The 72089-nt window shown below is 39.4% G+C and overlaps 2 protein-coding genes across 4 annotated transcripts; one reads left to right on the top strand and one right to left on the bottom strand.

Moving 5' to 3' along the window:
• The first annotated feature begins 30140 nt into the window (after positions 1-30140).
• Positions 30141-35076, top strand: LOC133818084 (myosin-1-like). Of its 3 annotated transcripts, none has more exons than XM_062250781.1 (8): positions 30141-30253; positions 30340-30631; positions 30735-30840; positions 31953-32021; positions 32613-32793; positions 33731-33832; positions 33919-34062; positions 34157-35076. In XM_062250781.1, exons 5-8 carry the CDS (start codon positions 32623-32625, stop codon positions 34304-34306), a joined length of 567 nt encoding a protein of 188 aa, XP_062106765.1. In that variant the 5' UTR covers positions 30141-30253; positions 30340-30631; positions 30735-30840; positions 31953-32021; positions 32613-32622; the 3' UTR covers positions 34307-35076. The 3 variants fall into 3 exon arrangements, with proteins under 3 accessions (XP_062106765.1, XP_062106764.1, XP_062106766.1); XM_062250780.1 differs by having other exon boundaries at positions 30703-30840; XM_062250782.1 differs by having other exon boundaries at positions 30703-30840; positions 32597-32793.
• A 14409-nt stretch (positions 35077-49485) lies between these two features.
• On the bottom strand, positions 49486-52548 carry LOC133818083 (protein NRT1/ PTR FAMILY 5.9). Its single transcript, XM_062250779.1, has 4 exons — positions 52195-52548; positions 51758-51975; positions 50782-51293; positions 49486-50672 (listed from the first exon to the last, which is right to left on the bottom strand). The coding sequence occupies exons 1-4, from the start codon at positions 52247-52249 to the stop codon at positions 49829-49831; spliced, it is 1629 nt and encodes a 542-aa protein (XP_062106763.1). The 5' UTR covers positions 52250-52548; the 3' UTR covers positions 49486-49828.
• Positions 52549-72089: the final 19541 nt, after the last annotated feature.

The following is a 72089-nucleotide window of genomic DNA, read 5'->3' as shown; positions in this document are numbered from 1 at the left end:
TCCCAAGTTACAAATTAAAATAAAAATAATTAAAATTATGAAGAAGTCGGAGGATCTTGTTGAGGTTGCTGGTCGATGGAGGCTCCAGCTTCCTCGTCGATGCCCGTCGCCAAAGAGATTTCAAGGGATGCCTGAACTTTCTCCTCCTCTTCAAGGCGAGCAATACATTTGGTCAGCTCAAACTGTTTCATACGCTATGGTAAATAGTCAAAATTCGCCTCGCGGTTGTTTTTCCAAAACATATAAAAGCAGTTAAATGTGGCTCCCTTGAACCTCTCCAAGTCACTGGCATTAGTCTCTTCGAGAAATTTGACTCGCTCCTCCAGTGCGTCAGTTTCTTTTCTGCTAATCGCCAGCTCCTCTTGAAGCTTGGAGGCCTCTTTGAAGTTAATCAATGACACCTCCTTGTACTTCTCTTTGGATTCAGTTACTTTGGTCAGAGACTCCTTATGTTTCTTCAACTCCTCAGCCAACTTGGTATTCTTCTCCAGCAGTTCGACATTTTTCTCCTCAGCCGCCTTGAGCTGCTCGGCGTGTTTAGCCTCAGCCATTTTGAGCTGCTCACCAAGTCTCTCTTCATACTCATTAGTCAGTGCCTCCGAGCGACGCCAACCAGTGCTCATGGTTAGAACTCCCTGGGATCAGAAAAAAGATATAGCTGTTAGTAAAAATAAAAGGACAAGGTAAACAAATAAAGCACAGCAAAAATGTCAACTTACACTGAGCACTTCGTTCAGCGTGCGGCTGAAGATCTGGTCGACTTTCAGGGAGTCCGTGTTGCTGATGGCTTCTCGACTGCATCAGTGTCTTGATAGCTTTGTCAGCTTATCTTTGGCCGAGTTGAAAGCTATGTTCATGAGGGCCTCTCCTTAGGTATCTCCTGTTTGACCAGGAAGAGTCTGGTCGGCGGGAGCTAGGGGAGGAGTCTGGTTGATGGGTGCTAGTGGAGAAGTCTGGTCGACGGGAGCTAGAGGAGGTGTTGTTTCCTTGGAGGGAACAGGTAGTGGGGGATCCTCGGTCAGAGCCTTTTTCATTGGGGAATTGCTGCTGCTTTCCCCAGGATGTTGCCTGCTCCCCTTCTTCTTGCTCACAGGAGCAATGGTTTTGGGTAGGCTGTACAGGTTAAATGGGTCTTCGGCAGACATGAATGCAAGATAGAAACAAACAATCGAGCAATATAAATTGAGGTACTTACTAAAGCAAGGAAATAAGAGTAAGGGAAATATTAAGTAATATACACGAGCCCTTATTACTGGTCGATACATTATCTATTGTACTACTGCTACACTCACTCTCTGCCTTGAAGAAGTCTGAATTTAAACTAATCGCATATTTAAAGTTGCCTTCCCCGTCAAATAAATGACAGGGAATGAGCAAACTGTCTAAGAGTGAGAAGTCAATACCGTTCTCATCCGAGGACTCAAGTATGGGCTCGGGGTGGTCAGGAAACTTCTGCTTTCCCTTTCGATGTTGAGCAGGGACAGCAGCTGCTTGCGGAGTGTTGGAAGGTTCTCTGATGGTCACTCCTGTATCCCGTCTCCTCGGGGGTTGTGACACATCCTAGTACTGCTCGGGAATTTCTCCCCCAGTAGCACTCCCCACTGTTGACTCCCTCACATCCTGGTGAGGTGCAAGAAGGCCGACCAACCTTAGGTTGTTCTCCGTGACGAGCTCTTTGACACTCTTTTCAATGTTTGTCATGCTGGCTAGGGCTGCTGCCCTTATCTCCATTTCTGGAGTGGGGTCTGGTCGATGCCGTGGACTTGAATGAGACCGAAGTTCTAAAGAATGTATGGAAAACTTGAAAGAAATCAAACAACCAGTGAGTAAAATATTTACCTCCTTTAATGAAGGCCAGATTATTGGCGACCAAGTCTGTTGTTAGGAAGTACTCCTTTAATATATCTATCACACAGAGTAATTTAAGATATAAGCAATAACATTATCTCATTAATCATAGATATAAAATATCACCACATGATAGATATATTAAACATTTATAATACATAAAATATATCTAACATTCAAATATTATGTTAAAGAAAAATAATATGTTTTAAGATTGTAATTCTAAATAAAAATTTCTAATATAACATTTGAATAATAAAGCATGGTAATAAACAACCTATCTATCAAAATAAAGATATACAAAATATTATAACTATAAATAAATAATTTATAATTATAATCTAACTAGTAATTATAATTAATCTAGCTAACAATTATAATCAACAATATTTTTATAATTATAAATAAAATAATTTAAAATTAAAATATAACTAACAATCACTACAAGAAAGAAGGTCTTTGTTGGCGCAATTTGGAACTGGGTCGGTAAAAGAAATATTTGCCGGCGCAATTAGTGAAATGCGCGCAAAAACTAGTTCTTTTGCCGGCATTCATTTGCGCCGGCAAAGATTTATGCAAAATTGGAGAATAAAATAGAAGGTACTTTTGCTGGCGCATTTCACCTAACGCGTCGGCAAAAGTCAAACGTGTTATATTAATGTCAATGCACGATTTAAAGAAAGTTGGTGGCCAGACTTTTGCCGGCGTGTTTCGTTGCGTCGACAAAAGTCTAAAACTGCATCGGCAAAAGGCTTACTTATTTAAACGGTACCATTTTGGATTAGGGTTTTCTGATTGACTTTTGCCGACGCATTTTAGACTTTTGCCGGCACAACGAAACGCGTCGACAAAAGTCATAACGATATATCCTCAACCGCCGAGCCTTCTTCCCCATTTTTGCAATCTTTCAATTTTCTCTTCTTCAAACTCCCTTCAACGCCATTTCCACCACCCTGACCACCACACCAACCTTCAACCTCGACCCTCCCTTCAACGCCACCACCAACACAATCTCTTCTCTTCTTCCCTACCACCACCCCCAAGCCTCCATCGCCACCCACCTCGAGCCTCCATCGGCCACCCCGACTATCCAAGGTCGACGCACCCCCGACCCACCCCGACTGTCCAAGGCCACCCAATCTCTTCTCTTCCTAAGGTAAGTTGAGTTTAACTTTGTATTTTTTTTTTCATGTATTGAATTTTTTTTTATATTAAACAAAACATTTTTTTTTATACTTTGTTTTTGTTATGTATTGAATTTTTTTTTATATTTTTTTTGTTTCTGTGGAGTCTCCCAACTTTGCCTACCCAGAGTCGCTGCCCACCCCGAGCCGCTGCCCACCCCGAGCAACTGCCGACCCACTGTAAAATATATTTTTTATTTACTATTTTTAAAATATATGTTTTTAGTATTTATTAATAAATTAAAAAAAAAGAGATTTGAGTTTGTATTTTTTTTAAAATTTTAATGCTTTATATGTATATTAAAAAATAGATTAGATTATTATATTATATTGTATATTTGTATTATACTTTATTTTTGTATATTAAAGATTATTTGTTTATAAATATTTACTAAATAAATGGTTTTGATGTTACTGATATAAAAAGATTTGATATATGTTATTAATCTAGGTTTATGTTATGCATGCTCTCGGAATATTCTGTATACTGCTCTAGGAATATTATGTATAATTTTGTGTGTAGTTTGCACATTTTATAAAATTTTGGGATAGTTTAAAATATAGCCGTTATGCTGCCCAAATTTTATTAGTCTTAGGAAAATTAACATTAATTACAAAAAATATAGCTGTTAATATTAATTTTTATTTTAATGCTTTAAATGCATTTGTTTCTCTTAATAACAACTATTTTAAAGTTATTTTTATAATATATGTTTTTAGTAATTATTAAATTTTTTTGTAAAATTAAAAAAACAGATTTGAATATGTATATATTTTTTTTATTTTAATGTTTTTATGTATTTGTTTATTTTTGCTTGTTAATATCTATTATATTGTATTTTGTGATATATGTATTTTAGTTAAAGTGTGAACTTAAAAAAACTCAGATTAATAATGTATGTTTATATTTTTAAATTGTTTTATATATAAATGTGATATGATTGTAAATATGTATTTAATAATTTTTTTTGTATTAATAAAAAAATCAGTTTTGGTATATATTTTTTTGTGGTTAAATATTTGTATATATGTAAATTGATGTATTTGTTAATGTATATATATGTTTTGTATGATCTAGGAATATTCTGGTTATATATGTGTTTAATTTGTAGGTTTTCAAATTTTTGGGATAGTTTGAAATATAGTCGTTATGCTGCCCAAATTTTGTTAGGGTTAGTAAAATTAATAAAAGTTTAATAATTAATTAAATAAAAGTTTAAGTATAATTAAAAAATACATCTAAAAAATAATTTTTAACTATAATTTAAATAAAATAAAATTACCAATCATAATCATTAACAATTAATTTTAACATTAATATTAGATGTTTTGTAATTGAAAAAAGTTAAAAATATAAATGATTTAATAAAATATAATTAAGTAAAATATAAAAATAATAAAATTGTTATTAATTAAGTAAATAATCAAATACAAATTGAAGAATTTAATAAAAAATTACAAAATGAAATTAATGTATAATTAAATTAATTTTAAAATAAAAGTAATAAATAATTAAATGATTTAAAAATTTTAATAATTAATAATTAACTATATTTTCTTTGGTAAATATAAATAATTATTTTTGCCAGAGATAGGATATTATTATCACTTAGTGATAATTAGGGAGACAAACAGTAATGAAATATTTTAACTATCATTTCCCTCATTTTAAGACAATTATTAATATTTTTTGAATTATTTCGTTTGAAGATGTCGAGCGACAGAAGCTGGATGAGTGTGAGGAATCGTTGGTCTCTGGAGTATAGAAATGGTGTTAAGGAGTTCTTCGAGATCGCTAAAAATATGGTAAACGATCGAGGTTTGGTTCGTTGTCCGTGCAGGAAATGTGGGAATGTTAAGTTCCAGCCTATAAATGCAATTTCGATGCATTTATTCAACAATGGCAGCATACAGTCCTACAAAGTGTGGCATTACCATGGAGAGGCGCCGCCGCCGCCACCAGATGTGGTACGAGATCAAGATAGAGATGAAATAGCAGATATCCTGGAGGATGTTTACGCTGAAGATGACGCTCCCGCTGGAAACTATAATGATCCTCCCCAAGATCATGTTCAACATCGCGACAAGTATGACAATTTATTTAAGGAGATATCAAGTGAACTGTACCCGGGTTGTAGAAAGTATTCCGCATTGAACTTCTTGGTGAAGCTGATGCATCTGAAAGTTATTAACAAGTGCAGCAATCATTACTTTGATGGTTTGCTGGAATTGTTAGTCGACGCTATGCCTGACGGAACAATTTTACCTAAGTCTAACTATGAGGCGAAGGCAAAGTTGCGGAGTATTGGATTGGGATATGAATCCATTGATGCTTGCAAGCATGACTGTGCACTGTTTTGGAAGGAGAATGCGAATTTGGAATTCTGTTCGGTTTGTGGTGAATGTCGCTGGCGAGATAATCATGGGAACGAGAAGAAAGTGGCTTATAAGGTCATGCGGTACTATCTGTTGACACCGAGATTGAAAGGTTGTACAGTTCGAGATATACTACAGAGGATATGAGATGGCACTATTCTAAAAGGCCAAAGGAAGATGGTGTGATGAGGCACCCCGCTGACAGTAAGGCGTGGAAGCACCTTGATGAGTTGTACCCATCTTTCGCAGCCGAACCTCGAATTGCTAGGCTTAGGTTGGCTACAGATGGTTTCAATCCTTTTGGGAACATGAGCAACTCTTATAGCATGTGGCCTATGATACTTGTCCCATACAACTTGCCACCGTGGAAGTGCATGAAACCACAGTCATTAATGTTGTCTATTCTAATTCCAAGTCCTTCTTCACCTGGAAAAGATATTATTGTCTATATGAGACATTTGCTTGACTGGTTGAAGGAGTTATGGGTGAATGGTGTCGAGACACGAGATGCATACAATAGTACCTTGTTCAATATGCGTGCAACAATCTTGTGGACCATTAACGACTACCCAGCTTATGCTATGATGTCTGGGTGGAGCACAAAAGGGTACAAGGCGTGCCCCACATGCAATGAAGAAACTCCCTCTGTAGGGATTAGAAGTAAAATTGCATACACTGGCAATATAAGGTTTCTTGTTATGGATCATGAATGAAGGAGTAAACGAGCACTATTCAACGGTGTTGACCCTCGATTTGGCCAACGACACGGAGTCAAGAATACGACAAGAAATGAGATAATAATCCAGAGCTTAATCTAATGGAAAAGAATAAACACAGACGATTTATAGTGGTTCGGCCCTAATGAATGGTAATGACCTACATCCACTTAGAGCTATTATTAATATTGAATCCCAATGCCATGATCAAAGAACTAGGGTTCTTGAGTTTCACAAACCTTGGGCGAATTACAACAAGATGATGGATAATTGCACTATATGCTCTCTCTCTCAATATTCAGGAAAAAGATTCAAAGGTCAGAAGTCCCCTCCTTGAGCTATTTCATGCATATTTATAGGCTCAAGGGGGGTTACATGGGCCAATGGTCTTTAACTATCCTTAATATCCGTGTATCAAGGCAATAAAGAGGAAATAATCAACGTAATTATTACAAGATTACAATCTTAGAAGGAAATAAACTGAATCATACGATCAGCCTGGTCGTATCTAATAGTCAGGCTTGATGAAGCAATGTGTAGCTGGTCGATAATCGAACAGCACTGCCTTATTTTGACTCTGCCACGTGTCAACCACGTGTGAGAAATCCTTGCCACGTCATTAGTGGCTGTTTTTGGGTAAACATTTGCCCCCCAAGTTTACTTTACTGCGACCAGCATTAAGTAAACTTAGGAAACTGACCCTTCGCTTACCCCACCAAATCTGTCAGAGCCGCCCATGCCTTCTCGAAAAAAGTAACCAATCATGTCCAATCAAGTCTTTTCGGTTTCCCAAAAACTTGTCTGATAGCTACTAGACTTCCCCATACTTGAAAAGAGTAATTTCATGATTACCTCTTTTATGGTGTCGCAATCAGTATAAATAATTCCCAAAAATCACATTTTCACTTTTTACTTTTCACTCGCCTTCTCTTCCTCAAGAACTCTGAAGAACTTCAACCATTAGAGCTAAGAAAATCCCAGAAGCTCCTGCTGTTGATCTAAGGAACTTCCGTTCAGACGTTCAAAGCTTTTGTGTTCATACTCCACCTTTCATCCAAGTAAGTTTTACGAACCTTTTAGTCGTTTGAGTTGCCATGCAAAATCGTTTTGTATTTGTTTCGTATCTGAGTTCTTGACTGTTCTAGACCGAAACTGTCTTGGGGTAAATGAGCATATTGATCAATGCTTGATAGGGTAATGAAAGAACGTTTCATAGGAGTTAGGAGTCAGTTTGGTAGTCGAGATTGTAGATTTAGGGCGTAAAATTGAAGTAAAAATTTGATTTTTAAGCTAGATGAAAAACTGGGTTTTTCCCGCCTTCTCGGAGTCGAAAAAGTTTTCTCTGAAAATATTTTTACTTCCGCTTTTTAATCTGTTTCTCAAACTGCTCGTAAGAAACTTAGTGTTTTGCTAGAATGCTGCTAGTCGTATAAAAGCTTAACTTTTATACGCGAGCAACGTTATTCCCACTTTCAACACAAGGTTTTAGGCTCCAAGTTCTGATCTCCCCTTTTCTGTTTGCAGATTTTCATGCAAGATCCGTGGGGATGTGAGAGACCAATTGATGACGACCTACTCGCTCAACTGCTCGTGGACGAAGAACAGCTATCGTTACTCATTTCGGACATCCCTTTTTCTCGAACTCCACCTAACAGACCTCATCCAAACCCTTCAGCCATGGGTAGAGTAAAATCCACTGCCAAGAAAAAGAAAACATCAAAACCTTCAGAACATCAGCCTGCCCCTCATGCAGAAATTCCCTCGACCAACGGTAGAGCTGAGAGCACTCCCGAGCTAGGAATCCATGCTCAAGCCCAACTCAGAAACGTCATTCGACCAGATGTCGAATGGTACGTAGCCCCTCCTAGTCGAGTAACGATTAGGATGATCGCCAATTATATCAAGAAGTATGGGCTTCCTGGGGTAACCTTAGTCCAACCCACCAGAGACCAAAGGGCGAATCTGCCTAGAGGCACGTACATCGCTTGGTCGAGGTATAACATCTAGGCAGGAGAGATCTTGCCTCTCCATCCTTTTTTCCAAGGAGTGGCCAATTATTTTGGGGTCGCTCCTTTTCAAATAACCCCAAATGGATATAGAATGCTCTCTGCACTATATATCCTTTATAGTCATAAGAAGTGGTCGGTCCCCACACCACACGAGGTCAACTACCTGTTCGACCTAAAATCCAACCCCAACCAAGAAAACACGGGGTTCTTCCATTTCTGCCACCAGGAAACGACCCGCACTTTCTTGAGTGATACTACTTTCATATCCAACGCGGGGAAGTACCACCTGGTGTACTTTCTAACTACCGACATGGTCGCTAATAACCTGGCCTTCACACAAAGAGGTAATATCTTTTCACCCCTGGTCGTTTATTATTTTCCTTTGATTCTTCCTGCATTTCCCTTAGAGATTTAGTGCATTTCAGGCCCATGCCTGCGACCAGCTCCTACTCCAGACATGGAGGTCCGATTATCCCTCTTGGCCAGCATGACCGACATAGAGAAAAGTGTTAAACAGCTGGTCACAGAGGCCAATCTGAGGCTGGTCTGCCTTCTAGCACCTCACCAAGATGTGAGGGAATCTACTGCGAGGATTGCCACCGGCACTGAAGTCCCCAAGTAACAATAAGATATGTCACAACCTCCACCGAGGAGGGTAACAGGGGTGACCATCAACAAACCAACCGACGCACCACGACCTGCTGCTGCACCGGCCCCTCTAGGGAAGGGCAAGAAGAAGGCCTCAGAGCCTATTCTTGAGTCGTCGGACGAGAACGGTACTGATTTTTCGCTTTTAGATAGTCTGCCTGTTCCTTGTCACCTTTTCAACGGGAATGGAAACTTTAAATACCCACCTACTTTAAATTCAGACTTCTTTAGGCTAGAGAGTGAGTGTAGCACTAGTAAAGTAAATAGTGTAACGACCAGTAATTACAGCTCGGGTATTACACTTTTAATTTCTCTGCCCTCGTTTCTTAAACTTAGCAAGTTCCTTTTATTATATTGCCTGACTCTTCGCTTGTTTCTTCTTTGCATACATGCCTGCCGAACGAGCCTTTGACTTGTATGCCAAATCGGCGAGCAAGAAAAAGTCCCACAAGCGCCAATATGAGGAGGGCTGCAGCAATCCCTCCGTGAAGAAATCTCGAACCGACGACCCTCTTGCAAGTTTATCCACGAAGTGAATTGATTAAGTCTTCTACTCCAACAAAGGAGACAACTCCTCCACCAGCTCCTGCTAGAGAGGCAACTCCTCCACCTCTAGTAAACCTAGATCCCCCGTCTTCGGTTGGATAGACTCCTCCTCCAGCTCCAGCCGACCTTACGCCTCCAATGTCCACCGTCCAACAGTCGGCTGGTCGCCGAGAAGAAGCCTCGGTGAGACGAGCTTACGGGCATGGTGCTCAATTCAGCCAAAGATAGGCTGTCCAGAATAACAAAGCACCGTCACAGCCGGGAGGCAATTCAGGAGACTAGCTCTATGGCGGTCGACAAAGTCTTCAACCGCGCACTGAATGAAGTGCTTGCTGTAAGTTGCTTTCTTTATTGTACTTTATGAATTTTCTTGCCAATTGTCTCCTACTAACAGCTTTATCTCTTTCTGATCGCAGGGAGTTCTTACCATGACTTCTGGCTGGCGATGCTCGAGGACGCCAACTGCTCAATTCGAAAAGAAACTTAGCGATCAACTTAGTGTTGCTGAGGCTCGATATACCGAGCAATTCAAGGCGACTGAAGCTACTCATGCCGAGCGGCTGAAGGTAGTTGAGGTGAAGCATTCCGAGGCTCTTAAGGAAGTCGAGGCGAAGCATACCGAGGCCCTTAAGGAAGCTGAGGCAAAGCACCTTAAGGCACTGCAAGTCACCGAGGCCAAAATCGCTTCTCTTGAAGAAGAGCTGAAAAAGAAGGAGGCGAGTATTACCAAGATCACTGCATCCAAGGAGTAGTATAAGGAGACCTCACTCATAAATTACCAGGAAGCCCACAAGCTTCAAGTTGAGTTGGAGATAAGCTGCAAAGAAGTCACTGCACTGAGGAAGAGAATGCCCGCAATCTTGAAGACTACGAAGGGGCGGCGTTCGAGTGTTTTTACTTGTTTTGGAAAAACAACCCCAATGCTAATTTCTCCTATCTTCCGTACCATATCAGGGAGGCGGAGCTAGCTAGGTGTGTTTCTCGTCTGGAAGAAGAAACAATTCCAAGGTCTCCAGAGATTTCTTTAGCGACCGGTATCGAGGGCGCCCGAGAAGAGGCTGGAGATGCAGTTGATCATCAGTAGCAGAAATCGCCACAGGACCCCCGACTACTTCATAATTTTATCTTTTTATTTTAGAATTACATGACCTACGGGTCATGATGTAAAAACCGTTTTATGTTTTAATTTTTATTGCTGCACAGGCAGCTTTTCTCTTTTTATTAAGCAATTACATCCGAGCAGTCACTGCTCGCGATGTAAAAGAATTCATTTTGATATTATAATATCTGCATTTTATTATAACATCTGTTCGCATGACCGAACTTAGCATAGTACTTTGGTTTGATTTGACAAAATACAAAATTTTGAAAAATACTCTAAGTACCCTAGCATGCTTTCACTTATTTTGCTCATGTGTTTACATACCTTTTGATATGCTTTGCTTACTAGATGCCTTATATGCCTCCCAAGTGATTGAGGAGCTTTAGGTCCTTAGTCACTTTCCTTGACCAAAACCTGTTCGAACATTACTGCTCGGAGCAAAGGAATAAAAATGATAATACAGCAAAACAACACACGTAATGAGCAAATACTTGTAATAAATACAATAATTGGCAAGAATGACTAGCTGCGCACAGTCCCTTATATTTCTCATAATAAATGGACAAAATGTGTCTGTACGAGTGATCAATAAGATCATACACTTATAAGCGATTAGTCACATAAATTGACCAACCCATTTTAATAACTTGTAAAAAATAAAATTAATACAAGCCAATTCTTTAAGAAGAATTTTTCATTGATAGTACTTGCGCAGGTGTTCTCCATTCCAATAGCGAGGAATGAGAACTCCATTTAAGCGAGCAAGTTTGTAAGTGCCTGGATGGAGGACTTCTTCAATCTGGTACGGACCTTCCCAATTAGGTCTGAGTACTCCAGCAGCCTGGTCGCATGTGTTTAGGAAAACTCTTTGAAGTACTAGATCTCCGACATTGAATCTCCTGTCACGCACTTTAGAATTGAAATATCGGGCTACTTTTTGCTGGTAAGCAGATACTCGGAGTTGGGCTTGCTCACGCTTCTCATCGATTAAGTCCAGGGATTCCATCAATAGTTGGATGTTAGAGCCTTGATCGTATGTTATTCTTCGATGTGACGGCGGATCTAACTCAACAGACAACATAGCCTCATACCATAAGCCAATGAAAATGGAGTATGGCCTGTTGCTGTTCGTTGGGAAGTTCTGTACGACCAAAGGACTTCAGGCAATTGCTCCAGCCATGCCCCCTTAGCTTCTTCCAGTCTTTTCTTCAGAGTATCTTTTAGCGTTTTATTGACTACTTCAACTTTTCCATTTGCTTGGAGATGAGCAACTGAAGAAAAGCTCTTGGTAATCCCATGTCCGCAAAAATCCGTGAACAGATCACTATCAAACTGTGTGTCGTTGTCTGAGACAATTTTCCAAGGCAATCCATAGCAACATACGATGTTTTTGACCACAAAATCCAGCACTTTCTTGGTCGTTATGGTTGCGAGTGGCTCGGCTTCGGCCCATTTAGTGAAGTAATCAACGGCAACCACAACATACTTGACGCCGCCCTTTCCTGTGGGCAGAGATCCGATTAAATCTATACCCTAGACTGCAAACGGCCATGGATTTTGCATCTGTTTTAGCTCATTAGGGGTTGCTCGTGGGATTTTGGAGAACCTCTGGCACTTCTCGCACCCCCGTACAAATTCCATCGAGTTTTCATTCATTGTTGGCCAGAAATACCCTTGCCTCAGGATCTTTTTTGATAAGCTTTGACCCTCAGCGTGGTCCCCACAAAAGCCTTCGTGTACCTCTTTCATCAATTCCTTGGCCTTCTCTTCTGAAATACATCTGAGGAGTGGCATTGAGTATCCCCTTCGGTACAAGATTCCATCGAGCAGGATATACCTAGCAGCCTGTCGCTAAAGGGTCCTGGCTTTGTTTCTGTCCGTCGGCAACACGCCTTGCGTTAGATACTGTATGTATGGCGCCATCCATGTATCCGCCACCTGGATCACCAGAGTAGTCTCCTCTGCTTGGATGCTTGGCACAGACAGTCGTTCAAATGGCACTATGTTCAGAGTATCAGCATCTTTCGCACTTGCTAACTTGGCCAAAGCATCAACGTTTGAATTCTGGTCGCGAGGTACTTGTTGAAGGGTGTACTTGTCAAACTGCGCTAATAGATCCTTTGTTTTGCTTAAGTAAGCAACCATCTTTAAACCTCAGGCTTGGTACTCTCCCATGACTTGATTTACCACCAGCTGAGAGTCACTGTAGATGTCAAGTGCCTTTATGTTCACGTCTCTGGCCAATCGTAAACCAGCGAGTAGTGCTTCATATTCGGCATCGTTGTTAGAAGTAGTAAAGGCAAACCTGATTGCGCAGTGAAACCAATGCCCTTCAGGCATTATTAAAATCACTCATGCTCCTGCGCGGCACTCGTTAGAAGAACCATCTGTAAATAACTTCCATGAGGGAGCTCGGTTTTGAGTCTCAGGCTCTTCAGGTTCTTCAGATGTTTCTGACAGCTCGTTATCTGGAAACCTAGTGAACTCTGCGATGAAGTCAGCTAGGGCTTGCCCTTTTATCGCGACTTATGGTAAGTAAGAGATATCGAACTGCCCAAGTTCGACCGTCCATTTCAATAATCTTCCTACGACTTCAGGCTTTTGAAGAACTTGTCGTAGAGGCTGGTCGGTCAGAACCGTGATTGGGTGAGCTTGAAAGTAAGGCTGCAGCTTCCTAGAGGCTAAAATTAAGCAATAGGCTAACTTTTCAATAGGTGGATACCGCAGCTGCTCCAATTAGCCTTTTGCTTACATAATAAACTGCCTTCTGCACGCCTTCTTCTTCTCTTACTAAGACAGCACTAGCAGCGTATTCTGTGATCGGCATGTAGACAAACAAAGTTTCCTTATCAACCGGCTTCAACAGGATGGGCGGTTGCGCCATGTGAGTCTTCAATGCTTAAAAAGCCTGCTCGCACTCTTCCGTCCATTCGAATTTCTTATTGCCTCTAAGTAGATTAAAAAATGGGATGCATTTGTCCGTTGATTTGGAAACAAATCTACTCAGAGCAACAATTCTTCCGGTTAAACTTGGAACATCCTTGATCTTTGCTGGCGATTTCATATCGATCAGGGCTTTGATCTTCTCGGGATTGGCCTCAATTCCTCTTGAGTTTACAATAAATCCCAAGAACTTCCCTGATACTACCCTGATGGAGCACTTGAGGGGATTCGGCTTCATTTGATATTTGTTCAAGACGTTGAAGCACTCTTGCAAATCCTCTATATGCCCTTCTACCTTCTTCGACTTAACCAGCATGTCATCGACATAAACCTCCATGTTTGTGTCGATCAGCCCCCTAAACATGTGGTTGACCAGTCGCTGGTAAGTTGCACCAGCGTTTTTTAAACCGAAGGGCATTACTTTGTAATAGTAGAGCCCTGCGTCAGTCCGAAAGCTAGTGTGATCCTCATCAAGAGGATGCATACTAATCTAATTATACCCAGAGTATGCATCCATGAAAGAGAGAATCTTGTGCCCTGCAGTGGCATCGACCAGTTGTTCGATACTAGGGAGTGGGAAACAATCTTTAGGGCATGCTTTATTGAGGTCTGTGAAATCCATGCATGTTCGCCATTTGCCATTCGGCTTAGGAACTAGCACGGGATTAGAGACCCATGATGGATAAAATGCTACCCTAATGAATCCATTCTCCTTAAGCTTCTCGACTTCTTCTTTCAAGGCCTTTGATCTATCTTTGTCGAGCAACCTCCTTTTTTGTTGTACCGGTGGAAAACTTTTATCTATATTAAGGACATGGCTAATGACTGCAGGGTCTATTCCAACCATGTCTTTATGCAACCAGGCAAAGACCTCCTGGTTTTCCTTCAAAAATTCCACCAGTGCTTGTTTTGTTGTTGTCTCTAAGTTTTTACCAACTTTCACAACCCTGGTCGGATTTTCTTCATCGAGTTGGACCTCTTCAAGGTCCTCGATGGGTCCTGTCTCTTCCTCAAAATCCCCAAAGTGAGGATCTAAGTCTCTATCCTCACTTTGGGCAACACCCCATTTGGTGACATTATCACCTGATTGGGTTTGTACATCAACTACCATTTGCAACCCTTTTATGGGAACCTCTCTCGATACACCTTTCTTCGCCTTAGTTATCGAGGCGTTGTAGAACTCCTTTGCTTCCTGCTGATTTCCCAACACGTATCCGTCTGTTGGGAATTTCATGGAAAGGTGCCATATTGAAGTGACGGCTCGCAGGTCGACCAGAATTGGCCTCCCAATTACAGCATTATATGCTGAAGGACAATCAACTACTATGAAAGTAGTGAGTAATGTCCTGTTAGCAGGTGCAGTACCTGCTGTAACTGGAAGCCTAATCGACCCAGTTGGGGCGAGCCCTTTGCCAGAAAAACCATAGATGGTTTGGTTGCAGGGCTCCAGGTCCTTGACAGACAGCTTCATTCTCTCCAGTGAAGACTTGTATAGGATGTTGACCGAGCTTCATGCGTCAACCAACACCCTCTTCACCATCATGTTGGCGATTTGTACTTCCACGACCAGCGGATCGGAGTGTGGGAATCGTACGTGCTGGGCATCATCTTCAGAGAAGGTTATCAGTTCCTCCTCTGTCCGAGCCTTCTTTGGTGCTCGATCCTCCACACTCATCATCTCGATGTCCTAGTCATGGCGTAGGGTTTGAGTGTATCGTTCCCTTGCCTTGCCACTATCCCCTGCAAGATGTGGGCCTCCGCATATGGTGAGTAAAGTGCCTACCACATGAGCTGGCTGTAGGGTTGGCGAGCATTGGTGTGCAGGCGCCTGCTCGTTGCCCCCTTGAGCCTCTCGCTGAGACCCTCCTGTGACTTGCACATACCTCCTTAGATGTCCCTGCCTAATCAGGACCTCAATTTCGTCTTTCAACTGGTTGCATTCGTTAGTGTCGTGCCCATAGTCATTGTGAAAATGACAGAATTTCATCGTATCTCTCTTAGAGATATCCTTCCTTATAGGTGCGGGTCATTTATAAGGCACGTTAGAGCTGGTCGCCTAGTAGACTTCCGCTCGACTTTCGATAAGTTTCGTGTAGTTGGTGAATCTCGGCTTGTATCGATTGCCTTTGGGGCATTTATTCTCAGAATCTGAGGGTTCATTTCTCGCCCATTTTCCACCATTCCTACCATTGCCATTCTCGTTGCCCTTGCCGTTGCCATTGGGTTTCTCCGACCCGTTGGCGGCCTTGGCGGGTTCTTCCTTTGGCCCCTTGTCCTTCGTTGGAAATTTCCCCTCATTGGCAATCGCGTCCTCGAGCTTGATATATCGATCAGCTCGATCCAAAAACTCTTGGGTACTTCTTACCCCATTCTTTCTCTAGCTACTCCAGAGGGGGGAATGGCACCTAACCCCAGCAGTTAGGGCTGTCATCTTGTCTTCATCACCCATTGTCTTGGCTCCAGCCGTTGTTTGCATAAAGCGCTGGACATACTCCTTCAAGGGTTCTCCCTCCTTCTGGCGTATCTCGACCAGCTGGTTGGCCTCTGTGGGGTGTACGCGACCCGCATAGAATTGTCCGTAAAATTCCTTCACGAACATCTCCCAAGACACTATACTGGCAGGAGAGAACTTAAAGAACCACTCCTAGGTGGTGTCAGATAGTGTCGCGAGGAAGATCCTGCAGCGGACATCTTCTGACACTTTTTGTATATCCATTTGTATCTCAAATTTGTTGACGTGAGATACTGGGTCTCTGTACCCATCAAAATTTGGCAGTGTCGGCATCTTGAATTTACTGGGGGTTTCAGCCACAGAATTCCTTTGCACAAACGGAGTGCCCCTCCTCCGATCGTACTCTATGTGGGACGTTCGTCCCCCGACCAGCTGTGGTACTGCCTGGTTCAGGGCATCAATATGAGCCTGAACCGCTTCTGGGACCGCTGGGGCGACCGGTGCTGGGGGAGTGTACTCATAATGCCTCTCATGATGGTCGTTGAGTACGTCCCTTAAATCATTATCCCTGCATCTCTGCTCGCTAACCCCTAGCCGATCAAAAACGTTTTGCTGCCTGGGTTGCCCCCCAGCGTTATGGCTAGCTGGCCTATTTTCTCTAGGTGGGGGGCTTCTACCTCCACCTCTTTCCTCATTCCTCCGACCAGCATTCCCTCTACCAGAGTTGGCTTCATTATAATCGCAACCATCTCTAAACTGGGGCTGACTACCGCATGACCGACTGTTCACGCTATTTCCTCCTTGGGCTAGAATTTACCGAGCATCAAGGGGAGACCTGCGCTGGTCGTTGGGTCCCCGTGCATTATTATTCCGTGGGGGACCCCTGACCACAGAGCCTGACTCATTGTTCCTTCTGTTGGCAGAAGGGCGCTGTCCCCTTCTCGGTGTATTTGGCTCTTCATCCCCCGGGCGTCTAGGGCTGCGGGGCGGTTGCCCGGCCCTATTCTGCCTCTGGCGCTGGGGATTGCCTCGACCAGCTTGAGATGGAGGCTTCTACTCAGGATCCCGAATTGGGACATCATCTTGAGCCACAGGTGACTGCTTCAGCCTTTGGGGGCTTACTGGCTGGAGCGGAGGACTTGGATTGGGAGCCCGCTGTGGTGGCGCGCTCAGTGGCTGATCTAGCTGAGAGGCCAGCACAACCTGTCCTTGAGCCAATTGAATGACTGCTTCGAGAGTGGCCATGGCATCCCTCTGCCGATGGTCCATGTCCGCCTGCCGCTCACTCAGCTCCTAGCGCTGACGTTCAATTTCCCTCTGCTATAGCGCCATTGTCTCTGCTGCGTTCTCCTGATTGGCCCTCAGATTGGCCAACTCTTCCTACAACACCCCCATTGTTGCCCTCAGTGTTTCTGTATCCAACTCCTCCTCTTCAAACTCTAAATGTGGTTCATTCTCCACCACATTTGGAGGAGGAGGTTGAGATGATGCAGCGCCAGCGGCCCGTCCAACTTTCTTAGATGTCTTTGCCATTTACAACTTCTTGAGTTCAACTCTCAATGAAAGCACCAGAATGTTGACCCTCGATTTGGCCAATGACACGGAGTTAAGAATACGACAAGAAATGAGATAATAACCAAGAGCTTAATCTAATGGAAAAGAATAAACACAAACGATTTATTGTGGTTCGGCCCCAATGAATGGTAATGACCTACGTCCACTTAGTGCTATTATTAATATTGAATCCCAATGCCATGATCAAAGAACTAGGGTTCTTGACTTTCACAAACCTTTGGCGAATTACAACAAGATGATGGATAATCGCACTATATGCTCTCTCTCTCTCTCAATATTCAGGAAAAAGATTCAAAGGTCAAAAGTCCCCTCCTTGAGCTATTTCATGCATATTTATAGGCTCAAGGGGGGTTACATGAGCCAATGGGCCTTAACTATCCTTAATATCTGTGTATCAAGGAAATAAAGAGGAAATAATCAACATAATTATTACAAGATTACAGTCTTAGAAGGAAATAAACCGAATCATACGACTAGCCTGCTCGTATCTAATAGTCAGGCTTGATGAATCAATGTGTAGCTGGTCGATAATCGAACAACACCGCCTTATTTTGACTCTGCCACATGTCAACCACGTGTGAGAAATCCTTGCCACATCATCATTAGTCATTTTTGGGTAAACAGACGGTAACAAGGAACTCAGGCCACCACCGAAATATTACTCTGGTGATGATTTGTTGAAGCAATTAGAGAATTTGCATATTAGACACCCTGGGAAACACAAATAATTTGGTGGTGTGAAACACAAATGGGCTCCGACTGAACTTAATTGGTCAAAGAAGAGCATATTTTTTGAGCTTGATTATTGGAAGGAATTATTGTTGAGGCATAACTTTGACGTAATGAACATTGAGAAGAATGTTTGAGATAGTGTCTTGGGAACTTTGTTGAACTTAGAGGGAAAATCTAAAGACACTAACAAGGCAAGACTTGATCTAGCAGACATGAAAATTAGGGAAAAACTCCACCTCCACAAAGAGGGAAACAAGTGGAAGAAACCGCACGCCAGTTACACCCTCAGTGTCCCAGAGCATCGAGTTTTATGTGGATTTGTGAAGTCAGTTGAATTCCCAGACGGTTTTAATGCAAACCATTCGAAGAATGTCAATGTCAATGATGGCAAGATAACTGGGCTGAAATCACACGATTTCCATGTGTTGTTTCAGCAGTTGTTGCCCGCCGCAATTAGATCGTATTTGGTTCCTGAAGTTCGGAAGCCAATTATTGAGTTGTGCGGTTTTTTCAAAAAACTTTGTTCACGGACTTTGAATGTGAAAGACATTGAGAAGATGGAGACAAACATTATCACCATTTTATGCAAGTTGGAAATGATTTTTCCTCCAACATTTTTCGACTATATGGTGCATTTGGTTTTGCATCTTCCGAAAGAGGCAATTCTTGGGGCCCCGTGCATTTTAGGTGGATGTATCCCATTGAACATTCAATGGCGGTTTATAAACAGTATGTAAGAAATCGTGCACGTCCGGAAGGTTCAATTGCAGAAGCTTACGTGGTGAATGAGGCCTTAACCTTTTGCTCAATGTACTTCAGGGGGGTTGAGACTCGATTCAATCAACCTGAGAGGAATGAAGATCGTGTTGAATCCCAACCAAATCGAGAATATTCTATTTATAAGGTTGTTGGTCGGCCATTTGGTAAGAAATCAAGTATGCTCCTCAATCCGCAGTTAAAGAAAAAGGCTGAGTGGTATATCTTGAACAATTATGCCGAAATTAAGGAGTACCTTAGGTGTGTTTTCTAGTCTTTTTCAATAAATTTGTTTGGTTTATATACCGAGTAAAGGCAACAAGAAGCTGAGCTTCCTCAATGGTTCAAAGAACGAGTATGTATATTAGTCAATTCTTTTACTAAACCCCACTTAATCAATCCAAAACTAACTTTCAATGTTAATGTTGATAGGTGAATGATTTGCATGAGTCAACACCTACTGAAGTTAATAATGAATTGTATGCTCTCGCAAACAAATCAAGCGGCATCGTGTTCTCTTATCCAGGGATGATAGTGGATGGTGTCAAATTTGTGTTTCATGGTCGTGATATGAAGCTTAAAACACAAAATTGCGGTATAATGGTGCCAAGTGAGGAGGGAGTGAACTACTATGGAGTTCTGGAAGAAGTAATTGAATTGTCCTACTTGATGGGTTACAGTGTTCTCCCATTCAAGTGTAGATGGTTCAATACAACTAGAATTAAAGTGGAATCCAATTTTGCGAGCGTATATGTGAAGGAAGAATGTTATAAAGATGATCATTTCGTTCTCGCATCTCAAGCAAAGTTGGTGTATTATCTTCGAGATGTGAAAAATAGGGATGATTGGAGGCTCGTTAATGAATACATTTCGAGGAACGTATGGGATTTCTCAAATTTCGATGTTGATGATACTGAGGCCACAAACGATATACCAATATTGCAAGAAGTTATTCTTCTTCATTTTAGTTGTGGGTAGAACTTCCAATTTTTGATAATCTTCAGTATGATCGGGTTGATGTCAATCCCACTAAAGTGTACAACGTCGATGATTTGGTTGGCGAAGGTTCAGATGAATTTGTTGTCGATGATGAAGTTGAATTTGAAAACGACACATTGGCCGAGTATGAAGATGATGAGGATGACGACAATGTTCTAGTCGATAGTGATAGCGGTGTCCGTATTGATGTTGTAGTTAGTGATGATCAGGACAGTGATATGTAATTTGAACAAATATATGTAACTTCTTATTTAATTCAATAAAAACTTTATTTATTATCATTAATTAATGATAATATCAAATATACGTACACATGCACCTAGTGGATGCCTTGGGGATAGTCAATGTATCAAATATCTTGAAAAAATGATAATTAGTACATGATTCCTTACTATCTCCAAGGGATCCACTAGGTCAGAATAGGGTAGGTTGGGAAAGACAATAAGTAATAAAATGTTAATTTTATTTATAAAAAAAAGTAATAGACATGCACACTACAACCAAAACCCCTTTCCACAACACTTAATTTTAAGATTATTGAAAAAGTATTATAATAAAATAAAGTAACGAGGGAAAGTAAATAAAAATCAATCTAAAATGTGGCAAATGAAAAAAAAAAAGCAGCGGCAAATGGAATGTTGTGTTATATTTTATTTCCTCTTAAGCACTCTCTTTTCGTCTTTCTCACTCTTTTTTTTCCTGCTTTCTCTCTATTTTGGCAAACCTAGGCTGAAAAAATTTGTAAAGACTGAAGATTGAAAGCCACCACCTCTCTCAGACATGAATTGTGGCGACCCAAATTTGCAAATAAGGGTTGGGGCCTTGATTAGCGTGCTCGGAGGGCAATAAATTATATATATTGTATTAATATGTGAATTTGATGAATATGAGATTAGAAATACATGTTTAGGTGAATTAAATATGCATGTGGGCCCCATTTGGTTGTTAGGGGCATATTTGTAAATTTATCCCATTGAGGGCATAAATGTTATATTTGTGTGTATTGTGATTGATACCACGTGTGAGTGGTGATATAGTTGTGGTGCACGGTCTCAGACGGTCCTAGAGAGCTGTTTAGCTAGAAAGTCACACCTGGGTTAAATACCCGGCTCAGGAGGAGCTTAGGGGTATTTTGGGAATATTATAAAGTGTTTGGGAATTATTGAGTAGCGGTTAGTAATTCAGTAATGGTTTAGGCGTGTCGGGATTAAACGGGAATTTTTAGGTATACTCGAGGACTTAATGGGATGTGTTAAAAGTATAAATCGCCCTTGGTGGCATATGAGGACTTAGGTTATCTTAAGGGGCAAATGGGTCATTTTGGCAGCTGGTTATACTTAGTTAAGGGGCTGAGAGATACTAGAACATTTTGGCAAAAGCAGAGGAAGGAGAAAGGAAACATAATTTCTCAGCTCTCTCTCTCTCTCTCACATTCGGTTCCCTCTTTCCCTCTCCTTGGTGGTTGAGAGCGTGAAAAATCTTGAGGATTTTAGACTAAGGAATTAAAGGATTTTGCTTGCTGTGGCTAGGGGGATTAGCTCAAGGGTGTGTTTAACACAGAGGTAATGAATTCATCCCTGATTTTCTTCAATTTTCCAAGCATGTTCTTGAGAGTTTGAGAATGAAAGTTGAAAGCTGGATTTGTGGCTTGTTATTTATGAGAATTCAGCTTGGGAATCAAAGGGGTTTAGCTTGGAGTTGGAACTGGAGGAAGCTCAAGGTCGAATTCTTGTTTAAGGTAAGAATTCCATGCATTTCTGAGGTTTATATTCTGAAATGGTTTAAGTTCTCTGGTTTGTGGTTTAAGTTTGATAAAGTTTAAAACCACAAGGTGATTTCTGGGTTTGATAGGGTATATGAGCTTGTTGTTGTTTTTTCTGAGTTGCCATACTTGTCTATTCGAGGTTTTGAGTTGATTTGGGACTTGGGAGAACCTTGGGGTAGAATTGGAAGAGTTTTGGCTCAGGAAAAAGTTGGGGAAAAACCAAGTTTTATGGGTTCGCGTATGAGCACCGCGACCCTATTCTTCCACGCCACGGCGCTAGGCTGAAACAGGGAATGGGACCATTCTGGGCGCTGCGGCCCCCATAGGGTTGTGTCGCGGCGCTAGGCCAATTTCTGGGTAGGGGAAAATTGTGTTTTTAGGGTTTTGGCTCAGGGGGCTCGGGGGAGGCTTCCGTTACCTTGTGTGGGGAAACGGGAGGTCCCTAGAGAACGAGATTGGTTTCGGGAGAAGATTATGAATTGGTTAGTAATGAGAGTGCTATGTGTGTGTTGTGACTAGGATTTTAGCGAGGCTCGGATTAGGGGACCGTGCTAGAGATTTCGGTGCTCAAGAAGCTCGGGACACAAGTAAGAAAACCGTTGTATCCATAGAGCAGGGCGAGGCCCCATAGTTGTGTTGTAGGGGACGACCCTATATGGTTATGTGCAGGGCATAGCCCATTGATTATGTTAATATATGTTTAAGTGTTTGATTAATTATGCTATGTATGCATGTATGTGAACAAACGGCAAGGGCTGGGAACGACGAAGGCCGAGAATGGCAAGGGGCCGGGAGCAGCGTTTAGCACGCGGAGAGCGAGTTGCCAGGGTAGGATCCTAAAGGATACCTGGGACATCCTTACGGTGTGGACCGCGAACCCAGGGCTTGGTAAAGCACCTGGGATGGCACGGTCGTATGTGTTTAGCCTGTTGGCATATTTGTTTTGTGCTGAGTGATTGATATACTCATGTTAACTATTTTTGTGGAGTTTTCTTGCTGGGCTTCGACTCACGGGGTCTCTGTGGTGTAGTTAAGGGCAAGGGGAAGGCCGACCAACCATGAGTATGGAGAGCGTGAGGTGATGCGTACATGTCAAGTCTGCCTGGCTGTCACAGCCAGGGGTATTTTTGGGAGATGCTTTGTACTGAATCTTATTTTGTCGTGTAGTCGACTTTAAACATATTTTGAGTTCTAAATATTTATAAATATTATTTTCGGGATCCCTAATGTAAAGCACTTATAATTTTTCAAGGAATGATTACATTTTCAAATTACGTGATTTTAATACAATTTAGTTACACTTTTGAGTTAAATGCTTGATTATCAAGTTAAATTCACATTTTAAACTCACTTAGTAATTGCTCTAAGGTAGTACGGCGTTACAACTTGGCATCAGAGTGAGCCAAGGTTTATGGTTCCTGGAGATTGACCGAACATGTACGCTCGCTGTCAGTGACAAGCTCGACTCAGGGTTGGTTCATAATAATTGATTTACATGCTTGAATATGTGCCTACATGCCCTGTTTGCCTACTTATTTCATGTAGAGCATGATGAATGAGTTAACATATGCATGATGCCAGGGCATGGCCCGTTGACTGTTATATGTTATTTGTGTTATGTGGACTGCTCGTTATGGTTCGCTGATGTGAGTTGGAGGTGGTTTTGGATGTTGTGATCATGCCTGATGAGCGACATCGTTGATTGCAGACATATTGTTGAGATGTCTCGACAATCATCTAGACTCCGCGACAGTCGGGCCGAGGATGACAATCAGGGTCAGGACCCTCCACCTGCCCCACAGAACTGGCAAGAGATGTTTGTCAAAATGGAAGCGAGATTGCAACGAACATAGGAAGAACTTTGACAGTTGAGGCAGCAGGCCCCTCCACAGGTCACTGGGTTGCCAATTCAGCAGGTTGTGGCGCCAGTGCCCTGCTATGGAGAACAGGTGGGAACCTTTGTATGAAAGGTTCAGGAAGCAGCATCCTCCCACCTTTGAGGGTGGAGCAGACCCACTACGGGCAAAGCAATGGATGAATATGGTTTCCTCCATCCTAGATTTTATGAGGGTTGAAGGGAACGAGAGGGTAGCTTGTGCCAGCTACATGTTCATAGAGGATGTCCGCATCTGGTGGGATGTAGTGGTTCAGAGAAGGAATGTGACAGTTATGACTTGGGAAGAATTCAGGAACATCTTCAATGAGAAGTAATACAGTGTTGCAGTCCGAGCTGCGAAGGTTGACGAGTTCATCAACCTAACTCAGAACCGGTTGACCGTTACTGAGTATGCTCTAAAATTTGACTGGTTGGCGAAGTTCGCACCAAATTTGGTGCCGGCTGATGCGGGAAGGAGAGACAGATTTGTATGGGGGTTTAATGTGATGACTGCCCGTGATGTAAAGATCACCTTAGATCCAGAGACTACTACCTATGTTCAGGTTGTGGACAAGGCCCTTACAGCTGAGGGGGCCGAGGACTAGATTTGGAGAGAGAGCATTGTTAGGCACGACGCCAGGAGGATGGTGCCTCCTTTTATTAGATCCAGTCAGGGTAGTGGCTCCAGTGAGTAGAAGAGGAAGGCCTCAGATTCTTTTGTTCCTCCTAGTTTGGATAGGAGGGCACGAGATGCTTATAGTGGCCGTCAGGGCAGAAGTGACAACTGGAGGAGTTTTCCAGTGTGTCTTCGGTGCAGACGACGATACCAGGGTGAGTGTAGGATTGAGGCCTGCTTTGTCTGTGGGAGTGCCAATCATCTGACTGCCCATAAGCCAGAAAAGAGGAGCCGAAGTAGGGCGACAGTCTTGCTCCAGCCAGAGTGTTTACTTTGACTCAGAATGAGGCGGAGGCTAGCCCCTCGGTTATGACAGGTCAAATTTCTAGTGTTGGGTTTTCTTATACTGCATTGATTGATTCAGGAGCTACCCATTCATTTGTGTCTGCTAGAGTGATAGATCAGCTATGTAGACCTAGTGATTTGTATGCTAGGGGTTTCCAGACTTTGTTGCCAAATGGGGAATTGGTAGTCTCTAGGAGATGGATTAGAGCTTTGCCAGTAGAGATAGACAGTAGGGAGTTCTCTGTCGATCTTGTTGAGCTTGCAATGGATGACTTTGATATGATCCTAGGGATGGATTGGTTATCAAAGTATGGGGCGACGATTGACTGCAAGCGTAGGATGGGGACTATTGAACCAGAAGGGGAGGTATCCTTTGTATTTGTGGGAACAGTCAATGGACCGCGGGTGCCTTTGATTTCAGCACTGAAGGCTAGAGACCTGATGCAGGAAGGTTGCATAGGTTTCTTAGCGAACGTTGTGGATACCTCTAGGGTTGTGATGGTTGGACCGGGTGAGACCAGATTGGTATGTGAGTTTCCAAATTTATTTCCAGCAGACCTGCTAGGGTTGTCGCCGCAGCGAGAGATTGAGTTTGTTATTGAGTTGGTGCCAAGAGCGGAGCCAGTATCTAGGACACCTTACAGAATGGCTCTGGCAGAGTTGAAGGAGTTACTGGATTTGGGGTTCATCCGACCGAGTTTCTCGCCATGGGGTGCTCCAGTGTTTTTCATCAAGAAGAAGGATGGATCTCTTAGGATGTGTATTGACTATAGAGAGCTGAATAAGTTGACCATTAAGAACAAGTATCCACTTCCTAGGATCGACGATTTATTTGACCAGCTACAGGGAAGAACAGTGTTTTCCAAGATTGATCTCCGATCAGGCTACCATCAGTTAAGGATTAAAGAGGAGGACATACGAAAGACCGCTTTCTGCACGAGGTATGGACACTACAAATTCCTGGTTATGTCCTTTGGATTAACCAATGCCCCAGCAGCTTTTATGGATATGATGAACAGGGTTTTCAAGGACTACTTGGACAAGTTTGTGATTATGTTCATCGATGACATTCTGGTGTATTCTCAGTCGGAGCAGAGCATGAGCAGCATCTACGTTTGGTATTGCAGTGGTTGAGAGAGCATAAGCTATATGATAAGTTCATCAAGTGCGAGTTTTGGCTACCGCAAGTCACGTTTCTGGGCCATATTGTCAGTAAGGAGGGGATTTTGGTTGACCCAAGTAAGATTGAGGCAGTGAGAGATTGGCCTAGACCGAGCAACGTTCTGGAAGTTAGAAGTTTTTTGGGATTGGCAGGGTATTATCGGCGGTTTGTTGAGGGGTTCTCTAGGATAGCTACACCGTTGACAGAATTGACAAAGAAGAAGATAAAATATGTTTGGACAGACAGATGTGAGAACGGCTTCAAAGAGTTGAAGCGGCGATTGATCACCGCACCAGTGTTGAGTTTGCCGACAGATAATGAGAAGTTTGCGGTTTACTGTGATACTTCCAGACAAGGTTTAGGGTGTCTGCTGATGCAAGATGGAAAGGTGATAGCCTATGCATCAAGTCAGTTAAAGGAGTATGAGCAGAGATATCCTACGCATGACTTGGAGTTGCCAGCAGTGGTATTCGCACTCAAGATTTGGAGACATTATTTATAGGGTGTGAAGTGCGAGTTATACACCGACCATAAGAGTTTGAAGTACTTCTTTACTCAGAAGGATCTGAACATGCGCTAGAGACGGTGGCTAGAGTTGGTTAAGGATTATGATTGTGATATCCTATACCATCCTGGGAAGGCTAGTGTAGTGGCTGATGCATTCAGTCGAAAAGGTCCAGGACAGTTGTCAGTTCGAGACAGGTATCCGATAAGGTAGCTAAGGAGATGACTAGAGCGGATATAGAATTGGTGGTTGGGTAGTTAGCCAACATCACTTTTCAGTCCATACTCCTTGAGAGGATCAAAGAGGCGTAGGGGAAGGATTCTAAGTTGACAGGTCACAAGGAGAACGTCTTGGTTGGAGCGGCAAAGGACTTCTCTATCTCAAATATGGGGTTACTGAAGTACAAGGGTCAGATCTGTGTTCCGATGGATTATGATATCTAGTGAGAGATCTTGGATGAATCGCATACCACTCCCTATTCCTTACATCCAGGTACGACGAAGATGTATCAAGATCTGAGAGCTTTGTATTGGTGGTCGGGCATGAAGAGGGATGTGGTGGATTATGTGGCCAAGTGCTTAACTTGTCAATGGGTCAAGGCTAAACATCAGAGGCCAGTAGGGTTGCTGCAGCCTCTAGGGATTCCAGAGTGGAAGTGGGAAGATATTACCATGGACTTCATGGTTGGCTTACCGAAGACCATGGGACATCATGACTCGGTGTGGGTGATTATGGATAGGTATACCAAGTCCACCCACTTTTTACCTGTCAAGACGACTTATATTGTGGAGCAATATGCTGAGTTATATGTGAAGGAAATTGTTCGACTTCATGGGGCTCTGAGGTCGATAGTATCCGACAAGGACCCCACCTTCACCTCCAAGTTTTGGGAAAGTCTGCAAAAGGCTATGGGCACGCAGTTACGGTTTAGTACCGCTTATCATCCTCAAACAGACGGACAGTCTGAGAGGACGATTCAAATATTGGAAGATATGCTACGAGCATGTGTGCTAGATTTTGGGAGATCTTGGAGTAAGTATCTTCATTTGATTGAGTTCTCGTACAATAACATTTATCAGGCGACTATCGGAGTGGCTCCGTATGAAATGCTTTATGGGAGGAAGTACAGGTCACCTATCCATTGGGATGAGACGGGTGAGAGGAGTTATTTAAGTCCTGAAATGGTTCAGAGGACCAATGAGGCGATTGAGAAGATTAGAGCTCAAATGCTCGCCTCCCAGAGTTGCCAGAAGAGTTACTCGGACTTGAGACACAGGAGCGTAGAGTTTCAGATCGGTGACCATGTCTTTCTTAGGGTTTCACCTTTGAGGGGAGTGAAACAGTTTGGTGTTCGAGGCAAGATGAGCCCTAGATTTGTTGGTCCCTTCGAGATTCTGGAATGAGTTGGAGAGGTAGCTTACAAACTGGCGATGTCTCCATCCTTATCAGGGGTTCATAATGTTTTTCATGTATCCATGCTCCGGAAGTATGTATAAAGATTCGACGCATGTCCTGAGTTATGAGAATTTGGAGCTAGACCAGGATTTGTCTTATGAGGAGAAGCCGGTTCAGATTCTTGACTGGAAGGATAAAGTTTTGCGGAGCAAGACCATCGCCTTGGTGAAAGTGCTGTGGAGGAACAACAAATTTGAGGAGGCGACATGGGAACTTGAATCAGATATGCGGGAGCGGTATCCCGAGTTGTTCAGGTAATTTCGAGGATGAAATTTCTGTAAGGAGGGGATAATTGTAGCGACCCAAATTTGCTAATAAGGCTTGGGGCATTGATTAGCATGCCCGGAGGGCAATAATTGATATATATTGTCTTAATATGTGAATTTGATGAATATGAGATTAGAAATGCATGTTTAGGTGAATTAAATATGCATGTGGGCCCCATTTGGTTGCTAGGGGCATATTTGTAATTTTAGCCCGTTGAGGGCATAAATGTTATATTTATGTGTATTGTGATTGATACCACGTGTGAGTGGTGATATAGTTGTGGTGCACGGTCCGAGACGGTCCTAGAGAGCTATTTAGCTAAAAATTCACAATGGGGTTAAATACTCGGCTCGGGAGGAGCTTAAGGGTATTTTGGGAATATTATAAAGTGTTTGGGAATTATTGAGTAGCGGTTAGTAATTCAGTAATGGTTTAGGTGTGTCGGGATTAAACGGGAATTTTTAGGTATACTCGAGGACTTAGCGGGATGTGTTAAAAGACTAAATTGCCCTTGGTGGCATATGAGGACTTAGGTTAACTTAAGGGGCAAATGGGTCATTTTGGCAGCTAGTTATACTTAGTTAAGGGGCTGGGAGATACTAGAACATTTTGGCAAAAGCAGAGGAAGGAAAAAGGAAACAGAATTTCTCTGCTCTCTCTCTCTCTCACATTCGGTTCCCTCTTTCCCTCTCCTTAGTGGTTGAGAGCTTGAAGAATCTTGAGGATTTTAGACTAAGGAATTGGAGGATTTTGCTTGCTGTGGCTAGGGGAATTAGCTCAAGGGTGTGTTTAACACAGAGGTAAGGAATTCATCCCTGATTTTCTTCAAGTTTCCAAGCATGTTCTTGAGAGTTTGAGAATGAAAGTTGAAAGCTGGATTTGTGGCTTGTTATTTATGAGAATTCAGCTTGGGAATCAAAGGGGTTTAGCTTGGAGTTAGAACTGGAGGAAGCTCAAGGTTGAATTCTTGTTTAAGGTAAGAATTCCATGCATTTCTGAGGTTTATATTCTGAAATGGTTTAAGTTGTCTAGTTTGTGGTTTAAGTTTGATAAAGTTTTAAACCACAAGGTGATTTATGGGTTTGATAGGGTATATGAGCTTGTTGTTGTTTTTTCTGAGTTGCCATACTTGTCTATTTGGGGTTCTGAGTTGATTTGGGACTTGGGAGTACCTTGGGGTAGATTTTGAAGAGTTTTGGCTTGGGAAAAAGTTGGGGAAAAACCCAGTTTTCTGGGTTCGGGTATGAGTGTCGTGGCCCTTTTCTTCTGCGCCGCGGCGCTAGGCCAATTTCTGGGCAGGGGAAAATTGTGTTTTTAGGGTTTTGGCTCAGGGGGCTCGGGGGACGCTTCCGCTACCTTGTGTTGGGAAATGGGAGGTCCCGAGAGCACAGGATTGGTTCCGGGAGAAGATTATGAATTGGTTAGTAATGATAGTGTTATGTCTGTGTTGTGACTAGGTTTTCAGCGAGGATCGGGTTAGGGGACCGTGCTCGAGATTTCGGTGCTCAAGAAGCTCGAGACACAGGTAAGAAAACCAATGTATCCATAGAGCAAGGCGAGGCCCCATAGTTGTGTTGCAAGGCACGACCCTATATGGTTATGTGCAGGGCATAGCCCATTGATTATGCTAATATGTGTTTAAGTGTTTGATTAATTATGCTATGTATGCATGTATGTGAACGAACGGCAAGGGCCGGGAACGGCAAGGGGGCCAGGAGCAATGTTTAGCACGCGGAGTGCGAGTTGCCAGGGTAGGACCCTAAAGGATACCTAGGATATCCTTACGGTGTAGACCACGAACCCAGGGCCTGGTAAAGCGCCTGGGACGGCACGGTCGTATGTGTTTAGCCTGTTGGCAGATTTGTTTTGCACTGAGTGATTGATATAGTCATGTTATCTATTTGTGTGGAGTTTTCTTGCTAGGTTTCGGCTCATAGGGTCTCTGTGGTGCAGGTAAGGGCAAGGGGAAGGCCGACCAACCATGAGTATGGAGAGCGTGAGGCGACGCATACATGTCTGGTCTGCCTGGCTGTCATGGCCAGGGGTATTTTTGGGAGATGCTTTGTACTGAATCCTATTTTGTCGTGTAGTCGACTTTAAACATATTTTGAGTTGTAAATAGTATTTTGGGGATCCCTAATGTAAAGCACTTATAATTTTTCAAGGAATGATTACATTTTCAAATTACATGATTTTAATACAATTAATTTACACTTTTGAGTTAAATGCTTGATTAGCAAGTTAAATGCACATTTTAAACTCACTCTAAGGTAGTAGGGCATTACATGAATCTTTCGCGAGGCTCAACGAACAAATGGAGCTCCTCGGCCACCACCTTTGTTAAGCCTCTTTCAATCTCTTGGATGACATGAAGACGTGGGCAAAGCTATTTTATTTTAGAGCTTTCTTTTTTCTTTATTTCCTTCTCACCTCTGTTTGACTCTTCTCTCTCTTTTCTGAAGGTTCAGAAGGTGTATAGGTTTTGGGATTATCATCAGTGAAGGAGAAAACTTGTACCTAAGATCATTGAAAGAGCTTGTTGAGTTTGTTAGCGAGCGAGTTCCACCTGAAGGAATTCTAGAATTTGTGAAGCATCGATTTAATGGAGGGAATCAATCTTTCTTTCTTTATCATCTCCAACCACCAACACCATCTCTCCCGGTTGTCATCTTGCACCACAACCAACCACAGAGGAAAAAGTTGCTCTAAAGGAAGAAATGAATAAGAAGGAGAGTATAAAACTCAAGATAAAATGTATGTATATTTTTATATTCTACTTATTTATCTCTTATTTATTCATTTTAATTTCTAGAATTTTATTTAAGGTGCTGAAACTCATGAGGGCCATTGCAAGCAGCTAGGTTCTTCAAGGCAGTGTTGAGTTCGGTCTGACACACATGATGCTACTGTGGAGGACAAGGAAGAGATAAAAGCCTACAAATTGCATGAGTTGGGTCACAAAGGTGGCTTTGGTTTCATTATTTTGTTGTATTATTTATTTCATGCCTTGTTATTTTAGTTTTGTCTTTGGGTTTTCTTGTGATTTCCTTCATATTTATAAAAAAACATCTATATTAGTTCAATATTCTTTATTTAGAGTAGTGTCTAGATAGTATCAATTAAAGGTTCAATTACTGCATTTTAAGTGGAACAAGTGGAATTATTCATTGATCTTTTAATTCATCAAAATGTCAATTATTGCTGGTTATACGCGTATACTAACCAGCCTATACAACAAATATTACTGATTATCTTAATTAAATAAGCCATTGAGTCATCTTATCGTAGTGTCATTGATATAACTCTATAGGTTTCTTTTTTAGTCGTATATCGGATTTGTAACAAAGGCATTTATTCTTGTTAAGTGGTGTCAAAAGCATAATGTTTTTAGGTAGTTAGATCCTCAGTAGGTGGGCTTGTTTTATTCAGTGTAATGGTTATTAGTTCTGTTTTGGTGGCTTTCTAATGCAATGTTGAATTTCAATAGAAAAAGAGCCATGTGGCTGGTTGAACAACACAACTATTTTTTTAATAAATCAGATTAGCTACTACTTTAGTTGGATTGAGAGCTATATATATACATATAGTTATTGATTTTCCTTTACATTAAATCATTGCCATATTGTGATTATGGGAATGATGCATGCAAAATTAAAAGCTTCTCCAAGTATTAGCAGCTTTCTGAAGTGTACTTGATATATATATATATATATATTGATTTTCAAATGTGACTGAATCAATATAGTTGTATACTTCATTGAGAAAATACTTGACTAGTAAGAATCTAAGATGATTTGGCATTTATCTTCATTGATAGCAAGGCTTCTCAATTGACAACAAGACTTCCAAACTCTTTTATTAGTTAATTAGCTTGTTTTAGTCGATTGAGTGCTTCCTATACATATCTATATTTATATACTGTTCCTTTTCTTTTTCTCTTTATCATTGTCGCACATTAAAGAATAATATCATATAATAATTTCTCTATTACCCATTTTTAATATGTGCATCTAAAATGGTATTATTATTATTGTACTTTTTGTATTGGCCTGTGACATTAAAAAATTTCATGTAGATATTATAATTTTTAAAGTTGGAGAAACAATAAAAAGTTGGCAAGCTCGAACTTGGAGCTAGTATTCAGGTACTTTTATTTTTCATACTCAGCCCTTTTGTTTTTTCTTTTTCAACTATTGCTAGTAATTTTGAAGCTCAAAATTCACAGCATTTTATTTTGATAATTACACATATATGTTTTACTCTATATATACTATATCTTAAATTATGTCTAACTACATCTATCCTTAACTTAATTTATGAATTGTTCTCTATTGTTGTCTGAATGCATGTTTAGTAATGTTGTTTTAATCTATGATTCAAAAGTTAAAATTGTTTTTATATTTTTCTCCAATTGATTGGATTTCATATTTCATAAAAAAATTGCACTGCTATATATACACACACAAATACATAGTTGATAACTAAGAATTAAGAAAAAAATTGTTACTAATAAATCAAATTCACATTTAAAACTTCAATATTTTTAATGAACATATTGGTTGCCTTTGTGATTTATATATTGGTGTGCTTTTCTGGTGTTGATAAATGCAGTTTAGGTTCACACTATTAAAAACACAACTTGAATCCTATTTCTTTTTATTTATTTATATTTTACAAGTGCTTGAATCTTGTATTCATTATTAGCAAGAATTAATACAGGTGTTGTTGATAATAGTGCTGGAAGCATGGACCAAGTGAATGAGGATTCACCATATGGTATGAACGTAGTTTCAATTGAAGACAGACCATCAAGTGGTGATGAAGATTCAGACTCTGTAGCTCCACCTGTGCCATCGGTCTCTGCATCTCGCAATGAACACAGGTGGGGTGATACCAACTCGTATGCTGCGAAGAAGGTATATTTCTGGCTGTATGTACTTATATTGTCCAAAAAATAATGGCGGTTCTTTGATGCATATGCAATTTATTTTCATCTATGAGAGGTAGTACTTATGAAATGATGACGTTCATTATGTGTTTTGCTCACTACTCAAGTACTGTGGGCTTTTGGGGTAATTTTGATGTCTTATATATTTGACAACATCAACATGGAACAAATTATAACTTTAACTGTTTATTTTGACAATTTTATTTTAGAATTTAGTACATGATATCAACTTGTTGATGCCTATGCATTTGGCTTCACTGTTTAGTGAATCTCAGAGTCTTTCTGCTATAGACTTCTTTCCCTCCAATTGTATGTTTATTAATAACATGTAACCGCTCTTAGCCACGTGTTTAGTAGGTTGGTGTTTTACAGATATTACTTTTATTGTTCTTATATATAATGAAACTACATTATTTGATCTTGACTTGATCTGTATGAATGTTGTCTCACTTTTAGCAAATTTACTCTAGTATTTTGTTGTTAGATCTTCTGCTTTCCCCTCACCCCATCCCAAACTACAATTTTACATTTATTGTTTAATGTGTTGCTGGTCTTTCCCTTGTATAGTAGATTGGTGGTTTGTAGATTATGATTTTTTACTGTTGTATAGAATGACTTCATACTCTAACTCTTGATTTTTATTTATATGAAGATTGTTACCTTTTTGGCTTTTCATTTGCCATTGTCTCTTAAATGCAATTGCACTTTCAATTTCATATTCTATTTTTTTTTAAGAAATAGCTGACATGAGAGATCTAAATTTTGTTGCAGACTTGTTGCAATTCAGTCTTAATTTTATAAATTGGTTTCAAAAATTAACTGATGATTCCTGGAGCTTAGTTTGTGAACATAGTATGTAGTTTTTATTAATTTTTGTTACCTACTTCTTAAGTTTATTGTTTCAGAAGCTTCAATCTTGGTTTCAACACCCAAATGGGAAATGGGAGCTTGCGAAAATATTGTCAATCTCAGGGACCAAATCTATCATTGCATTGCCTGATGAGAAAGTAAGAGTGCTATGGAAACTTTGAGTTGAGATTTGATTGTCTTTTTTCCATTAGATGTTTGATTTATTTTAATGTTCACTTTGTAGGTTTTAAAGGTACAAACTGAAAGTTTGGTCCCAGCAAATCCTGATATCCTTGATGGTGTAGATGATCTCATACAGCTAAGTTATCTAAATGAACCATCAGTGTTGTACAATCTCCAGTACAGATACAATCAAAATATGATTTACGTATGTTCTCAAATTTGTTGTAACTTTTCTTTTGTTATTTTCTTGGAAATCTGTCTCCTATATTGTCTTTACATTTTGATTGTATTCCTTGTAGACAAAAGCAGGACCAGTGTTGGTTGCTATCAATCCATTTAAGAAAGTTCCTTTGTATGGAAATGAATATATAGACGCATATAAGCGTAAAACAAATGAAAACCCACATGTGTATGCCATTACAGACACAACAATCTGGGAAATGATATGAGGTTCTTTACTCGTTCAATATTTATAAGATTATTCTTTTCAGCACATAAATCCCACCTTGAGAATTGTCATTAGCTATTAAAAGTTCTAATGTGACTTACTTTTTTCCAAATGAAGTAAATCAGTCTATCATCATAAGGTTAGTGAACAATTCCCTTCCATTCTATTATAAACTTATAATGTTGCAGTTTCCAGTTTGTTGATTGTTTATTTACATATTTTGATTGTAATTTTGTTGTCTTACATGCTTTATATGTTTTACACATCTAGTACAGAATATACTTAGGTCCTTTGATATTTAAGTGAGAGATTTATAAGAATTAATGGGTTCTGTCATGCTTGAATGATTTGGATTTTTCAAAACTTAAAAAAAAATCATTATTACTTTTTGTATATAAGAATATGTTGCAATCTTGGTAACTCTATATAATGAGTTTAAATAATAAATCTCATCTTATTGTTTTGGATGACATTATTATTTATATAATTGTATTCGAACACTAAGAGGTCATATCTGATCTCTTCACTTTGTGTTTCTTTTTTTAAACAAAATAAAGTTTAAAGAATAGATCGAGTGTGCCAATTATTTGCAACCAAAAGTATGAATATGAGACTTAGCCACACTAAATTGTATTTTGTATGGTCTTGAAACTTTCGAAGCAATTGACCTTAAAGTGACATTAGGCAACTAGTGAACTTAGAAGTTGTATGGCGTATTTGTCTACCTAGGGAAGAAATCTTAAATTATTGAGAGAAAGAGTTGGTTTAAAATTTGTTATTTTAAGATGCTTTACTGTTTCAGATGTACTTTCTGATGTTGAAGATGTACTGTACTTCTACATTGAACCAGAGGACACATGTACTGTACTTCTACATTGATCTAGAGTACTCTTGGTATTGGAGTCTCATAACTTAAATCATACCAATGTATAATTTGACTCTGATTCTAGTAGTGTCATCATGCTAATGCATGATTTGATTTTGATTATAGCTTTATAGAACTAGTAGTAGCCATTTTCATGGCTCATATTCTGAGGGACATTTTTTAAGAGCTTTGCTTTCCTTTTAATCATTACAGAGATAGAAAAACTAGGAAAGTTTAAAGATTGATGAGATGTGCAAAGTATTTCTAAAACAGGGAAAATAAAACTTGTATTACTAGGCAATAGAGACATCATTACTTAGTATGCGTGGTTCATATATATATACACATAGAATTACATGGGTATGTATAGATTAGAATGCTTTACAGGTTATGGAGCTGAATTAGTACATACTTATGGGAGGAAACTCTGGTGTTTCCATAGCTAGAACTGTATATTAATCTATTACAACAGATATATTTTAATTACCCAACGTTCTCATGTTTAAGCTTAACTAAACTAGAAAACATAGGTATGTGAAAACTCTTGCTTATTAAATGAGTAGGACTTTCAAGTAGTTAATAAATCATATATATTTACACAGTCACAACAGTAACTTAAAATTACCGGGAATGGGTTTTTTTCTTTCTTATATAAATGATTTCTAAACATGAGCTAGCTAGCTTTGGCAGAGAAGCCAGTTATGATCAGATCAGACCACCAAAGAGATAATCAAATAAGGAGATGGAATAATTGTAGAAATTACATTACATGTGCATATATAACATAGATGATGGAACTTTGAATAGTGTCAAATATCATTTTCTTATTAAATGTTGTTACCTTTTTGTTGTTTGCATATCAAGGACCATTTGGTAATAGTAGTGTGCCTTTAATTAATTTACCCTATTGTTGCAATCAATATATGGTTTTAATTTTCTTTGTACATTCTTTTTCTTGCAAATCTATATATTATATACAATACATGAATGAAATTCAATAAGTAGTGTGCCTTAAGCCAGGGATTGTCAACATTTTGGTAGGCGTACCCGAGCTTTCTCGTGTCAAGGCAGTCTCAGATCTTGACCCCAACTAGCTGGGCATTCTCATCGTATAACAAAAACCTGGCGTTGAGCCACACTGGGTCAGTGAAATCTCTTCCTTTTCCTCCAAGGGTTTTCCACACACTCCACAATCGATCAATGTTCGAGTGGTGGGCAAAGAATATTGATTGATAACTGTTCTTCTCTACCAGTCGTGGGAACACCGGCATCTGCAGGGCTCTAGTCAAGGTATCTGTTCCATGTTTAATTGATAAATGTACTAAAGGTTTTGCTCTTTATTTTTAATTGATTTTAGGTTCCATGTTAATTTGTTTGGGTTGACTTTGCTCTGTTTTCCCCTATAATTTAGGGGCTGTCGAAATTTTCAAAGTTTCTATGTTCTCTAAGCTTAGTTTTGATCCAATTCATACCAGCCATCTAGGGGACTCAGGAACAAAATGTAGACCAACTAGTAAGACAATGCATGGAACAAGTCCTTAAAATAAAATTAAAAATTAAAAAAAAATCAGAAGTCAGGCCCTTAAATTCTTGTATGATTCTTTGAAAAACTCAGTTCAATCACATAACATACACATATATAGTGATATAGGAAAAGAAATAAAATATGTCATTGTAATCACTATTTACCAGTTAGTTAGAGCTAATGATCTCCAACTTATAGTTGTCCCTATGATAAAGGCAAGTGATCCTCCAAGAACAATCATGAGCTGAAGAACAAACAAGCAAACATATATAAGAATTTAACTTTATATGATAATCTCATCTAGTATTCAGAATTAAGATGAAATTAATCATCTATTGTACCTGATTTAGTGTTGTAAGACCTCCACGGAGATGATCTCTGCTATATATATTGGGACCTATTCATGTTTTCATTCATTAGTAATCTTATTAGTATAAATAATATGAATATATTATCATTAGAAATATAAACAATTAAGTGGTAGTAAAAAAAGTTACCACATAAGAGAAAATTCCAATGCCATATCCTGTGAATAGTCTTCCCATGTCAAGGGACATAGCTCCCTGTATCATAATTTTTTTCAACATAGAAACTGACCTAATTTAAAACAATATTCAACAATTTAATACTTGAAGATAGACTAAAAATTTATCCAGTAGATCAATAGACCTACAAGTGTCTCTGCTGTGTGGTGGGGTGCTACTGCTGCAGGGGTATATATATACATATATATTTATATATAAGAATAAAAGAATATCATTAAATATGATAGTTTATATATAGCAATATAGTATCTACTAGTAAAAATAATGATGAAAAGAAATAGACAAACAAACACATAAAGGATCTCCATTACTATATTCTCATTATATAGTATAGATCAAAATATATATATATACTACTAGTGATAGTGAAAATGAAAATGATGCAAAAACCAGCTGATATTCTCATTGCCTGCATTGCATTCCCCTTCATAAGAATTTAATTACATAATCTATCTCATTAATTTGTTGTTATCATAGTTGCAAACACAAAGACACTTGTAATGTACCAATATACAAGGAATATGGAATCATATTGTGATCATCTTTTATTAAAATTTTTATCTCTATATATAGTTTCACACAGATCATTGGTTAAGTACTCAAGAGATTAATAAAACTAATGTACGTATAAAATTGATGGAGAATATAATTTGATTGGCATCCGGAATTATTATCGAGAACATAAGTATTAGAGTTATATTTTTTTAAGACACATGATAGAAAATAAGTATATTCTCATACAAAATCAACTCTAGTTAAAATTAAAACAAACACTATACTACTAACATGATATTTATTTTTACTTAACTAATTAAATGAATTTTTGAATTAGTAAAAACATATGTATTTTTCAGAATATTATATGTGGTGTGGAAGAGATAAAATAATAATATTATGTGATTGCTTTAACTTAGCAACACGAAGATTATTATTTATATTTCATGGCATTTTCTTCATAGTAATAATAAGATAGAAGAACTTTCCAATTACACCGACAAACTACACTATTAATAAAAGAAAAAAGTGATCTTTTGATCTGCAGGCTCATGAAACATGTTGGTGAGCCAACTAGAATGTTTGACCTATTTTGCCACCATCAATCTTGACCATATATACCCAAAATTTAATATATAAAGAATTTTTTTACTTATTGTATCATTTAATTTTAATTTTGTATTAATCTTTGAGGTACTGATTATATTTTTTAGGTTGTGGATCGAATTGGCAAGGAGGATTGCAAAGTTAATTAACTTGATTATTAATTGCAAGAGGTACGGAAAAATGTTCTCTTAACTCTTTTATTAATATCATACAAATGTTAGAGGAGTTTGAATATCTTAAATATTCATTCGTAGAGAGGTAGGTTCATAGATTAAAATTGTGTGCTGCGGTGATAACGGAAGGTTGAAAACTTGTGTGTCTTAGAGAAGTAGGTTCTGGAAAATTTGCTTGTATGTTGCGGTGATATAAGGAAGAAAACTTATTGTGTGTTGTTTGAATTTTTTTTACTTGGTATTGATAGATGGTTAGGTAACCTTTAGATGGTTAGGTAATCTTTATATTAATTGATCAACAAATGTAAAATTAATCATACTTGGCAAACTATGAAAATTATAACATTGAACATTTACTAATTCAAATCTAATATAATATTCAATTCAAACCATAACTATCACCACTAAATTAAATTATTAGGTGAAGTTTTACAACTAACATAAGTCACATCAAACTACTAATCCTCCACATATTTTACTTAAAAAGTGAACAAAAAAACATAATCAAAACATATAAAAGTTTGAAGATAGCTCCCATATATTCCACGATTCATTATGCACTTCTTTCTATTATGGCTTTGGCTTGCCCAACTACATAATCTGCAATCCCAGTTTGTAAAGATGAGTTAAATAAAAAAAAAAGAGTACAAGTAATATCAATTAATGGTAAGAAAAATTTGTGAACTAAACAAAGAAAATCCTAATAATTCTGTACAGTTTGAGATCTATTTACTTGGTTAAGTTTGTTCATTAAGTTGTTTTTGTTTTTCCAATTTTACCCATGTATTCCAACAGCTTATATATGCTGAATTGTAATTTTCATTCTGAACTAGAATACAATTTCTTCAATAAATAAAAAGGGCTTTACTTTTAGTATAGTATCATAAGAAACTAACTATTGAAGAAAATGACTCGTACTCGAACAAGACCTTCTGCTCAATCTTTGCCAAGTTCAGTTAGAAATGTCCTCCGCAAAGCTCAGCCATGAAAGGAAAAATTTTAGCTTAATTTCATAATTTAAAACAAGTGATTTCGTACATTTCTCCATTGTTCTAATCTGTAATTTTAGTTCTACACCAGGTAGATGAAGTGCTTATATTGGTTTTTCCATGGACAATTACACATAGAAAATTTTCCATCTATTGTATACTCTAGGGACATATAACCACTGCACCACACAATTATGATATAAGACATAATATGTATTTACATATGATGATAGAGGTTGAGTTGGAATGTAACAGAAACTTACTATGTTCCAACAATTCTCTTTGTTGTGGTTTCCTTTTCATCACCTACAAAAGTCCTTGCTAATCCAAAGTCTGAAATCTTTGGAGTCATATTGTTATCTAGTAAAATGTTGCCAGCTTTGAGATCCCTATGGACAATTTGAAGTTTTGAATCTTGATGGAGGTACAGAAGTCCTTTAGCAATTTCCATCACAATGTCAAATCTTTTTTTCCAAGATAGCAAACTGCTTCTTTCATGCTCTACATATGATTTTCAATCCCATATATGTCAATCTCAAAGTTAAAATATAATAAATGAAATAAGAAATGAATGTGACTAAAGAAAAATATGTAAGGTCTAGTATGTCTAACCAAAAATAAAATAATCTAAGCTTTTATTGGACAAGTACTCATAAATTAACATCCTTTCATGTCCTTGAATGCAGCAACCCAAAAGGGCAACCAAATTCTTGTGTTAGAAGTTTTGCAATTAACTCTACTTCATTCTTAAACTCGTCTGCACCTTGTTGTGATTCTTTCGATAGTCTCTTCACTGCTACTTCTTGTCATGTTGATAGATTTCCCTGCATATGGTAAAAACAACATGCTATTGATTTTGATTTGATTCAATCAATTTCAGATAAAATTAAAAAAAAAAAGGTTCTTTAAATGTCAAAATGATATGAAAAATTAGCTTAAAATTATTACCTTGTAAACAAGACCAAAGCCTCCTACTCTTAATATGTGTGCAGGGGAGAAATTGTTTGTAGCAACAATAATTTCAGCCAAATCAAACAAAGGCAGCTTTATATCACCATCTATACCTTGAGCTATTTTCATGATCAAATTTAATACTTAATATTTTTCATCATCACTTACAATGTTCTTAGAAAAAATGACTTAGTCAACATAAAACTCTTGCAGCTGTAGACTATGCCTTACCTCTCACTTTCAATTTTCTTAGTCTCCAAATTATGCACCAAAGTGCATTCAAGAAATCCTTCTGATATACTCATACTTATTTTTATTTTTTTTTATAAGAAAGGAGAATAAATTAAACCAGACAACAAAGTTTGTTAACTCCCAAAACAACGGGGACCCAGAAAATTTAGCATCTCTAGCCCACCCTGCTAACGCGTGGGCGGCTTGGTTATTACATCTAGGGATCCACTTAACAACACTACATAACTCATTCAAACCATTAAACAACAAGGAGCACAGACCAACAAGGTGCTAAGAAGGCCATCCTATTGACATTTAATTATGTGTATATACATCTAGGTATATATTATGTGTTTTATCATGTAGTCAGCATATCAAAAATATCAAATTAAGTGCATATATAATTGACATTTAATCACTCAAGAAACACTGGAAAATTAACTTTTTCAAACCCAAAATTTATCAACTTAATTGAAAACAGAAAATATTTTACATTTAATCACACAACAAAACTTACTTCAATAATATCATAATCAAAACATCATGAATAGTTCTAGAATCAAATAAATTGTGTTTGCTTGAATTGGTTTGATTATATTGATAGATATCTCGCCTGGGATGTGAATAAGGGTAGTTTTCATGTCCCCAACCTTAGGGTTTGAATAATAAAATATTATACATATGAGTTGTTATTAGCTTTTTTATATCTATGCTTATGATATGCAAATGGATAAAACTTGGATCCATCTTAACAGGTTAGCAAATAAAATTATATAGTTTAAGTTTATTATTGTCATGATATTATTGATTATTTTAGATGAATGATATGATATTTCATGACCTCATTAGGTTTTCTTTTATGTTTTATTTACCAGATTCAACAAGTGAAGTGCAAAAGAAAATCTGATTTGGAAGGCTTTGGTGTGCTGACATTTGGAAGATCATGAATTCCTACCTTTACTTTTGAATATGCAACTGTTTAAGACTATTTTGTTGACTATTGTGAGAATATTTTGTTTATGTTAATTAGGTAGTGTTGAATATCTTAAGACTTTTGGATTGTTTTTAAGATAATCTTGAATGTATTTTGACACAATTATTTGGTTATATGTGTTATGAACCATATAATTGGTACTAAAAAATATATGTACAATGTTAAGAGGGTCTTAAGTATATTCAATGAAGCGGGTTTGAATTAAAGCAATAAAAATGATTATAATGTACTGGTTTATATAATAATAATTCAAGCTTATCCAAATATTAGAATAGTACAAAAAAATGTGTTATTGTATCTTTAACAATAACACTGGTTTGTAAGCATAAAATGATGTTATGCAAACTATTTTTTATAATGCAGAAAGTGTGGTATTTAAAAGTGTATCATAACACTACTTTATAAGTACAAAAAAGTATTATATAATCTATTTATAAATAGCATAATGAAATACTTATCTAACTATTAAAATAACACAACAAAAGTGTTATCGTAGGCTATACCATAACACATGTCTATAACTATGGAAAAGTATTATGCAAAGTGCTCCGACCTACTATAACACCGCTTTCCTTAACACATCAAAAAGTGTTATGGTATATATTTGATAATAATTTTTCGGTCTTATTGAAAGTATTTTTTCTTGTAGTGGCACCTAGTGGATGCATTGGGGATAGCCAATGTATTCATGTACTGCTGCTCATTTTTTCAAGATGTTTGAGACACATTTTGAAAAAATAAGGAGAAGTACATGACTGCTTACTATCTCCAAGGGATCCACTAGGTCGGAATAGGGTAGGTTGGGAAAGACCATAAGTAATAAAATGTTAATTTTATAACAAAAGACAATAGACATGCACCTAGTGGATGCCTTGGGGATAGCCAATGTATTCATGTACTGCTCCTCATTTTTTTAAGATGTTTGAGAAACATTTTGAAAAAATGTGGAGAACTACATGACTACTTACTATCTCCAAGGGATCCACTAGGTCAGAATAGAGTATGTTTGGAAAGACCATAAGTAATAAAATGTTAATTTTATAACAAAAAGCAATAGACATACATAATTTGAATTAGTTAATTAATGAATATTTTAATGTAGAATGGCCGAACCAAGTAATGACACTGGTGGTGGCTCCAAGAGGGGCAGGGGAGCTTATTACGGTGCCAATATCGAGAAGGAGCTAGCCACCAAAAAAGTTAGTCAACTGAAAGTAGAGTTTGATGCACAAACTGGAAAATCTATTCAAACGTACGGCAAGTGGTTAAACAATTCCATGGTTCATTATATGCATGACATCGTACCCCCAACTACACTAGATTGGGAACAAGTAACGCCAGCTGATATCCAAGTTATTCAGCATACGTTATTTGTAAGCATTTTTTAAATCTTTAATAACTCACTATTAAAGATTTTGTCTATCTTCATAATATTTTAACAAATTCCAAATTTAATTGTGATTTTAGGACAAATTCATTTATCCACAAGACAATCCAGTAATCAACGATGCCATGGTAAGACAAATGTAAAAGCATTTAATTGATTGGTGCCACACCATGAAGAAACACTGGGTAGAGGTTGGATGAGAGGTGGACAACGAGAGAGCGAAGTCAAAACCTTTTGGGTTGATTACTTCTTCTGATTGGGCATTTTTATGCGATTTTTGGGCTTCTGATTCTCAGCAGGTATGCCTTAGTTTTTACATTAATGTTTAATTATAAAATTACAATTTAGATTAATGAGTATTATTTTCTATTTGAAGCGTATATCGAAGAGAAATAAAGAAGCTCGAGCAAAAATGACCATACCAGGAGGACACGATTCCAAATCCATCGTTGCCCATGTTTATGATCACGTAAATTATAATAACCTATATCTTTACATTTACGAAAATATTATAAAGGTAACAATGTTTAAATAATTTGCTTTTTTAGATGGACCCGTCTACTGGCCAGCTTCCAAGCATGATTGACACATTCGAGCACCTCCATAAGAAGAAGGATAAGTAGATTAGCGATGAAGCAACGACAAAACATGTAAGTTGCCTAACCTTAACTAATTTATGATCATTTAACTTTAAAAAGGTTTAGTAAATAATTAATAAATATTAATTATTAATTGGTTGGTGTCAATTAGTAATTATTAATTAAATTTTTAACAATTAAATCTTTATAATCTATGTGCCAATATTTTTATGATTAATGATTGTGGATTAAGAAAAAAAAAAGAACGTAACTAATGTTGTCCCCGTATCAGGGAGCTTGTGGGCTAAGTTAGTTTATTCATGAAAATCCATATCAAAATCACAAACATGCAAATATTGTTGATGTATATGTTTAGAGACGTAAATTCCCCATTAATGGAATTAACTGCTCTTACTGTATATATTAACAATATCTTCATAATTGTGAATTAGATATGGATTTTCATGACCAAATTAACTTTAGCCCACTTGCTCCCTGATACAGGAAAAAAATTAATTACATTCGTTTTCAATCACTGGTCTGCAGTCATTCATGATAGGATGTTGGCAGATAGATAATAAAGTTATATTTTATTTGTAGTTATATTAAAAAACTCTAAGTTAGGTTTTCAAATAATGTTATATTGGAATTCGAGATATGTGCCTTTTATTGTGCAGACTGAGATGACCGAGCGTCGAGCATCGTAGAGTACGACCCCTGTATCATTTGCTGCTTCTTGTGTCAGTGATAATGTCGACGGTCAGTTCCCGCCTAATATGGATATTGTCACGGATGTCCTTGGGCCCCGGTCGCATTATAAGAAAGGGTTTGGGGGGTTGCTTAGGTTGAGGGCAATTGGCGCAAAGAGGGCAGCATCTTCATCAACTTCTACAATGTCTGGGCAATTGCCACCTAAAGTGGACACCATTTTGCAGCAAACTCATGACATTATGCTGGAAAATCATAACCTAAAGAAGTATACGACTAAACTTGAGAGTCGTCAACGACATCAAGATGTACTGCTCAGTGCTTTGTTGAAGCAGGTTGGTGTATTGGCTCCTGGTTTTATTGTCAACTTACCAGAAGAGGATCCGGACGAGGACGATGATGCTCACGGGGGCAGGGATGATGAGGAGGGCAGTACACATTTGTAGAACTTTTTTATTTATTTATTTAAAGTTTAATTGATTAGAGATTTAATTTACTAAACTACTTATATATTTTCATGTTTGGTAGAGACAATAAACATTAATAGTTATAAATTTTTTTATTTATTTATAAAATCTTAATTTTTATTTTATTTCTAATTAAATAATATTACTAAAAAATTAAATAATTATTAATAAATTAAAATCGAAATTTATTAATTAATATTAATATATTAAAAATAAAATTAGTAATATCATCAAAAAAAATTATTTAAAAAATACTTTTACCGATGCAAAATTACGTTGGTAAAAGTCTCAACCTTTACCAGTGCAAAAATATGCCACTACAGATATCCACCTTTGTCGGCACAAAAACGAGCCAGTAAAAGCAACATCTTTTGCCAGTGCAATATTTCACCACTAAAAGAAACACCTTTGTCGGTGCAATTTTGCGCCGCTAAAAGTGTTTTCCACAATCCCGCAACAAAAAATTTCGTCTGTGCATCCTTATTTTTCCCGGCACATTTTTTCGTCGCCAAAAGATACAATTACCGTCGCAGTGCGTTTTGCGTCGGCAAAAGTCTCATTATCGACGGATGTACGTCGTCACTTTTTGCCGACGCAAAAGCGCGTCGGGAAAGACCAGATGGCTTTTGCCGGTGCAAAATTGCGCCGGCAAAAGTCACGTTTTTTGTAGTAAATTATAATTAATCTAACTAGCAATTATAATAAACAATAGTAATAACAAATATAAAAAGTTGAGAAAATTAATCGTTGTTGTATTCTCAACAGAAGGATATCCGAGACTCATGGATAGTTTCCTTAAAACAAATTTGTCGCCTCCCATTGGTGCTAGAGGATTTCAGACGTCTATGTGTGAGGATACAATGGGGAACAAGTAACTTGGTGCACCACCAAATTATTGGCGAAATAAGTATGTCCGAACTCTATTCAACTAAAGCCTAAGAATAACTTTAGATTAAATATGTATTATTCTTCAAAGGAACATATACATATACTAATATTTGGTGTAAGTTATAATCTATGAAACTTAATTCACAAAAATGTGGGACTAACACATTTAGATTTCATTCACTAATAGTTTTAACCTTTGAATATGGTGCTTGCATAATTTTGATATTCGTGATTAGCCAACATTCCTCGCATAATTCTTTCTAGCTTGCATAAATAGCTGTGTATTATGTTTGACTATCATGTTGCTTATACATCTCTTTCTATGACAGTTTCACACAATTATGATACTGTGTTGGTCGCACAACAATGCTAGCTAGCTGTATTTTTGCTCACGTATCATGCTAATATATATTTCTTATAATGTGAAATGTGTTGAGCTAATTATAATTGATTATGAACAACATTAATCGTTTTTGTTGAAAAACAAGTTCCATATAGAATCAAGAAGCCAAATAGCTCAACAGAATACAGTTATTAAATTCGTTTGACAGCTCAGCTTATCTCAACAAAATCTCTGTTGGGTGTACAACCAAAGTCCCACATTGGCTAGAAATGGGAAGGATCTTGGGTATATAAAGTTGGACACCATCTCCATTGGAATGAGGCCTTTTGGGAAGGTGCCCAAAAACAAATCCATGAGGGCTTAGGCCCAAAGCGGACAATATCATTCCAATGGAGAAATATATGGTGTCCGACGGTCCTTACAAGTGGTATCAGAGCCGGATCCCAAAATTAGCCATGTGAATGTATCATCGGATTGCCAAACAAAGGAGGTGAAGTTTGCTGCTAGAGCCATCAGAGGTTCAGATCTGATTCGAAGGGATTCATCTAGCTTACTCAAGGGGATCTTGAGTGTTGGAATCGAGCGATTCAGGTATTCGAAGGGATTTCGAATCTAGCTGGTGAAGGTATTCATCTAGCTTACTCAAGGGGATCTTGAGTGTTGGAATCGAGGGATTCAGGTTTAGATCTGTAATCGTCTGAGGGGAGGCAAGGTGGTCCTTTGTTTGAGGGGAGGATTGTTGGGTGTACAACCAAAGTCCCACATTGACTAGAAATGGGAAGGATCTTGGGTATATAAAGTTGGACACCATCTCCATTGGAATGAGGCCTTTTGGGAAGGTGCCCAAAAACAAATCCGTGAGGGCTTAGGCCCAAAGCGGACAATATCATTCCAATGGAGAAATATATGGTGTCCGACGGTCCTTACAATCTCTAACAGAATTTACAAGCTTTACCTACTCTACAAGTCTATAAATACATGTAATCAGAAAAAGGCAAGGACTTAAGCCAACTCTGAGTGTAGAAAGGGTAGATCGTGTTGTGTCCCTGAAAAGAGAAGAGAGTAGACTTTGAGAGTGTGCTAGGGTTATCTGTCTTTGGAGAAAACGTAGAAATGAGAGAAATTAAAGGAACAAGATATGTTTGTAACAGAATCTTGATACTCTGCTGTAATGATTCACGATATTTTAGTGTAGATCGAGCTCTCAAACTGTGAGGTGGACCTCTATAAATCTTTGTTTGTTTTTCTCTTCCTTTCCTTCTTTCTACTCTTTGATATTGGTTGATATTTGTAAGTATGTGTTTCTGTTGTCGCTAACCAAGTAGTGGAGATCAATTGATCTCGATCTCCGTAGGAATTCTCAAAGTTGTGTTCAATTTCTGCAAAGGGCAAAGGGATTTGTAGGGTTAGATTAACTTGAGATTTATGTCACAATATTGGTGTAATAACAAAGTTTTAGTCAGACAAATATCTCAAAGGGTGAAAGGTCAAGATTGTGTGTGAATTGTGTAGGGATAGATAGGTAAATTCCTACAGTTTTCTATTGGTTAATTTTTTTAATAGAAATCAAACTTCATTAACTGGTAATATCTTTCAACATTACATTCAAGAAATCGGAAGGAGTATTACACTCCTTTATACTACGATCTGGGAAAAAATAGAAAACTCTAGCTAAGTGATGAGCTACTCGATTTGTAAACCGCTTGACAAAAAACAAAGGAACATTGCTCAAAGAAAGACAATAAAAGACTGCAATCAGTAATGACTAAGCCATTAGAACGTCCTAGTAAATTGCTTGGTAAGGTTCTTAGTTGAAATGAAAACTCTTAAGGCTATATTTGGCAGGAAGGATGGAGATAAGGAATGATGGATAGAGTAGGAAGAATGGAGAGAGTGGAAATGAAATGAGTAATCATTTATGTTGTTTGCCAAGTTAGGAAGGATGGGAGATAATATTATATCATTTTGTTTGGTATTTGAAAGAAAATGTGAAGGATGGAGAGTGATATGATTATAAAATTCTTATCTTATTTTTAATATATCATTTGTTATTATTTTTTGTTAATTTGTTATTTAATTATATAAAAAATATATATATACAGCATTTAAATATATCTTATGATAAGAGTTTACAATTCATTGAACAAAATTAATAATTAAAAATATTTACTTCAATTATCAAAAACATTAGCTTACATTTTATAGTTATAACAATTAATTTTTTTATCATTTTAATAAATCATCTTTGTCATTATATTACTAGGAAATTTTATTTTATTTTTGAAAAACTAAGCAATCATATTTATCACAACCAAGTAGACAAAATTAAATTTTTTTCTTTCAATTTTCCAACTATTAGTAATCATCCATTTTTAAAAAATCTATTAGTAAGTTAATTAAACAAGACAACAAAAAGAAGTATAAATAACAAACTCTTTATTACATGTATAAGTGTGTGTAGGCGTGAGAGAATAGTAAGGCCATTACCTTTTAAAAAATAATAGAAAGTTGTGAGATAATACATATATTAAAAATATAAATCTCATTATATAAATATATAAATATTATGTGAGAGTATATATATTTGGGGAATTGGCTCACTTTAAACCTGGGCTCTCAGTATTCTCAACTCGTGAAAAGTTTTTGAAAATTCTGAATAGTTTACAGTACCGAAAACTAAATTCAAACATATTGTTGCACGCGTGACTAATTTTTTTTATGCTCGTGGAAAACAACACGTTTCAACCTAGTTTTTGGTATTGTAAATTATTCGGAATTTTCTGAAAATTTATAAATACTCTAAATAGCTACAATATATACGGTCATACAAAAAATTGTGCCGAAAACTGTTCACAGTTCGACAATGCTGACAGCCCGCCCGTGTAGAAGAATTATCCTTTATATTTGTTGTACCTTCAGCTTTCCATCCTTTCCAATCCGCCCATCCCAGGAATGATTATAAATGGTGAGCCCGGATGGATTTTTGATCCACCTATCTATCATTTCCTTCCTCTCTTCTATTGTGCCAAACAAACTGATTTGTGCTCTCCCTACATGCCTTTCCCTCCCTCCGGAATTCCTTCATGCCAAACATACTGTAACTGTCGAGATACTTACCTTTTTTTTTTCTCTACATTTGTATGTTTTCGCACATAACATGGTTATAATTGCTTTGATCATTTGATTTGTCCTAACAGCTGTGTCGTTTCAGTATAAGAATGTGTTGAGTTAAATCCACTCCACAATGCTAAATTGATTAGTTCGATATTATAATAAAAGACTCAAACATTTTATGCCAATAATGCATGGTTTAACCTTTTTCATTCTGTATTGTATATTTTTGATGTTACACCACAAGGAAAAGCAGTATGCAAATGGCATGCTTTTTCTTTTGCAGATATATTAATTATTTAGAGATGTTTTGGCTAGCTATGGTTGGAAGAAATAAAGATTGAAAATTTAGATACATTAAAGTAAACAGAGCTACCAAGAATCATACATTGCCTGATCAGATTTGTCCATCTGATCATGCATTAGCACTCTTTCTTTCTTTTTTTTCTTTCCTTTTCTAACGCTAACCACTGTTTAAACTACGAACTATTTTTGAGGATGTTCAGCAGCAGCATCTTCATTTCTCATCTCCCAAACCATCAAATGTTTTAACTTTGGAGTTTAACTTAGCTGCTCTTCTTCAGTCTGATGAGGCAATAGCTGCTTCATCATAAAAAGAAAAAATAAAGAGAAAGAACTAAAATTTGGATCGGTCAGAAGAGCTCATTTACATTTGTTCAGTATCTGAATTTTTCCTACTAGTATAAAATCTACATAAAACAACATACAACATTAGGCTGAGTGTGCTTGACAAGGCCAGAAGCCAGTAGTAACTGTCTAACCGCGCCTCACTCATGTCATCAGAGAACCAGCTATTCCTTCCTTTGGTTCTTGTCAGGTCTTCAATAACTGTTATAAGAAAAGCACTCAAGAAGCTCCCTACTCCAAAAACACTATTGTATAGAGCAAATGCCATAGTTCTCATTCTAACAGGAACTTCAGAATAGAAAAATTCTTGCATCCCAACAACGGTAAATATGTCTGAAATGCCTAAAAGTATGTACTGAGGTAGTAACCAGAAGATACTTAGTGGCACTGTCTCAGTATTAGATCCAAGCATTGCTGCTTCTTTTCTACTGATCTTTAGCCTTTGTGTCTCCACACATGCTGCAATTATCATTGCTATGACTGAAAGAAACATCCCAGCTCCCATTCTTTGCATCACATTAATACCCTTTTTGTTTCGAGTAATCAAGCGCGTAAATGGGATCAGAACTTTGTCATATAGAGGCATCAAGAGAATTATAGACAACGTAATGGAACTTTGTAGTGTGGCTGGTGGGATCTGGAAGTTGCTTCCAATGTTTCTCTTCATTGTCATACCTTGCTTGGTAAAGAAGGTTGCAGGGAGTTGGAAGATCACAGCAAACATTAGAAGCATTGTCCATATAGGCAAAAGCCGCAGTACTACTTTCGTGTTTTCGAGCATGTAATCAGTACTGCCTTTCGAATTCTTGTTCAAGCTCTCCATGCCTCCCAAGTTTTGATGACAAAGAGGTTTCTCTTGAAGCCTATATAATAAACAAACATCCAAGCCAAAATGTTATCATCACAAACTGATCATGCATACTATAAACTATAATTTGTATTGGAAATATCTAAGAAGAAAGTTAAACTTACTCTAGCTCAACTATGTCATTGACATTCGGTAGGGCTATTTTGCCACTAATTAACTTTGATACAGTTTCTCTGATGATTTGAATTATGTTAAGAGGTTTAGACCCCATACTCTCAACCTGTTTGTATATGTAAATTCTACTCCCGGATGAGAAAAAAGCTACGGATATAACCATTGCTATGGCAGGGATAGCAAACCCCAGAACCCAACCAAAAGTGTCTTGGATGTAGGACATTATTGTGACCCCCAAAAGACTACCACTACAGACACCAAAATACCACCACTGGAAGAAAGAACTCTTGATGTTATCAGAAGATTTTTGCTCATCTTTGCTGCAGGGCAATTCTTCTTCATCATCCAGCTGATCAGCACCAAAGGCTTGCAAAGATGAGTTGTAGCCACCTTGGCCTAGAGAAATCAAACAAAGAGACCAGAAGAGAAAGGTGGTAGATCTTGTTTTGTTTGCAGCAGACCGGGCCCATACAGAAGCAGATGTTGTCAATGCCACTAGCCCCTAAAGGCAAAATAATAAGCTTTATGAGTTTCAAAAATCCGAAGTGGGTATCAAAATGTAAATTATGGACTTGACATAGGCACACTATCACTAAAAAAATGATTATGCTTAAAAAGAAGTACAAAAATTTACAAAAATAAATAATTTTGAAACCCACTCTGGGACAAAATAAAAAGATAGCAATTATTAAATTGATCGTATATATATATATATATATATATATATATGTTAGTAGAACTTGATGATTCAATCATGATCCGTTTGATTATGAGGAGCATTGTTGTATATTGCTTTTTGTTTTTTTCCTCTCAACGGCCAACACCTTAATCAATGAGACAAAGCTCAAAAAACAGGCCAACAGAAAAACTCAAATGGCCGGGGAGAGAGATAAAGAGAATTATTCATGGCATATTATAAAAGCATAGAATTGAAAAGAAGAGACTGAAGAGAGAGTGATCACTTACCGCAACATAGAGGAATGAAGAAGCCAATATGGTTGTATACCTATGCAAATAAGAGTCAGCAAAGGGTGCAAATAAGAGTGGCAACATGGATGTGAAACCACACCAACTATTGACAGTTTTGGCTGCAGAAGAGTTGCTCATGTTTACAACTTCTGTTAGATATGTCACTAAATTGGATGCCACTCCTTTGAATGCAAATCTCTCCATACCAGCAATAACTGTTCATAAACAAACATATAAAAGATTACACTCCATTTAGCAAACCAAGTATGCTAATTTTCCTTCTAATAAGTTCAATAAGTTATTCCAAAAAAAAACAATTAATTAGTACAGCACAAAAACAAGGTGGACATGGTATAGTTATTAAAATGGTTCCCTCCATTAATCTTGGCAAGCTCTTCGAAGCAAAATGACCTTAAAGAAGCATAGTTACTTACCTATGAGTAGAATGCATGAATAGTTGAGTCCTTTGCTTTGCTTCCCTCCAGCCATGAGAAGAAGAATATGAAAATTGCAGTAAGCAAAGTAGCTGAGAAGGTAACCAGAGTCAAAAAACAAATCTGATTTTACTCTGTCATCTGATGCAAAAGTCTACAAGTGTTTGCCCTCATATGTCCACCAACAAACGACAGTACTATCTTACTATACTATCTTCATCACCGGTACAAAATTTCCAAAGTTGGTTTTCCTTTATTTCTCTGAGATTTTCTAACAAACACGTCAAACAGAGTTTTCTTTTTATAGCTTTTAATATTGGTACACTAGATATGCACTAAAGCTACTCCAACATTGCTTTGCATTATTATTTTTTCACAATGCAAAAGTAAAACCCCACTTTAGAATACTAGTTTGGACGGACCTCTATTATATATGGTGTGTCGTGGTTCATAAACTTTATGTCAACATTTAAAAATAATATGAAGTTCATGAATAACCAAATTATATTTATTACTCACAAGTATTCTGCAGCAGTGATTGATATGATATGCACCTCTTCCTGATTATGCACCACGTCATCGCCACATGGCATTTTCTTGACACGTAGGTGACAGAGTCTGTTCCACATAGACCAAAACAATTATCAAAGTTAGAGCCACGAGTTGCCAGAGTTTATCGATCGATACCATCATATGCAGTGAACCCATGAATATATACATACAAACTTTAACTATGATAGTGATTTTTCCAATATATGAGAAAACTCCATGACTTTGGTTTGAATGATCAATAATTGAGAGAATCAAACCATATGATGATTTTGCTTATTAAGTTCTTCCAATACGACTCTCTTACTCTACCAACAAAGTATAAGCAATAACACATTGTTGAGTCACTTCACATCATATCAAGATTATCTATTTGGTCCCTAAATTCCAATCTCACGTACGGACCAGACCAAACCATTCACTTTTGATGAATGAGAGTTTTTTAAGTTTATTAATGAAGATAGCAAGACCCCTTTTCTTTCAGATAAACTCCTCTGAATCACGTAACTTTTACCACCAAAACGAGGGTGGTCATGGACTCTTGGTTTAGTACTTGTCTTATGCCGTGTCACCATTAATGTATAATCCTAACAAAGCGTTATCTACTGTTTACGCCTCTCCTTCGTCTGTCCAAATCCATAAAAAGAAGTGCATTTTGAGAAAACCACCAACAAAACTGAAATATTTCATCACCACAGCATATATGCCATTATCAATCATTATATATAAATAAATATTTCTTTTCTTTTTTTCTTCTGATGTACGTTACAGCAAACTATATGAAACGACAAAACGTTTTGAATGCGTAACGACGAAGAGCGAAAAGCATAAGCAAGGCACAGACGAGCACACAGATCACACAAGCAAACACACAAGCAACACACAGACATAATAAGAAGCCGACTGGCAGTTGAGTGACAGTGCTGGCTGACGAAAGAGGCAAAAGGGTACTCAAAACTAGTGTCGTTTTGGCTATCGAGTCGTCGTGGGAATGGCTAAATGGTTACCTTTATCAGTCTAACTCTTAAATAGTAGGATTAATGGATTAGCTTTCTATTGGTTTTTGGGTGCTTTACAAAGTAAATAAGTTTCCACGTTAAGGTTGGTGTTTTCATGAGACGGAAAGCACTTAATTTTGTTCCTAAATGGGTACTCCCCACCACCACTAATTTATCAGCTTTGGTGTCAAACTTAGTAATCAATCAAACGCAACTACAACATCATCATCATCTTCATCATCATCATAATCATCCAAAGCACCTAATCAATTTCAACGAAGAAACATGTAATCTATATTTTCATTTTGTTTGGCTAATTCGTTAAGTAATGAGAGGATATAATTTGAGCCAAACTTCTGGTTTGCCACATGTTGATATATGCACCTCACTTCCCACACATACAGATTTTTTTATTATTAGGCCTTCAAACTTTCAAAAAGTAGTCCTTTCCCCTCCTCATTATTTTACATTTTGTTAGTTATGTCAAACTTTTGTGTATAATTTGCGACAAGGAGTTTAAGTTTTTTTATTATAGGAATCTTGAATAATATTCTCGAAAGTTCGTGTTGATGGAGGTTTATCTTAAGATGGATTAATATTTTTAACTTAGTTTGGTCCAATCAGAGATTATTTAGTATATAATTACATTATACCAAATACTAGTTCGACCCAAAAATAGGAATTTTTATCATCAAATCGCTAAAGCTGACAAGATATTTACTTTATTGAATCGTCAATGCAAATTTATGGAACAATGTTATCTTATCTTCTTTCCCAAATTGAAGGTTGTTGACGGCGAGAACTCGTCAACGATGTTAAGTCAGAAAAATCAAAGTGTCGAGCTTTTAAATGAAGAACTTCAAGAACCTAACAAGAAACTTAGAAAATAGTTGCAGAAAGAAATGGGAAAAAGAACTTGTATTTCTCTTAGTTCAAAGCTACAATGTTTTTCCAACCCCCTTCAATGATGAAGTGAGGTTCTCTTTATAGTGGGCTCTAATGGCCCCTAATACATTGTGGTCCCAGAGGACCAGATTGTTCACAAGTACATTGTCAGGGGAGTGGTATCACACGTAGTAGCACAGGTGGTTGTGGAGCAGAAGGTCGTGGTGTCGGCTTCAGTACATGGTCAGAATATATGGGAGCACCTCCACTTTAGTACCCGAATGTGCCTTCACTACTTATTTAGTACGAGTGTCAGAGATTGGCTGGTAAGGACCACACCAGGTACCTCACTCGTACAACCACTACTTGTCTGGCATGGATGCCATATCCGTTCTTTGTCTTCTTTTGGTCGATACACACGTTCTGTACCCTTACGTGCTCCACGCGCCACATAGATGTTTTCACCTTTTCAAGATGTGTCTATACCTCAAGCCACTCTATATTTTGCTAAGCATCAGACTACTCGTGGCCTTTGTGGATATACACTCGCGAAGTGCGAGGGGCGTATGTTGTGCGAAGCACTGGTCAAATGCGTGCCATGAAGACCAAGGTAGTTGATCTTCCATGCAAGGCGCGAGGTGAGGGCATGATGGCCTCGCGGAGTCGTGGGCACGAGGGCCTCGCGGAGGCACGGGCATGATGGCCTTGTGGAGGCGTGGGCATGAGGGCCTCGCAGAGGCGTGGGCTTGAGGGCATCGCGGAGGCGCGAGCATGATGGCCTCGCGGAGGCATGGGGAGGATGGCCTCGGGGAAGTAGGGGCACGAGGTCCTTGCGGAAGCATAGGCGTGATGGCCTCGCAGAGGCGCACGAGGGCCTTGCGGAGGCACGGGCATGAGGGCCTCGCGGAGGCATAGGCATGACGGTCTCGCAGAGGCGTGGAGTGAGACGGTCTCGCGAAAGCGTGGAGCGAGATGGTCTCACGAAGGCGAGGGCCGTGAATCCATGAGGCGTGACATGGCTGGGTGCATACGCGTGAGATGGAGTGCCTCGCGAGACGGGGGCCTTGTGTGGCACACCTCTTGGGCGCGTGAGGCGCGAGATGGGGGTCTCGTGTGGCGCACCTGCTGGGCACGCAAGGCATCAGGTTGAGATGTCGCGTAGGTAACGAGGCTTTGCTTGGCAAGGCTTCCCAATACGCGCCTAGGGATGTAGGCATAGGTATGTACTTAGGCGTTTATGTTACCTTAGCACGATATTTGGGTCTTTAACAAGTATGGAACTTTGAGCATCCACACTTGCCCCCCAGTCTAGGAGAGGACCTTTAGGTGCTCTTGTAGACTCTTCTCTATGATATCTTCAAAGCATAGGTGGTGCTTGTGGGTTTCCTTGCTTTGATTGTATATAAAAACACATTTTGGAGGTGGTGATCCTCATGATCCCTTAAGGCTGAATGTAAGCCTATCATTGTGCTCCGCAGATCCCAAGGCAAGTGCCAAGCCCTCTCTTTGACCATTGATCAAGCATCGGATTCGATGGCTAAGATGAGCCTATGGTTCTTATAAATAGGCCTTCATATCTAGCCTATTATTTACACTTCACCTCCTTAGCTTAGTGGTTTTGGAGTCCTTACTTCCTTCAAGAGGTAAGGGGTTCAATCCCCCACAACCTCACTTTGGTTGTCCTTTCCTTTTATTATTTGAGTTCATTTCTTTTTTGCCAATATCCATACAGGTACTTGGGGACTAAAACTCCTCTCTCCTCCATTTTTGCAGGCGCAAATCTTCAACCCTTCGCATTTGTTCGATCACGGTGGTGCTTTGGACCCTTGTCCTCCTTTTGACCGTGCTGGTACTTTTGATCTTCGGCCTCCCTTCAACCGTGACAGTGACTCGATTTTTCTTACACAAGGTATACTTTCTTTCTTTCTTATTTCGTTGGGTCAAAATTAGCACTACTCGGGATGGGTTTCCTTGGCCGGAGCTTTTTGTGAGTTGATCCACTTACATGCCCTTGTTTGTACCTCGTAGTTGGTCATTTAGAGTGCTCGTGTTCAGAGGTTTTGAGCCCATTCCTTTTTGTTTTGTAGCACTCCCCTCATTTACACGTGCACCCTTATTACCTACGAGACGAGGTTCCATGGCATGTGAGGGATTATCTGGTGCTCCTCCAGGGGTTGAGTTTGTAGACTTATCTTCAGACTCGAAGTCCCCCGAAAACAACCCTCACCAAGACTATGACACTTTGAGGCAGGCCCGTATACGTCACCTTGAGCATATGGCTGAACTTAGGCGTAAAATCTGGGTAGTGGAGAGCAAAATAGACTCAGTTTTGAGGGGCGATGGAGTTTCTTTCCCCTTTGACCTTAGCGACCACATAGCAAACCTTAGGGTGACCCTTTTGGATCTACAGATGGAGTTGGAGTTCATGGAGGGAAATCTCCCGCTTGAACCTCCTGCCCCATTCTCCCCTTATGGTTGCCGTGGGGTCATCCCGGGTTCCCCTCAACCCTTTGTTTCGATTTACCCTTGCTTAGCGCTTCCACACTCAGCGCCTCGGTGGAAGAACCTTGCTAGGAAGAAAAAATGGAAGGTAAAGTGCTATTCGACCTATCCGCTAAATATTTCATTGGCAAGGAATACAGGTTGTATGTTCCTTCCAATAACTGTCGGGCTGATAATCCCCCACAGGGGTGTGTGACCATGAGCGAGCATATCTTGAAAGCGGGTGGGACCATTCATTTGCACCCATTTTTCGTTATGATGCCTAATCACTTCAACCTTGCTCTGCTCTAGCTGGCGCCTAACAACTGGCTGACCTTAAGTTGCCTATACATGGCATTCACTGAGCTCAACCAATGCGCTCCTACAGCTCAAGAGGTGCATTTTATGTGTAACCTCATGCCAACCCCTAAATCCAAAGGCTTCTATTTCTTACAGAAGGACAATTCTCAGGTTTCCCTCATAGAGGGTTCCGTATCAAAACCGAGGTCCTGGAAGCATGACTTTTTCTTCGTAAAAGGTCCATTTTCGTACGTGAACGCTTTCGCTCGTTCCCAAGTAAGTACTTCAAGCTTGTCTTCCTTTTACTTTGAATTGGTTAATTTGGAGCTTATGCTTATATTGGTAATTATGTTGATTGTGCAGAGGAGTCCGATGACCTTGACATTCCCCAGTCGAAGGCAGCGCCAGTGGACAAACTCCTCGATGCCAACCTCGCCAAGAAAATGGTCGCCCGCCTCTTCACCGTGACAAACCTGAACCGCCACAACTTATCCGCGGTTTCGGATCCTGATGCGTTGTGGCACATTTTCGAGCGAAGGAAGAAGGCACCTTTAGTTGAGCATCACTCTGACAGGGGTGACACGGAGTGGGTGCTTGAGGAGGTTTCCCCAGAACCTAAACGACCACGCGGATCATCTCCGTCTCCTAGGGGGTGCCCTCCTTTGGCCCCTATGGACCATGACATGGCCTCTCACTCCCACGGTCCACAGGCCATAGCGGGGTGCTTCGTCTATCCCTTTTTTGAGGATTATGATATTTTTCCTCATGCTCCCCTCAATCCTAGTCCATCGAGGGCTCATTTTCCCGGTGTTCCTGTGCCACCTCCTCCTTCGGTGAGCGGGTCATCTGTCCTTGCTCAGCCGGGCGCCCCTGACTCAGAGGGGGCCCTCTGGGTGGGTCGTATGGCAGCCTCTTATGGGCAAAGGTATATTCGGAATGCTAAGGGTATTCCTGAGTCTGAGTGGATAGGTCTTGGGAATTTTGCCAGGTTGGAACTTGGGGAGACTCTTGTGCGCTCCACCGCTTGGGTAAGCTTATGCGTCTTACATTGATCTTACTTTTTCTCCTCTCTCTTTCCTCTTTTTTTTTGTTTTGGATTCTTTGTTTGCTCATCATCATTTTTTTTATATGTGTGTTTTTTTTTGTGCATGCTTCTCCGGTGGCCCAGTGCTTCGCCGACTCAGCACAGGACCTTTCCTCGTCGAATACTGAAAGGGACCGTCTAATGGTCAAGGTCCAGGGGTTCAAGAGGGAACTCACTGATACCATGCTTAAGCTTGAGAAGTCCCTAGCAAAGGCCTCTTCATCGTCAAAAAATAAGAAGAGGGTGAATGTCAAGGTCGTGATGCTGCAGGAGAAGGTTGTTGGCTTAGAGGCAGATCTTGGGGGACCAGAAGGTAAGGTTGCGATGTTGCAGGAGAGGGTCACTCTCCTAGAGGCAAATTTGGCTGAAATCGAGTACAAATCCATAGAGCGTGCCCTCTATGGAGTGTGGAGGCAACATCCTAACTTCGATTTCTCCACCTTTGGTGAGCACGTCGTCGCTAGGGTGGCTGAGTGGAATGCCCGTGGCGGGGGGCCTTGAGATTTTGCTTCTGCAACATTATCATTTAATTTGACTTGGTTGTATGCTCATTTGAGCCTATCATTCATTTTTATTTTATTTTGTTGGAACTTTTAAACGTCCTGTTACATTATCGCAACTCTTTTTCTTTCTGTATATATATATATATATATGCGATCATTTGCTTTTGTTCCTCTATGTTTGAGGTCCTTTTGAGCCCGCAAAAGGGGTTTGATAGGTCCTTTTTTTTTCTTATACTTTTTTATTTATCATGCTTGAGGTCCTTTGGAGCCCATACGAAGGGGTTCGATAGGTCTCTCTTTGGTGTACCTTGATTGTATCTATAAGGATATGCTGACCCTTTGGGTTCTAATCATCCTTTTATATACTTTTGCGCGCGCTTATTATTTCTTGCGAGAAGTGTCCTTCTCGTCATTATGCATAGTAATATTTTTGCAAGGATCACTTTTAGGATCCTTTTTGGCTAGACGGCTTGGTGGCCGCTCTAGGCTTATTGGTGGATGCTCTTCCTGAGGCCTTTCCTCTCGTGGAGGTATCAGACTTTATTAGGAGGCTCTTCCTGAGGCCTTACCTCCCGTGGAGGTATCAGACTTTATTAGGAGGCTCTTTCTGTAGGACCTATTGACCCTCTTGATGTTCATAAGGGTAGCTAATCCTTGTGAACTTGAGAGATGCCTTGCAAGGTTTTCTTCCTTATTTTTTTTATAAGGGTCTCTTTTAGAACCATTTTTGGATGTGTACCCTGCCCCCCAAGTGGTTGGCGAGATTTATCTTGTCGGGCACTGTAATGCCCCAAATTTCCTAATAAGGTTTAGGACCTTGATTAGGAGGTCAGGAGGGCCATAATTGATTTATTATCCCATTAAATGATTCTATGCATGTTTATGTGAATTATATTATAATATAATGATAAATGCATGCATATGGGTCCATTTTTAATTATAAGGGCAGTTTGGTAATTTAGCTCGTTGAGGGCATAATTGCGTATTTTCATTCATGTGGGTGAATTATGATTAATACCACATTATATGTGGATTTTTTCAAGCCATTCAGCATGAGACGATCTATGAATGAAAGTTTTCGGTTTGGTCATAACGAGGTTAATTTCGGGGCTCGGGGTGAGTCTCGGGGTGATTTAAGGATTAGATCATTACCGAGAATTAAAGGGTAATGGGATATGATTTATTAGCATTTGAGAATGTTGAAAGTAACGGAAATTGGAGGGTGTTAATTATAATTAATGAGATAGGCGGGAAAGGACAGCTTTGCCCTTGGTGGCTGTTAAGGCTTTTATTTAGGCAAGAAGGCATTTAGGTCTTTTCACCCTAAGCTTATAATCAGCCATTAGAAGGCTATGGAAGTGAACCAAAACAGAGCAATCCTCTTCCTTCTCCCGTACACCATTTCCTCTCCATTTCCCTTCGATTTTTGAAGCTTCTTTTAAGGAATCAAGCTACGGAATAAAGCCTTGCTAAGCTAGGGTTGTGTTCCACCATTGAAGAGAGTGTTAAGCTAAGATTGAGGTGAGTTTTTGGCCATTAAAACCTTAGTTCTTGCTCTTTTTTCATTTGGTTTTCAGTTTGTTTTTTGAGTTGGAAAGTTGAGAATTTAATGGATGTTTTGGCTAAGGTTCCTTGGGTTGTGATGCCTAGAACATATGTAGATGGTATTTGGGTTCATTTGGGGGTTTAAATGGAGTTTGGAAGCTTGATTTTCAGGTTGGAAAAGGAGGATTCGAAGGCGGCAAGAACCAGGGCGATTCTGCCTAGTCCTAGCGCTATAGCACCCAAAGGGTAGCGCTACAGCGCTAGCCAAGGCAAATTGCCCCTAGTTGTAGTGCTAGGGGGGGGGGGGGGGGGGGGGCAGCGCTACCCTATTTTCTCAGATGCATATTTTGGGTGTTTTTAAGGGTTTTTGGCTCAGGGTTTCAATTCCTAAGGCTCGGGATCGAATCTACTCAGTGTTTTGGTACAATTCGGGGTCCCGAGAGTGAGGTTTAGGTCAAGACCCTTTCATTGTTGATTTTCATTAATGGAGATTGTATTTGGTTATGACTAGGTGACCGCTAAGGAATTAAAGGATCAATCGTTCTCAAGGGTCGTTCATTTGTTATTTCTCACTCGAACCAAAGGTAAGAAAACTGCACCTAGTATGTGATGCATGTGATGCACGAGAAACATCTGATTAGGGCATGCCATGAATGTTGAATATGAGATTGTTCAGAGCTTGAGTCTCTGTGTTTGTGCATGATCTTAATTATGCTAGCAATTTTTAAGTAAGCATGATGAATGCCCTACATTTGGATATTTGACATATGATATATGCCTGGTAGCATTGCTTACTTGTGTGTGGCACTGACTAACTAGTCAGAATTGGCAATGGTGTTAGTATTAACTGTGAAGTTGCGACTTACTTGTCAAGTTCGGCAGTAGTGCTGAGCAATGGTCACATGGTATTGACTAATAAGTCAAGAATGGTCTTAGTGTGTTTAACGCAAGCCGATAAAAGATTAGATCTAATCGACATCTGCATTGAATGACTCAAATGAGCATTAATGCCGGACCAACCTCAAGTTTGATGAAAATTATAAGCGCTTGTCTAGCCAAAGGCTGGTCACTTAGAGCCAGGGCCAGAGAGCCCCAATGACTGTTTAGCACATGGCTATGGGTACTGAGCCCCGGAGTGACTTGCTCATCAGTCACTCATTTGATTAAAGCTAGGGCCAGAGAGCCCCCAGTGACTGTTTAGTCACATGGCTATGGGTATCGAGCCCCGTAGTGACTTGTTCGTCAGTCACTCATTTGATTAGAGCCATGGTCAGAAAGCCCAGGTGACTGCTTCATCACACGGCTATGGGTACTGAGCCCCATGGTGACTTGCTTGTCAGTCACTCATTATTGTTAAACAAAACCTCAAAGTGATATCCACTCATCTGTTCAGGGCTATAAGCTCTGTATGGTCATAATGATCATCATTCGCATGGTTGTGGGTGCTGAGCCCCGTGGTGACTTGCTTGTCAGTCACTCATTATGGTTAACGAAACCACCAGTGTTAAATCACTCATCTGATTGGGATTGACTTGGAAGTCATCCATTCAGGAGGGCAGGATTTCTTATCCTGGAAGTCATCCATTCAGAAGGGCTATATTTTCTAGGAATGCACATTATGACGATGACATGTTATTATTGTTCGTGAGAATATTGAGTTTTCTTGCTGGGCTTTGGCTCACTGGTGTTGTGTGGTGCAGGTAAAGGCAAAAGAAATATGGACCATCCTTGAGTTGGAGAGCTTAGGTGACGATGTGTACATGTGCGGCTGCTCGACCACCACGGCCGAGGGTTGAAAGAGGAACTAGGGTTAAACCCTATTTTGCCGCTTAGAGCGACTGGTTGTAAATATTTTCTTGTAATAAACATTTAAATTATATTTTTGGGATCCCAATATATACAGTAAACGTTTTAGTGAAACATTACATCTTAACCAAAAAATTTAATCCTAAACTGCTAATCATACTTAGTTACACGATTATGGTCAAATGACTCGGTTAGCGAGTTTACCACTGTTCAAATTTCTCGCCGTAACAGTCCCTGAAGATTAGGGCGTTACAGGCCCTTTGATCATTTTGCTCATGCGCTTTGATAATTCTAATTGGTGTTAGGTACAAAAGTTAAATACGTGCTCAAATAAATGAGGGGTGTGACATGCCAATAAAAAACAAATTCATTAAAAATAAGGAGAGTACATAGGTATTTGTGGCAACGATGTTCTTACTACATATCAGGGCATCTAACTTACCCCTCTAACTCATAGTTGTCGAGGGGGCTAACTATGGTAACCCCTTTGATTTGTCGTACTAAAAGTGGAGCTTTACCCGATGTTCCCTCTCAGGCGCGTATGCACAACCATCAATTCTGATCTCCTTAGTGACTTTGTGGTTGAACTCTCTCGGGTTTGTGCCCCCATGCACTACCATCGCCATAAGTTCTGGCAGTCTCATGGCTGTGCGAAGGGACATGTTATAAAATTCCCTTGCTTCTTTCTGTTCCCCTTTCACGCTCGCCACCCCTCCAGGAGTCGGGAATTTTATGGTCAAGTTATATACTGAGGTTATCGCCTTCAATTCTCTATGGAGGGTCTCCCTAATACCGTGTTGAAGGCTGAGGAACAGTTTACTACGACAAAGTTCGTCATTACAGTGGTCTGTCTGGGCGGTTCTCCCATGGTGAGGGCTAACTTGATTGTGCCCAGGGGTTGTATCGAGTCTCATGTAAACCCATACAGGGAGGTGTTACAGTTATTTAGGTTCCTGATACCCAGTCCCATCTTCTCTAAGGCCGGGTGATATAGGATGTCTACGGAGCTTCCATTGTCCACCAGGACCCGATGTACTCTCATGTTTGCAAGTTGAGCAGTCAACACCAAGGGGTCATTATGAGGGAAATTCACACCCCGCGTGTCTTCTTTGCTGAAGGTTACAGAGTCATTTTCCCCTTTAAAGTTTTTCGGGGGTCGTTGTTCTAAGCTTAGCATGCATGAGGGTGGGCTTCGCCTGGCTTCCTTGGCGTACCTATCTCGCCCTTTTCTCAATTCTCCTCCGAATCCTGGTCCTCTGAAGATCGTCCTCACCTCTCCTTGCACTTCTGGGGCTACATCTCGCGTTTTTGGCGAGGGTGGTCTATCATCTGGTCTTTCATTTTCTCTTCGGACGTATCTACCCAAGTGCCCCTTGCGTATGAGTTCCTCTATCTCCACCTTTAAATGAGTACATTCTGCGGTGGTGTGGCCAATGTCTTTATGATACTGATAGTACTTTCCAGGGTCTCTCCTTGACTGATATCTCTTCATTGGTGGGGGTCTCCTGAAATGGACCTGATTCTCATTTGTTATGCAGATATGCTCCCTAGTATGTGTCAAGTCAGTGTAGAAGGTGTGAGATGTTTGCCTAGGGTTACCTCCGTGTTTGTGCTGTCTCTGGTGGTCATCTCTTGGGCCTTCATACACCCTTTTCTTTTTTGCGTCATTTGAACTTTCAAAGGCTGATGGCTTGACAAGGGATGCCTTCAAGTTCTCATGGTCGTCTTCGACATGAATGTACTTCTGTGCCCGCTCGTAGAAATCATCTAAGTCTGTGACCTCCCTTTTGAGCATATTATCCCAAAGCTTACTGCCTGGGCGCACTCGGGCCGTGATCACCATCTTGAGTTCTCCCTTGGTCAGGCTTCCCACTTTAGTCGGTTCCATGTTGAACTTGTGGATGTAGCTCTTCAAGCTCTCTCCTTCACCTTGCTTTATATTAGCGAGGCTAGTTCTCGATAAGGTATAATCACATACGGCATGATGTTGTTGGAGAAACTCGTCAGAAAATTGCTGCCATGATCCAATAGACCCTGGTCAGAGTCTCTTGAACCATTTGTACGCAGGTCCTTTTAACGTGACAGTGAAGTAGTGGCACCTGGCTCTGCTATTAATTCCTCTCAATTTCATCAGGTCATTGAACGCGTCTAGATGGTATTTGGGGTCTATATTTCCCTCATATGGGGTCATATGAGGTTCTTTAAAGTTAGTCAGGAGCTGTTCCAACTAGATTTCTTGCACGAAGGGCGACTCGTAGTCGAACTCTTCATTGATAATGTGCCCCCTAGACGCCGCGATGATCTTGCTCCTAAAGCTCCTCATCTCAGTGTCTAGCTCCTGTCGCCTCCTATTCAAGGAATCCCTCAGCTCTTTAGGGTCGGCCTTTCCCTTTTCTCTACCCTTCAGAAAGGCCACGGGAGGTGTTGTCCTTACTTCAGATCTCCTTCTATTGAGCTTTTCTCTTAGGTCAGGTGGCACCTCCCTAGAGGTGACTTTGATGTCATTATGGGGGTTGGTGTTGTTCTTCTGCTCTGGCCCCTGGGGCTGCTTCGCCTTCCCAGGGTGTTCACGCTGCTTTGTCCAAGGGGTATTACTAGTGGAGAGCCGAGTCCTCCCATCATCCACAGGGACCGTGGTTTCTCCGCCCTTTGGGCCTTTTTCCTTTCATCTAGGAAGGGGCACGCTTGATTTTCCTTGTAGCAGGTCGTTCAACACCTCTTGCATATTTCCTAAGGTGGTTTCTAGCCTTTGGTTCTTCCAGTGTAACTCGCGTATCTCTTCTTCATAGAATTGAGACCTAGAGCTTGAGCTTATAGAAAGCACTCGGTGACTCATGCCCGGCTTGCACATTGATAGACCCGAATCTTGTCGGCCGAAGTCCGGTACCCGTGGTAGCCTTGGGGGTGGAAGCTCTTCGACATCTCTCGTGGGAGCAGCCATGGATCGCGGATGGTTCTCATCAGGCTGGACAGTTGGGGATGAAGCCTCCCTTCCATTCCAAGGAACCGTGGGATCCTTTGGTGCATCCACATTTTTTGGTGGCGGAGGAATTTTCATGGAGGCTTTTAGCTGATCTCCGTTGAGGTGGACCTCCTCCTCTTGTGGCTCTCTCAGTCGCTTAGAGCGTCTCGGCATCTTTTCTTGTCAGAATCAATAGAAGAACAGTGGCTTGGCACTTATCCTTCCCACAGACGACGCCAAACTGTTGATGATGAGAATTCGTCAACGATGTTAAGTCAGAAAAATCAAAGTGTCGAGCTTCTAAATTAAGAACTTCAAGAACCTAACAATAAACTTAGAAAATAGTTGCAGAAAGAAATGGGAAAAAGAACTTGTATTTCTCTTAGTTCAAAGCTACAATGTTTTTCCAACCCCCTTCAATGATGAAGTGAGGTTCTCTTTATAGTGGGCTCTAATGGACCCTAATACATTGTGGTCCAAGGGGACCAGATTGTTCATAAGTACATTGTCAGGGGAGTAGTATTAGACGTAGTGGCACAGGTGGTTGTGGAGCAGAAGGTCGTAGTGTCGGCTTCAGTACATGGTCAGAATATTTGGGAGCATCTCCACTTTAGCACCTGAATGTGCCTCCACTACTTATTTAGTACGAGTGTCAGAGATTGGTTGGTAAGGACAAAACCAGGTACCTCACTCGTACAACCACTTCTTGTCTGGCATGGACGTCATATCCATGCTTTGTCTTCTTTTGGTTGATACACACGTTTTGTACCCTTACGTGCTCAACGTGCCACATAGATGTTTTCACCTTTTCAAGATGTGCCTATACCTCAAGCCACTCTATATTCTGCTAAGCATCAGACTACTCGTGGCCTTCGTGGATATACACTCGCGAAGTGCGAGGAGCATATGTTGTGTGAAGCATTGGTCAAATGTGTGCCATGAAGACCCAAGCAACTGGATCTTCCGTGCAAGGCATGAGGCGAGGGCATGATGGCCTCGCGGAGGCATGGGCACGAGGGCCTCACGGAGGCACAGGCATGATGGCTTCGTGAAGGCGTGGGCATGAGGGCCTTGCAGAGGCATGGGCTTGAGGGCCTCACGGAGGCGCGGGCATGATGGCCTCACAGAGGCTTGGGGAGGATGGCCTCGCAGAAGCAGGGGCACGAGGGCCTCATGGAGGCGTAGGCATGATGGCCTCGCGGATGCGCACGAGGGCCTCAGGGAGGCATGGGCATGAGGGCCTCGCAGAGGCATAGGCATGAGGACCTCGCAGAGGCGTGGGGAGGATGGCCTCACGGAAGCAGGGGCACGAGGGCCTCGTGGAGGCGTAGGCGTGATGGCCTCGCGGAAGCACATGCATGAGGGCCTCGCGGAGGCACGGGCATGATGGCCTCGCAGAGGTGTGGGGAGGATGGCTTAGCAGAGGTAGGGGCACGAGGGCCTCGTGGAGGCGTAGGTATGATGGCCTCGTGGAGGCACACGAGGGCCTTGCGGAGGCACGGGCATGAGGTCCTCGCAGAGGCACGGGTATGAGGGCCTCGCGGAGGCACGTGCATGATGGCCTCGTGGAGGTGTGGGGAGGATGGCTTCGTGGAGGCAGGGGCACGAGGGCCTCGTGGAGGCATAGGTGTGATGGCCTCTTGGAGGTGCACGAGGCCCTCGCGGAGGCACGAGCATGAGGGCCTCGCGGAGGCGCAGGCATGATGGGCATGCGGAGGCGTGGAGCAAGACAGTCTCTCGAAAGCATGGAGCGAGACGGTCTTGCGAAGGCGCGGACCATGAATCTGTGAGGCACGACATGGCTAGGTGCATACGCGCGAGATGGAGTGTCTCGCGAGACGGGGGCCTCGCGTGGCACACCTCCTGGGCGCACGAGGCGCGAGACGGGGGTCCCGTGTGGTGCACCTGCTGGGCACGCAAGGCACCAGGTTGAGATGTTGTGTAGGTAACGGGGCTTTGCTTGGCAAGGCTTCCCAATACACGCCTAGGGATGTAGGCATTGGTATGTACTTAGGCATTTATGGGACCTTAGCACGAGATTTGGGTCTTTAACAAGTATGGAACTTTGAGCATCCACTAAGGTAAACTGACAAAATTTTTACTAAGAGTAATGATATTTGTACCCAAAATATACACTAAAATATTACACACAGTGATGTGACAGTTTAGCCTAGCCAATCACATTTATTAAAATTGGAACCCACTGTTTTAAAAAGTAGTGACACATCACTGTGTGTAATGTGTGGGTGCATATTTTGGGTGCACGTATCATTACTCTTTTACTAATAAGGTGTGACATGTACGTAGACACGGATGTGAGTATATTGTTCATATGGCTAGAATCAAAATCATTATTTGTATTACGTTATTTACTAAGATTAATAAAGAAATAGAATCATAATTATTTAATCATGTTTACATTTAGAAAAAACTAAATGTTAAAATTGATTAAATTATTATTTTATTTTTTTAAAATTAAAGTAATATTTTAGTGAAATGAATTTTTAAAAGGGTAAATACTCATTTGATACCCTGTATTTTATCGAAATACAAACTTGGTATCATTTGTTTATGATAATTATCAATCGATACTATCTTTTTGCAAAAACTACATAGTTTAGTACCCTCCGTGCATTTAAATATTTAATATTCTCATACTACCCCTCATTTTAGTGATTTATTTGATTTTCAATTGTTTTATTATTTTTAAATGATTTAAATATATTTTCAGAATTCATAAAATAAAATAAATTTTTAATTAAAACTTTAAAATAATTTTTATTTAAATATATTTAATTAATTAAAAAAATTGGAATAAAAAATTTAAAAACTAATTGAAATTTTATTAATCAACTTTAAATAAACCTAAATTTTAATTTAATTAATAAAAAAAACTCATATTTCACCCAATTTCATTCTCACCATCTCAGTTTCCCACTCTCCCAATCTTACCCTCATTTTAGTGATTTGTTTAATTTTTAATTGTTTAATTATTCTTAAATGATTTAAATATATTTTCAGAATTCATAAAATAAAATAAATATTTACTTAAAACTTTAAAATAATTTTAATAAACAAATTTATAATAAATGTAATTAATTAAAAACAAAAAAATGGAATTAAAATATTAAAAATTTATTAAAATCTTATTAATTAACTTTAAATAAACATAAATTTTAATTTAATTAATGAAAAAAACTCACATTTCACCCAATATCAACCTCACCATCTCAGTTCCCCTCCCTCCCAATCTCACCCACATTATTTTGTTTCAAAGTTGGATCGATTTGTTAATTAAATTAAAATTTAGGTTTATTTAAAGTTAATTAATAAGATTTTAATTAGTTTTTTAATTTTTTAATTCTATTTTATAATTAATTAAATTTTATTTTATTATTGTTTAACCCAAATTTAACGGGATGTCGTGACTGCTATGAAGAAGACACGTGGCGCCATACCACATTAAATTCAGAATCCTGGTCGGAATGAGTAGTTACTCGAGGAGGCTATGTCAGAATATAAAAGGTTGTTTCGCAAAGAGCCAATAACCTGCTTGATGATGGAGCAGACTAGTGCCATCTAATGAAGCTGCTCGAAGTATAAAACTTGCTCGATGAGCAGCATGCTTTACCCAAAGAACCGGGTTTCACGAGACACTATCAAATATTCCAAGATATTTGTGTAGCTAATATTTAAATTGTATTATTCCTATATTATTTGAATGTGTAACTGAATGTACTGATCTCACACCTACACGTGTAGGGCCTAGAATTGCTTGCAAGAGCCCATAGCCCACTAAGACTCTATAAATAAGGGGTTTATTCAATCATTAACCCTAAGTGAAAAAGACGAGAAAAAGAGCTAGAGATTTCTGTTGTAAGCACTTTACATACAAAACCATTCGAATTGTATTCTTTTGTCAGCTTAAGAAACTTAGTTGAACCTTGTCTCTTCTTGATCTTAAGTTTGATGCTTTGTCAATAAATAAAAGTGCAAGTAGACACAGGTCATTACTAACTCTTGGGGTCGAACCACTATAAAATTATTTGTGTCATTTACTTGATTTCAATTCATTTAATTCTTATGTTGTCGTATAAATTGACTCAGTATCGTTGACCAAAATATTGGTCAACATTTTGGTGCATTCGTTGAGAGTTGAACTAAAGATCCTATTCTATTAGATTGATCTGAAACAATGGCTATCACTACTAGAAGCCAAATTCAAGAGCCACAAGGGGGAACCCTAACACTGCCCAACCTGACCGCCCCTTGAGCAGTCAGATCCCTTATTTGCGCCTTGATCATTCGTTTCACCCTCCTGGAAACCTGCCTCCACCAGCCACATTCAGGCATGATGAGACCCATGCAGACTTAGGAGAAGAACTGCAACCTGACCTTGAACAGTTGAAAGGGGTCATGGGGCAGATGCAGGAGCAATTCATTGCCATGCATGAAAGTCTTGCAGCTGCTCAAGAGGCTATCTCTGAATCCCTCAACAAACAACGACAAGATTTTCAAGCCTGGATGGATCAAAGACAATGAACCCTTGAAACTTGATAAGGGTAATTTGGATATTATATTTGTTATCCTTTCACACTTAGATAATGTTAATTTCTAGTGTGTTTAGGTGTTCTAAGCTTTGTTTTATGAGTCTTTGATTATTTAAGCCATAAAATATTTTATAAAGTATTATTGATGAATTCTTGTGGTTAGAAGTTCCTAAACCCGAGGTTCGAGCTTAAAGTTGAAGATTACAAAGAAAAAGCACGCGAGCAGAAATTGGGTTGTGGCCGCGGCCAACCCTATTCTAGGTCGCGGCCTGGGAGTCAGAGAGTAGCGGCTACTGCCACAATAAACTCCTCGTCGCGACCAGCGCGCGTATTATGCCTAGAACAGTCTCGTCGCTGCGGCCACCAAGAATCACTAATCGCAGCTTGTGATGGAATTTTTTCTTAAATTTTGATTTTTAAATGTACTTTTTAATGGGCTATAAAAGGGATTAGGGCTAACTTTTAGAATAACTTTGGATTGCGAATTTTAGAAGATAGCGCAGTAGAAGAGGAGAATATACATCATCATCTACATTCTTCAATCTAGTTTTTCTTTCTTATCAAAACTTCTTTATTGTCATTGAATATTTATGTTTGTGAATATGAATGTGATTTATGAGTAGTTTTCTTTGTAGTTGAGGGTTATTTTGAAACCTTAGACATGAGATCTTGAATGCAATCATAAATTTTATTCCTTCTATTCCTTTATATTAAATCGTTTCTATTTTTCTAATTTAATGATATGAATATTGTGAGAACTTGTTAGGTGGCTAACTAATTAGGGTTTTTCATTATTCTACTATCATCTTAGGATTGCTATTCCCCTAATAGTTTAGAATTCTAATTAAAGTGATAAATTACAATTAGGGTATTGTGATGAGTATCTTGATTGTAATAAAAAATAGAACCTAGTTCAAATCAATTGCATGCTTAATGAAATTGTTGCATAGATTAACCTGTTTCCATAGAGTGTATTTCTTTTACTAGGTTAAATAGATCGCATGCTTAATGAGTTTATTGCTGGGTAAAAATAATTAATTAAGAGCGCTTAGCTTTAATTAATTATAATAGGGAAATTGGGATAATGGACTGCTTAAGTGTTATCTGCGTGGTTAATAATTTAATTGGGAATAGGGAATATTATTTGTCATTGTTGGTAGATTGATTGTCGAAGGTGGAGAGTAATTCTTCACTATTTCTTTACTATCGTTATCCTTAGTTATTTAATCTTTAAGCATTATTTTATTTTATGTTTTTAGTTTTTAAAACTAAACCCCTATCTAATTTATGTTTAGTTCTTATTTTATAATAATTTGATCGTAGTCCTCGCGGGTTCGACCCCTTATTTATTTCTATACTGAAGTAGCTAGTATAAGTGATTGATAAAATAAATATTTAAATTTGATACGACATACGATACACATCAAAATTTACCCAAAAGAAGTTGACCATCGTAATGATGAGGCAACAAGGTTGCTAGAAGTTGTCTTGTCACGGTATCAAGCAGCAAGAGCTTGACTAGTTGATCCTCAGTCCAAGAACATTGGTCAAGCGAATCCTAAAGTCCAACGACCAGTCGGTCAAGCCCCAGAACCTGCCCTGAAATCGTGGATTCGTGACCAAGTGGTCCCTCCTAGACCTGCGAGGAGCCATCACTCCCATAGGAGAACTCAACCAAGGGTGCAGCGACCCCTCCACCAAGATGAACATGTGCTTCCTAATAGGGAGCAGAGTTGTGCTAGTAGCCTCAAGAGGAGGGCAGCCTTCAATTTCTGAAGTCGGTCCTCAGTATTGACAACCAAGGAATGAGAGACCCGCTAGCCAGAATCGAGGCCAGCCATCTTACTTTGCTAGACACAACTATGGTCATAATCGTAGAAGAAACATAAGAATAAATGACCAAGAGGCTAGTTGTATTTATCAAACAACTTACAAAGATGGTTATGATGATGATGAAGCGGACAGTCGGTACTGCCAACCCCATGACCATCAACAGTATAATGACCACTGACAAGACGAAAATCTCAGAGGAAAGTTTGTTCCACCAAGGCCACCTCGGCCTCAAGATATTCCACCAGGGGGAATGTGCAGTCTGAAGGACCGTTTTTCCCACCAAGGTAGCAAGAGCCAGCAAACTCTCCCGCGAGACCTCCTCCTGGTCCTCCTCGAGAAGACACTCATAACGCTGGGGGCGACCAAGGGAGGAAAGTGTCTTTAATAGACTGAGAAACA

This window comes from Humulus lupulus, chromosome 2, assembly GCF_963169125.1.
Source record: "Humulus lupulus chromosome 2, drHumLupu1.1, whole genome shotgun sequence".
NCBI classification, from domain to species: Eukaryota; Viridiplantae; Streptophyta; class Magnoliopsida; order Rosales; family Cannabaceae; genus Humulus; species Humulus lupulus.
This window is presented reverse-complemented; position numbering and strand designations above follow the sequence as displayed.

Bases quoted from the DNA above. Each gene is read 5' to 3' on its own strand.
- LOC133818083 (XM_062250779.1), bottom strand. From the start codon at position 52,249: ATGGCTGGAGGGAAGCAAAGCAAAGGACTCAACTATTCATGCATTCTA. The intron at 51,976-52,194 runs GTAAGTAACTAT...GTTTATGAACAG, and splicing joins TTCATGCATTCTACTCATAG to TTATTGCTGGTATGGAGAGA. The intron at 51,294-51,757 runs GTAAGTGATCAC...TTTTGCCTTTAG, and splicing joins CTTCATTCCTCTATGTTGCG to GGGCTAGTGGCATTGACAAC.
- LOC133818084 (XM_062250781.1), top strand. From the start codon at position 32,623: ATGGACCAAGTGAATGAGGATTCACCATATGGTATGAACGTAGTTTCA. The intron at 33,833-33,918 runs GTAAGAGTGCTA...TTCACTTTGTAG, and splicing joins TTGCATTGCCTGATGAGAAA to GTTTTAAAGGTACAAACTGA. The intron at 34,063-34,156 runs GTATGTTCTCAA...TATTCCTTGTAG, and splicing joins ACAATCAAAATATGATTTAC to ACAAAAGCAGGACCAGTGTT.